This window comes from Medicago sativa, chromosome 6 (assembly GCF_051527215.1).
Source record: "Medicago sativa cultivar Bolivia chromosome 6, Bolivia_mono, whole genome shotgun sequence".
Taxonomy (NCBI): Eukaryota; Viridiplantae; Streptophyta; class Magnoliopsida; order Fabales; family Fabaceae; genus Medicago; species Medicago sativa.
In genome coordinates, this window is record NC_140754.1 from 62,522,078 (window position 1) to 62,594,166 (window position 72,089).

At 35.0% G+C, this 72,089-nt stretch overlaps 1 protein-coding gene and 3 long non-coding RNA genes across 8 annotated transcripts; all 4 read right to left on the minus strand.

Moving 5' to 3' along the window:
- Positions 1-7,909: 7,909 nt before the first annotated feature.
- Positions 7,910-9,606, minus strand: LOC146916168 (F-box/FBD/LRR-repeat protein At1g78750-like). Its single transcript, XM_085716892.1, has 2 exons — positions 8,402-9,606; positions 7,910-8,264 (listed from the first exon to the last, which is right to left on the minus strand). The coding sequence occupies exons 1-2, from the start codon at positions 9,299-9,301 to the stop codon at positions 8,073-8,075; spliced, it is 1,092 nt and encodes a 363-aa protein (XP_085573018.1). The 5' UTR covers positions 9,302-9,606; the 3' UTR covers positions 7,910-8,072.
- A 16,273-nt stretch (positions 9,607-25,879) lies between these two features.
- Positions 25,880-30,951, minus strand: LOC146916169 (uncharacterized). Of its 5 annotated transcripts, XR_015014916.1 has the most exons (4): positions 30,268-30,951; positions 29,745-29,781; positions 27,881-27,980; positions 25,880-27,114 (listed from the first exon to the last, which is right to left on the minus strand). It is a non-coding gene; the product is annotated as an uncharacterized LOC146916169 (long non-coding RNA). The 5 variants fall into 5 exon arrangements; XR_015014913.1 differs by having other exon boundaries at positions 29,745-30,945; XR_015014914.1 differs by lacking the exons at positions 29,745-29,781; positions 30,268-30,951 and adding an exon at positions 28,656-29,289.
- Positions 30,952-33,551: 2,600 nt separating this feature from the next.
- On the minus strand, positions 33,552-35,471 carry LOC146916170 (uncharacterized). Its single transcript, XR_015013759.1, has 3 exons — positions 34,916-35,471; positions 34,600-34,681; positions 33,552-33,798 (listed from the first exon to the last, which is right to left on the minus strand). It is a non-coding gene; the product is annotated as an uncharacterized LOC146916170 (long non-coding RNA).
- A 34,111-nt stretch (positions 35,472-69,582) lies between these two features.
- LOC146916171 (uncharacterized) lies at positions 69,583-71,085 on the minus strand. The gene is made up of 2 exons (XR_015014918.1): positions 70,318-71,085; positions 69,583-69,768 (listed from the first exon to the last, which is right to left on the minus strand). It is a non-coding gene; the product is annotated as an uncharacterized LOC146916171 (long non-coding RNA).
- Positions 71,086-72,089: the final 1,004 nt, after the last annotated feature.

Below are 72,089 nucleotides of genomic sequence, written 5' to 3' on the forward strand. Positions count from 1 at the left end.
CCAAAAGATAAATTACAATAAGAAACAATTATGAATTTCATACATAAATTTCGCACCAAAAGGTACTCGGGATTGTACCACTTATGTTGTTGAAGCTGAGATCTCGGAAAGATATATCATATTGAGAATGAGTTAAGAATCTACTAAGAAAAATATTCCTGAAACAAAATCACTAACTATAAATTACAAAAATACCAAAGTTTATAGAATGATAAACTTAACAAAAGATACTTTAAGGGTTAGCCGTAGTCAAACAAAATAGAAACAAAATGGAACATGTAAGCAATTACAAGTGTTTTAATTTTATCAACTAGTTCAACTCACATATTTTTTAACAATAGCATATTATCAACTAGTGGCAAAGGCGCATATTCTAATCCATGCAAATCACTAATTCGCCTGGAAGAAATAAAAATAGAAAGCTTCCAAAAGTAATATTTTATATTTAGCTGTAATTGCAACAAGGATATATCTATGTGGTTCAAGGAAAATGATGATCAATGCATTTGAATGTATTGCACTACTCTACACCAAGAAATCCAATAAACAAAACAGGGCTACTCTGCAAAATGGAGCTTCTAAAAGTGCTACGGTTTAAATAAAAGATAGTACAAACCTGGTACAGTGTCAATCGGGAAGAAAGAGTTGTAGCTTCAGTCTGTAGGATCTGAACATAGCGCTCTACTTCGTGTATATAACGGGCCTTTCTCTCTTTTTAATAAGCAGCAGATTGTCGATTTGCAAGTATTGTATTCATAACAACACAGTGAGAATAATGAATAAAGCAAATCCACAACAATAGTAAAAAGGAAAATTAGATGAAATGAAACTATAGAGCAGTATCAAAATAAGCTTATTAAGTAGCTTCTATTTGTGAATGAATGCTTCTCTATGGTTGTTTTCAATTACTCTATAATAAGCTTATTAAGCAGCTTATTATATCAGGATGAAAAAATTACTAATTAGCTTATTATAGCAACGTGATGCAGCAAAAATGGAAACAACTACTAAGTATCTTATTATAAGCTTATTACCATAATTCAACAAAAATCTTCTTTCTATTTCAAGTAATTTCTCGATTTTTTCTCTACCAATAACAAAGATTCAAATGAATAAATTTTACCTTTATAAAGTGAAGTAGGAGAGCTGAGATACGAACAACACGAAACGCGATGACGAAACCAAATTGCCCAAAATTGAGAACGTAAATCTGAAATTAAGAAATTACACAGATTCAATTACGTACAAAAGCTGAAAAATACCGCAAAGTAATGAATGAACTACAAAACTGAGAATCAAAACAGAGAATGAAAAACTGAGAATCACACAAAACTAAGAGCGCAACACTGAGAATCACACGAACCTTGAGAAGAATCGCAGAAACTACATGCAGAACCAGGTTGGGTTGTTTCTTCCAAACGCATTGTCGAGGCACAACGGTGTGGCTGACGGAGAAAAGTGTTTCGTGAGAGATTAAAATTGGTTTCGAAGCAAGGTTGTCTCAGAAATCGAAGCACTACGTGAGATTTAACCAAACAGGAGCGAGATTCATGTTGAGGGTGAGATTGAAATTGGGGGTTTTAGGGTTTGATTCATGTTAAGAGTTGTGATTAAGGGTGGGATTGAAATTTTCAGAGATGGAATTAGGAGGTTAGATTTCAGATCATGAGTGAGATTGAGATTAGATGTTTTAGGGTTTTGAAATTGGAACCGGGATAATGAAATCGAGAAAGCGGGAGTGAGGAAAATATTTTGGGTGAGAAGTGTGTTTGAGTAATTGGTACAGCCCATGTGGAAAATCACTTCAAAACCTGCGGCAGTTAGGCAAAACAGTCGCAGCAAATGTTGCAAAATGACTTTTGAGGCAGTTTTGGAGCAAGGGTCGCAAGTTAAGGGTCGCAAAATGCTAAATTTCTTGTAGTGATTGTACTTTGTACGAACTGTACAACCACCTTCTCCATTACTCTGTTTTGTGTCCACGCTACAAGACAAGAAAACATCTCCAGAATAACAGCTATGCCTGCAAAGATGTTCCCTCACAATGGGAATGGATTTCAAATTGGTTCTTCATAGGACAACAACCAAATCAGGCAATAGATCATTGGTGAAAGATCAAGCTTCAACAACGACTCTTTTGATGTGCTGGCAATTTCGCAACGTCTCTTTCACACCTCTATATAAAGGAGTGAAGACTTAGAGATTTGGTAATGCGGAACGAAAGACTCTCAACATTTTTTCAAGTGTCAAACATCTGATGAAATTGTTCTGCATTCACTTAGAATTTTTGTTTCTCAAAGTCTTATTTTAGAAATTCTTAAGTCTTAGAGTCTGTATCTGATTTGTATTGTGAGCACCTCTGATTGTATACCAAGTGTTCAACTTCAAACATTTTTCTTTGTAACCTTGTTTGTTTAGAAGTCTCTTGCAGTTGTGCTTGAGCATAAAAGTCTCTTGATTGTATTCTTGAGCATAGGAAGACTCTCGCAAAGTGTGCTTGAGCAAAGGAAGTCTCTTGCTGTGTGCTTGAGCAATTGTAATCAGATATTACATTTTAGTGAACTCTCCTTGGAAGTGCAAGGGGCACAGGACTACTTCCAGTTTGTGGAAGGAACCTGTATAATTGGTATCAGAGCCTTGGTCTGTTATCTCAACACTTAACAGTGTAACAGAAAAAGATCTGAGAAAAACATGTCTGGTGATTCTTCCGTTTCTGGATCAAGCAACAACAACAGCAACATGAATGATGTTCCATATGAGTATGAGAACAAGAAATCCAGTATAGGAAAGATTCCTAAGTTCAATGGAGATCCTAAAGAATTTTCTTGGTGGAAAACCAACTTCTACAGCTATGTCATGAGTTTAGATGAAGAACTATGAGACATACTTGAAGAAGGTTTTGGTGACTTGGTTCTTGATGAAGAAGGAGCTGCTGTTGATAGAAAGAAACATACTCCGGCGTTAAAGAAACTCTACAAGAAGCATCATATTATCAGAGGAGCACTTGTCACTGGTATACCCAAAACAGAGTACATGAAGATGAGTGACAAGTCCACTGCTAAAGCTATGTTTGCTTCTCTCTGTTCAAACTATAAAGGTAGCAAGAAGGTCAAAGAAGCAGAAGCTCTTATGTTGGTTCATCAGTATGAGTTGTTCAAGATGAAGGATGATGAAACTATTGAGGAGATGTACTCAAGGTTTCAAACTCTAGTCTCTGGACTACAAATAGTGAAGAAGAGTTATGTTGCTTTTGATCATGTGAGCAAGATACTCGAAAGTTTGCCTGCTAGATGGAGACCAAAGGTGACTGCCATTGAGGAAGCTAAAGATTTAAACACTTTAAGTGTCGAAGATCTTGTTAGTTCTCTCAAAGTTCATGAGTTAAGTCTTAATGAACACGAGTCTACTAAGAAATGTAAATCAATAGCTCTTCCATCCAAAGGCAAGTCATCAAAAGCTCTCAAAGTAGTTGAATCTGAAGAAGAAGAACCATCTGGTTCAGACTCTGAAGAAGATGCTGCTGAGATTGCTATGCTCGCCAACAGACTGCAGTATCTGGCCAAGAAGAACAGAAGGTTTCTGACTAAAAGGAGTAACTCAAGAAGCTCAAAGAAAGAAGATCAGAAGGGTTGCTTCAACTATAAGAAGCCTGGACATTTCATTGCTGATTGCCCTGATCTTCAGAAAGATAAGTCAAAGGACAAGTCAAAGAAGTCATCTTTCAAACCAAGCAAATTCAAGAAGCATATTAAGCAGAGTTTAATGGCAACCTGGGATGATTTGGAAAGTGAATCTGGATCTGATAAAGAGGAAGCTGATGAAGGTGCAAAGATAGTTGTTGGGTTAGTAGCTGCAACAACTTCAGAAGCTAGATCAGAATCAGACTCTGAAGATGAAAACGAGGTATATTCTAAGATTCCCAGAGATGAACTTGTTGAGTCACTTAAAGAACTTCCTACACATTTTGAAGTAAGAACCAATGAGTTGAAGGATTTAAAAGAAAAATATGTTGATTTAGTAAAACAACAAAAATCAACTCTATTGGATCTGAAAGCTTCTGAAGAAGGACTTAGGGGCTTTGATTTAATTTGTAAAACTTATGAAGATAAGCTCAGGTTCTTGTGTCAGAAGCTACAAGAAAAGTGTAATGAAAAACCTTTAAGTAACCATGAATTTGCTCTTGAAGATTTTATCATGTCTGGTATTGATAGAAGCAGAGTTGCTTCAATGATTTACAACATTTACAGAAACAATGGCAAAGGGATTGGTTTTTCAGGAGGGAAACCTAATGAAATCAGTCTCAAAGCATGTTGTGAATGCATCAAGGAAGGATTGAAAACCTTCTTTGTACCTGATGGTGCTGAGTTGGAAACTGTTGTTCAATCAGAACCTGAAGCTTCTGGCTCTAGGGATAAGATTACTTCAAAGCCAAAGAACTCTAAGCCAAAGGCTATGATTAACCCTGATTCCAAGAATTCAAAGATCAGGATCCTAAAAAGATCAGAACCTGTTCCTTAGAGTCTGGTGTAACTAAAATCTGAGGTTCTGAAGTCTAAGTTTCAGAAGAGAACAGTTACTGCTCCTGAAGTACCAAAACCAAAGGTTATTAAACCTAAGGTGATGGTTAATCAGAAGCAATCAAACTCACAGCACAAGGTACACGAAGTGAAGAGTAAAACTTCTAGTACTAACCTGAGAGGACCCATAAGACAATGGGTACCTAAATCTGAAAATGTCAATATTGCAGGTATGTCTAAGAGCAAAGGAGAAACAAAAATCATGGTACCTAGACAGCGGTTGCTCAAAACACATGACAGGAGAGAAGTCAATGTTCCTCATCCTAACAATGAAAGAGGGAGGAAATGTGAAGTTTGGAGGCAACCAGTCAGGCAAGATCATCGGTACAGGAACTATTGGTAATTCCTCTACCTCAATTAATAATGTATGGTTGGTAGATGGTCTTGAACATAACCTTTTGAGTATCAGTCAATTTTGTGATAATGGTTATGATGTGTTATTTGAGAAAGCCAACTGCACTGTAATCAACAATGAAGACAAATCCATAATATTCAAGGGAAAGAGAGTGGAGAATGTCTATAAAATAAATTACTCTGAACTGGTTGATCAGAAGGTAATCTGCCTTCTATCAGTGAATGATAAGAAATGGATGTGGCATAGAAGGTTGGGACATGCTAACTGGAGGTTAATCTCTAAGCTTAGTAAGTTACAACTTGTCAAAGGCCTACCTGACATTGACTATCATTCAGATGCACTCTGTGGTGCATGCCAGAAAGGAAAAATTGTGAAATCATCTTTCAAAACAAAAGACACTGTCTCCACCTCTAGACCCTTGGAATTACTTCATATTGATTTATTTAGACCAGTTAGCACTGCATCCTTATATGGAAGTAAATATGGATTGGTTGTTGTTGATGATTACAGCAGAATGACTTGGGTAAAATTCCTGAAGAGTAAAGATGTTGCTTGTGATGTATTCAGTAGTTTCTGCACTCAAATTCAATCTGAAAAAGAAACAAAGATTTTGAAAATCAGAAGTGATCATGGTGGAGAGTTTGAAAATGAGCTATTTGAAGCTTTTTGTGAAAAACATGGAATTGTCCATGAATTCTCTTCTCCTAGAACTCCACAACAAAATGGGGTTGTAGAAAGAAAGAATATAACTTTACAAGAAATGGCCAGAACCATGATCCATGAAAACAATTTAGCAAAACCTTTTTGGGCAGAAGCAGTGAATACAGCATGTTATGTCCAAAACAGGATCTATATCAGACCTATCTTGGAGAAAACAGCATATGAACTCTTTAAAGGAAGAAAAACCAATATCTTTTACTTTCATCAATTTGGATGTACATGTTACAATCTGAATAACAAGCTCTACCTAAAGAAACTTGATAGCAAGGCCCAAAGAGGACAAAGGCATACATAGTGTATAATTCAGAAACACTTTGTGTTGAAGAATCTATGCACGTTAAATTTGATGACAAAGAGCTTGAAGATAAAACTTCAAAGCAAGATGAAAGTTTTGCAGAGATACAGGTTCCTGAAGATACTCCAGAACCTGATCAGATAGCTGAATCTGAAGACAGTCCAGAAGCTGAACCCACATCAGAAGCTCAAGATGAAGCTGCTTCTGATGAAGCACAAGATGGCTCACATCAAGCAGATCCTCCCAGAAACACTTTCAAGCACAAGTCTTCACATCCCGAGGATCTAATCATCGGAAACAAAGATAGTCCTGGAAGTGTGATAGAAATTCATATTTAGTGATGAAAATAGTGATGTTTAACTATGGTATTGTTCTTGTTGCTGTTATGGTCTTGCACATAATTAGGGTGAGTCGTGCATTAATGAATGATGTGTTGATGATGTGCTGATGTGTGTTTACTTGACGAGTTGGTCCTCATGCATGCATAATAGAATTGAGTATAGGAAAATGGTGTTAAATTGGTGTTGAAAAGTCCAGTAACATAAATCTGGCAATATGGTGTTCAAAAGTCCAGTAACATGCCTCTGACAACTTGGTGATGATAGGTGTGGTACCACATTCATATAGGTCTTAGGAAGCGTTCTTATGCATTTAAATGATGATGTTTGCACTTGATGTTTTTGAATGCGAAAATGATGTGATGATGTGATATATGATTTAATGAGAACGAATGATGATTGTTAATGATTTGGTGATGATGAAACAATGTTTTGTGATATTTTAATGTTGTGCTTATGTTTTCCTTATTAGTATGTTATGACTTGATTTCCCACCCCTTCATTTGATTTGTTGTTTTCCCTTGTAGTGACTGTACTTTCAGTACAAACACTTATGTTGATGAAGAGTAGTTGTGGGATGTCTTTTTTTTTTCTTTCTAAGAAGCTAGATTAGCCCACCTAAATTGACATCAGATAGAATTGAACCTGAGACTTTGAGGTGGAGCACTCTCCTAGGTCCCCAGCCAATACCGATAGGCCAACCCATGTGGGACGTCTAAGAAGTTGGAGATGGGAGATTCCTTCCACTTAGTTCTTTATTATTAGTTGAAAATAAAATGTAGTCGCTACGAGCTCTGATTTCTTGTAACTATAGGGTTGGCGACGAAGACCGAGTCTTATTTGCATTTTGAATTGAATAATTTTGGGAATCTGGTTATGTACTATTTATGATCATTGAATAATTTATCCCACTACGGTGAATTAAATAAATGATAGTGTTCATGATACTGAAATGATGTAATGTTGAGTTGTGTAACATCCTTGTTAGTAATCATATTATTATTAGTTAAATTTATTGACGGGAAGTAGGGTGATAGTACACTTTCAATTTCCCTTTATTATGTGTAAATGAGACTTATAACATCAAAGTGATATGTGTACTCTTCAAAAAATGAAGGCAAATGCTTATAATAGAGATAGAGATAGAAATTATATATAAATAAGAAACAACACACCACATGCCATTTAAAGCTTTGGAAGCTTTAAAACGGTTTACACACAAAAATTCAAACTTCGAGTTTATGGGCAGATATTTATCCCTTACTCTTTTATTACATCGCAATTAAAATAAAAACTTTGAAATTAGGCAGCAAGCCCATTTAGCACGCCTATTTCCCATGCTTTGGTGGTAAGCAAGGTCTTTGGCAACTTCCTTTCCTTCATTTCCGTTCCTCTTATGTTATGATCATCAATGTAGCCTACAATCAATAGTAAATAGAAGATTTTAGTTATCTATATTCTCCGAATTTGAACAATTATTGTTAATTTGTTATTACTTTTAATCAGACACTTCTCATTTTAAGATCAACTTATTCCCACCCAAAAAATCTCCACGTCTAAGATAATATAGAAAATTGGGTTTTTGCTACTCTTGGCGTAAGGCAAACATTAAGGATATTTAAGACGTTAAAAAGGTAAACTGATTTATTTGTTTTGCACTTCGTTTCACTGTTAAAATACATTTGCTCTATTTTGAAAACTATCATTGACAAATGTGAAACTAATTTAAAATATATAAATTATGAGTTATAAACAGTTACCCCGAAGAGTATATACCTGAAGAGTCATGCCTATATTTCATAATTTGTAAACACTCCCTGTTCGGCAAGTGAAGATTTTTTAAGAAAGCAGTTCACTAGCCTTCTAAATTTCTCCTTTTCATATGATGTATTTGACATATTCACATTCAATTTCAATGAATTCAATCTAGCAAAGGAAGGAAGATGACTTATGATAGAATCAGAAGTTTGCAGAAGTAGAACCTGCACAAACATTATATTAGACATATTTTAAAAAGTTACTTGAACAAATAGATTTAGCATTGGCAAAAAATTAGAAACAATTTTGCGCAATATGAAAAGAAAAGAAAAAAAAAGAGAGGAAATGCAAAAGAGCTTACCTTTAGGGTAGTTGAAGAGAGAGCCAATATCTTAACATAATCAGCAAGCCCATGTAACCAATTAATTAAGTTTGAATAGAGATGTCCAATATCTTGAACATCAATGTTTACTTGATCAAGTAAAGAAAGATTGCACGTAGAGACTTGGTCGATGAGTCCACGAAAGAGAGTAAGAGAACTAAGGTTCGGAGTAGAAAGCACAACTTTGGGAGCTCCTAGAATTGTGCCTATGGTCAAACTAGAAAGCTTAGAATTAGATATGCAGAGGAATTTTGTATTGTGGGTTAGTGTACACCAGCCAAGGACCAAAGTGGTCAACATGTGACAATTCGAAAATGGATCAGCAACACCGTCTTCATTTGCAACAAAAGTGACATGTTCAAGATGCAAGCTTTTCAATGCCATAAAATGTAGGGAACTTGGAAGTTCTATCATCCGAGGGACAGACAAAATGCAAATTTTAAGATATGTTAATGATGGGCATGAAAATATGCAAGGGTTCAAAGTGTGATCGTCGCAAAAGTTGAAATGAATTAAATCAATATCAACTGCTAACGTCTTAACATTGTGTGACACAGCATATGCCATAACCCTGTCTAAGAGTTCAGGTTGAATGCCACCAGCGTGCCTTAAATCAATATCAGGCAAATCAATTGAGTTGTCACGATGAGATAGAACTGAAGACACAAACTGGCTAAATTGAGGAAGGTTCTGGGAAAAGTCAGAGAAATTTGTTGCAAGACTAGGGAGACATCGCCAAAGGTCCTTCCATCTAGTAGACAATATACAAGTTTGAACAGCATCTTTTGTGTCCATAAACTTCATTATCTCCAGTAAAATAGAGTCAGGAAAATCACTGAGTGTCCTCCGTTCTTCTTTTCTATTTCTATTACGCTCCATCCTTCACTTCAACAAAAGATAACAAGAGCTATAAGTAATGTAATCTAATGAAAGAAGGACTTTTCACACAGATTTAAACAACGCTTGAATTGACGATAAATTTAACGAAATTACAATAGGGCACCATGCTTTTGGTAAAAATTACACATTGGTGATCTAAACTCAATGCGCCAGTAACCTATGGCTCAACCAAACACATGTTAGTATCCTGATTTTATTCAAAATAATAAAATACAAAATTTAAGGTTTGAATTTCACCTTCAAACGATCATGAATGACTACATATGCATGATTGGTTTATTCGTAGAAATTACGTACCTTATGAGGGTTGGGTTTCAATCGTTCATTCAAATGATCGAATTGCAGCAACCTTGTACAAGCTATGGAATCTTATAGTGAATTGTAAAAGAATTTATAATTTAATATTTCACTACTGAAATGATAGATGCAACGTATTTAAATTCTCGGTATATAGTAAGTCAATCGTACATAAAATAATTATGATAAAATATTTCACAAATTAAAATAAAAGATACACGGTATTTGGATGTTTTGTATAAAGTAATCTAATCGCAAAAAAAAATTATTATTCAATAATTAACAAATGAAAACGAAATATACATGATATTTAGATTCATTGTATAAAGTAAAGTGATTATAAAATAATTTATGATTCAATGTTTCGAAAATTAAAACAAAAGATACTAGGTATTTTTTTTTTTATTTTGATCAAAGTAAACTTAATGCATATCGTTATTTAAAATAGAGTCAATACAAGAAGGACAAATCTCAAAAATACGGTGACTAGCCCAAGAACAGGCCTCCCTAGCAAGGGTGTGAGCAACCATGTTCGCTTGTCGCCTAACAAACTTTACCTCAAAGTTGGAATGTAAAACTAAAATAGAATTAATAAGAGAAACTAATGCATGAAACTCGGATCTGCCACGTGTTGGGGAAGAGATACAATCCACAAGCGTATTTGAATCCGATTCAAAAATTACTCTATGCCAACCTTTGTCAATGGGTACCTGAATAGCATGCTGCAGAGCCCAAGCTTCCCCTTCGAGAACCGTTAAATTCGCATCCTTCCATGCAAACTGAGCATGAAAAAACCGCCCCTCAAAATTTCGGAAACAACACCCTCTGGAATAAGTACCTCCAGCATGGTGTACTGCCGTGTCGACGTTACATTTCAGCCATCCGTAACCAGGCGGTTCCCAACTATTGTTAGATTACAGAGGCATAGTTGTACGATTGCTCGACTCCCGCACAGTCTGCACTTGATTCCATTGCTTCCATTCATTCAACGCCAGTCTACCAATTGCAAGTGAAGTTTCACGAGTATTATTCCACATAACATCATTTCTGGCTGACCAAATATGCCATAACAGTACCGCAACCCGGCCTGCTGCTTCTGCACTCTCACGACTGCAAATTTCAAACATTAAATCCTGCAAAGTATTAAAATGATGCTGCCTAGACAGCAGCAACTCTGAAATTCCAGCAGAAGACCAACTTTCCTTTGGTATTAGTACACCCAATTAAAGCATGCCAGTCCGTTTCATCTTCCATGCCACACCAGGGACAGAAATTTGTACACGGTACCTGACGTTGGACCAACTTCACATGCGTAGGGACACAACCACGACAAATCCGCCATAACAAATTGTGTACCTTGGAAGGGGAACGCACTTTCCACAAATTGTTCCAATCACCTTGAACTTGGTATGGAGATGTTGGAACAATATCTCGAGCAGCAATACGATACCCCGTTCTAACGGAGTAAACTCCATTCCGCTCCTCCTGCCATATCACTTGATCATCTTGGACTAAGGGAAACAACGGTGTCTTCAAAATAGAATTTGCACCTTCAGCAGACATCAAATCAAAGACCTTCTCAACATCCCACTCCTTACTCCCTTCAATCATCAAATCAGCCAAATATAAATGATACACACCTTGGTTTTGCGGAGAAGCTAGCCAACCTCCTTGTTCACTTCGAAGCCAAGGGTCCTGCACAACGCAGATTTGAGACCCATCACCTATTCTCCACCTACAACCACGTAAAAGAACCTGACGCGACATCCAAATACTCCGCCAAGCAAAACTAGGATTAAAGCCAAGTTTAGCATCAAGAAAAGATGTTCTGGGAAAGTACCGCACTTTGAATATTTGAGAAACCAATGATGTCGAATTTGTCAGAAAGTTCCAACCTTGCTTCGCAACCATAGCCAAATTGAATGCCCCAAAATTACGGAAACCCATGCCCCCTGCTGTCTTCGGGCAAGCAAGCATATCCTACGCCAACCACTTAATACCACCAGTTCCACCACCTCCTCCCCACCAAAAGGAATTCAACATCTTCTCAATATCATTAACCACCGTCTTGGGAAGCACATAGATACTCATAATGTAGGAGGGAATAGATTGTAAAACGGACTTGATCATAATTTCCTTACCAGCCTTTGATAGCGCACGCCCTTTCCATGAGTTAATCTTCTTCCAAATACGGTCTTTGATGAAAGAGAAAGTAGCCGTTTTACTCTTACCAATCATTGAAGGGAGACCCAAATACTTACCGGTTCCCGAAACTAACTGGACACCAAGGATGCGTGATAAATCCTCTTGAGTAGCCCGACTCATATTGCAGCTAAAGAACACCTCAGCCTTAGCTAAATTAATTTCTTGACTGGAGGCATTAGCATAAGTCCGTAGAATTTGCATTAGCTTATTAACCTCAGTAACAGTTGCCCTACAGAAAAGGAAGCTGTCAACTGCAAAAAGAAGGTGTGAAACCACAGGTGCACCGCGACAGACATTAATACCATGCATATCCCCTCTGCCAACCGCCTGATGAAAAAGAGCCGATAAACCCTCCGCCACCAAAATAAATAAGTAGGGTGACAAAGGATCACCTTGTCGAAGACCCCGTCCAAGAATAATAGGACCTACTCTATCAAAATTCATCAAAACAGAGTAAGGTACTGAACTGACACACATCATCATCCAAGTCATCCACTTCTCATTAAAACCCATTCTTGATAGAACACCACGAAGGAAACTCCAATCCACCCTATCATAAGCCTTACTGATATCAATTTTAAGGGAAAGCTCACCCCTCCACCCCCTTTGTCTTTCTCATCATCGAATGAATAATCTTGGTTGCAATGAGGGAATTATCTAGGATTGACCTACCTTGAATAAAAGTTGATTGCTCCATAGAAACACATTTATCCAAACAACTTTGCAATCTGTTAGTAAGGAACTTTGACACCATATTATATAAAACATAACATAAAGAAATAGGTCGTTAATCTTTCATGGACTCCTGATTATCGCACTTAGGGATAAGACAAATATTTGTCTCATTCAATAATGTGGGAAAGAACCCCCTCTCCAACCATTACTTAGCTGCCTCAAAAATATCATCCCCGCATAAGTGCCAAAAGTTCTAAAAAAATGTCGGGTTGAAGCCATCAGGGCCAGGTGATTTATCTGGATTCATTTGAAACAAAGCCTTCCTGAGTTCCTCCTTAGTAATAGGTGTGGTGAGGTAATTATTATCCTCCATTGCAATACATGCCGGAACTAGTTTAAGAACTGGTTCATGAAGTCCCACCTTAGGCGCAAATAAAACATCAAAGTACCCTTTTGCCAACTCACATAGATCTGTCTGTGTAGTAACTGTAACCCCTTGATCATTATGAAGCTTAGTCACCTTCTTAACCTTACTCCGAGCTACCGCCGATATGTTGAAAAATTTGGTATTCATATCTCCTTCTCGTAACCAGTGCATTTTAGCTCTTTGTTTCCAAAATGCCTCCTCTTGAATGAGCAGTTGGGCATGACGATCACTTTCATCCCGAAAGCGAGACGAATTAATACCGTCAGGAGTATTTCGAATTGCCTCAAGAATCCTTGTACATTAATTGTTGAATTTCCTCTTGGAAGTTTATACGCTTCTTTTTACCCCACCGTCGTAATTTATTGGAATAGTTCGTAACCTGGTCCAGCACTCCTACCATCGCTCCCTCATTCCACCCCTAGGTCACATCCTACTCCATGTCAGGTTCCTTTAGCCAGCTGTTTTCAAATTTGAAGGAGAAGCACTAATTTTCTCTAACAGTTTGAGCACAATCTAGTAACAAAGGATTATGATTAGAGGGAGAGGATACCAAGTTGGACAATGTAACCCGAGGATAAAGATGAAGCCACGCTGAATTCCCCATAGCTCTATCAAGTCGTTCTTCAATAACTCTACTGGTACCTTGTCTCTTGATCCAAGTAAAAGGGTGACCATCAAGCTGACAAGTCACAATCGTTAACAGCTTCCCTAAACCCACTACAACGCCAATTAGGATGTGGATGGATCCCTTGTTTGTCAGCTTGGGAGAGAAGGTCATTGAAATCACCTACAATACACCGAGGTAGAGACGACATATCCCATAATTCTCTAAGCAACTCCCACGCCTCCCTCCGACGAGCACGTTCTGGATACCCATAATAACAAGTAAGTCTCCATTCTCCTACAGCCTCATCCTCCACGATTAAATTAATGAAATTCCTAGAGTAATTTAAAACTCTACACTTACTATCATTCTTCCATAACACAGCCAGACCTCCACTTCGACAAACAAGAGTCGTACCCAAGCATAACTCTAACATGTTCCATGGTATGACTAGACGACAATGTCTCAGAGAGAAATAAAATATCCGGTTTGTTCCCCCGGGCCAGGGATTGAAGATTAGGAACTGCTCTTGAGCCGCCCAATCCACGGCAGTTCCAACTTAATATAATCATTCGTCCTGGCAGTTGTAATATCCTGCTCGTCAGCTAATGGAAATTTTATCTGTTAAATGTATCGGAGGACTGATATTTATGGAAAGCGGTTATGATGAAGAATGTTAAGTACAAGGGGTTCTCATGATGGGAACAGTTCAAGCCATAAGGGACCCGCATGTCACTGAGTAATCAAGATGTCGGTGTTCGTGACTCTTGTTATCCACGTTAGGGGGATACGAGAGGTTCTCCAAGGGGAACGATTCAAGCCGTAAGGGACCCACACGACACTGAGGGAGTCCGATGTACCTTAGCTAGGTTTTCATCGGTCATGTATGGGATTGTACTCGGGGTTACTCCACCCGGGGCTCTCCGTAAAATGAATCAAGATAATGAATGTTTGTTCAACGCTAACATAATGGATGAATGAACTTATATACGATTATGTGTGATATGACTATGTATGATATGATATGATGTTAGCCATGAACAAGTCGAGCATTAGAGCAAGATATGAATGTATACCGATGACGATCTTAGGTTTCTCTAATCATCCGGTTTAGGACCGTGTGATGAATATGTTATGTGTAGGCCTCAAATGTACTTAGCGATTCTTGACATAGCGGTATTAGGTTCCCTTTAACCGCCATGACACATATGATGTTAGTAAAGACCTATGACAAGTAAGATGAGCCTATGACGGATCTAGCATATGCACGACCATCTAGGAAAACATGACCACACACGTATAATCAACCGTCAGGTTGTATTGTAGACACGTGGTGATCGTAGGTTTCCCCGAGGTTACCTATAGCCTAGGATTCAGGGGAACTCACTGAGACATTATGTCTCATCCCAATCCTTATTTGTTTCAGATAAGCAGGTTGATATGCAAGCTTGAAGCCGGATGGATGTTTCAACAAGTGCGTGTTCGTATCGCTGCAGGATGCCATGGATATCAAGGAATGATTTTATATCTATGGACGAGATGTTTATGTTGTTCTATGTACGAACACAATTTGTTGTATACTTATTCATTCGTATGCATTTTATGTTGTTAATTTTATGTATCCAGTACTAAAGATAACGCGCATGCTAAACTTCCTAGGTACGTTTAGTATGGGTGTTACATTTGGTATCAGAGCAGGACAATTCAGATTGTGTCATGGGTCATTAAATTACAACTAAGGTAGTGGGACCATTGGGTTCCGGGTAAATGTTCTGATTGTTGATGTTAGATGAGCCTGATCAACTCAATTTAACATTCGACGGTTAGAACAGATGCCTGAGAGCTGAATAGGACCCAGGAGGAATGAAGTATGTGATGGAGTTGAATCAGAGTAAGTGAAGGTAAAAGTTAATCGTGCTAGAAGGTGGCCGGTGAACTGGACAGTCAAGGTTTGTTTACTCCGAGAGCACAAGTATATTATGAGTATGATGTAGTGCTCCGACATAGTTTAATATTAATGAAATTAGTAAGCTCTCAGGGATAGAGATATGTGAATGAAGCCAAAGATCTGAATGTTCAGAGTGGACAAGGTTCTAACGTTTGGAATGTTGAGTGAGCCGGTATAGAAACAAGTTAAACCACTTGTAGCGGATGAAGTTAAGGTTCGATGTGAAAGTTTTATGTGAAGTGTTATGACGGATGACACATTAGTTTCTAATATGCCATGCAAAGTATCGATTGATGTTAATGCTTGCCATGCAAATGTTATAAATTTTTTTTTTTTAGATGATTGGAATGAATGATTATGTCTACGAATGATACTATATGTTTATGTTATGATGTTTTGGATGAATGGTGTGCATTAGATCATTTAAAGGACAATATTTTTAGGTAAAATGTATATCCAGGAAAAGCTGAGCTGAAGAAACTCGCCAATAGCGAAATATTTCGCCATTAGCAAAATTACTCCAGAGGATTTCGCTGATAGCAAACCTGGAGCAAAATTTTCAGTTTTTCCGAAAACTGTCACAATCTTTCATGCAACAAACACTCTCTATAACATCAAGTATCGAATGCACATTACATCCTATGATTTCTAAAGAAGAAAATGCATGGGCAATTATTAACGGAATCAATCCGGTTCAAGGTAACATTAGAAGTTAACGTGGCAAGAGCTAAAGAAGAATTTGGGTCAAGAGTTTTAAGGTTCCGACTTATGAGATGGAAAGTAAAATGGTAAAGAGTTATGTGAAGTCACAAGATTTTCAGATTTCATGAAGTTATGAGTAACCCTCGAATCTATGTTTTGCTTAATTGACTTGCTAAGGCTTGTTGTAATGATGAATTTTCGAGTTTGCCAATTTTTGAAAATAAATACAAGCATATGTGTGATTGGAGATGGCGTTCTTGAATTTAAAAGAAATTTTCACAGGTACCGGTCTGTTATGACTCATGTATAGTGGGCTAAACTCACTGGAACTAAGATTTGATGGCACAATTGTGTTGTCAACTCATTCCGTGATTTTAGAGTAACGGCTAGGGCCCTGATTTACTATGTTTTTATATAAAGTGGGATCGTTAACGCCAATAACCGGTATGCTAATTTGTAAAGTTTTCTTAAAGAAAGAAATTAACGAGCAAGCAATAGTCTGATTACGCAAAACATATTATGCGAGGATACAAAGATGCAATGATGGATGTTCAAGAAATGAATGTATGAATATACGATGAAGCTGTTATGGAAATTCGAGATTGCTCGGAAAAAAGTTTAAGTATGATAAGTATATGTGTTATGAGGTAAACCCAACCAGTTAGAATGCAAGGTCTATCCCCAAGTAATAAGGTAATATGTTAAGTGTATCGTAAGATTCAATCTTACAAGGAAATGAAAGGTGCAAGCTTACGGCATTAGTTGCCACATGAAAGGCCTTCAGAAGAGTTCAAGAAAATGATGATCATATAGGAAAAGAATGTAAAGTTTTCAGTCGTCTCAATGGATTAGAGTATTGGTTAAAACCAACTGGTGGGACTCAGAGTGTTGCAATGGATGTTAATTGGTAAGGCTGCTAACAGAACCATGGAATATGGAATGTGACAGTAAGAATCCTTGTAAGAAGCATCATGGGACAAGCAAGGAGTTCTCGAAATGTTAGGTAAGTAAGGAGACTTGTGAAGTCAATGATGGATATGGTAAAAGGTATAATGGATGTGTTTTCACTTATGTGAGATAGGAAAGGCTGGAATCACAACAAATGAAGAGTATGTACTATGGTAAGAGAAATACATGTAAGAGTCGAAAGATTTCTTCTAGTGACTTAAAGTAATGATAGAATCATCAAGTGTGATAACCGGTATTCGAAGAAGAAGTGCCATATGGGAGAAGGTAACAACACTTGAATGTACCCGAATATGATGTTCTGAAGATTAAAAGTCCACTGTCTTTGGGACAAAGGAATGAGATATCGTCATTAGGGTCAAAGATCATATACGATTTATGTTATGTAGTAGTATGAGTCCCCAAGATATGTATGTAAGTTAAGAAAGAATAGGAAAGAAGTTACTTTTGAAGTCCCAAAATTTTGTCATGAAAGGGGATACAGATCATGAGTTATGCACGATGAAGTACATACCCTCTTATGCCATACTTGTTAAGTTATGATGATACTTGTGGCGAAATGCCAAGCTACGATTTTTGTAACTTTTAAAGTTGAAATGGGTAGTAAGGAATATTGGAACGATGTTTATTTTAAAAAACATGATTTCGTAATGTTCTTTTAAAAGTTAAGCAATTATTCGTTCCAAGGACCCGAATACCAATGTTTAGAAAATTTATTAAACCAATATGTTAGAACAAGTATCATTATTATTTAACAAGAAGCGACATTTGAAAATAGGCAAATGCTATGGAAAGTAAGATATGTTGAAGCGAACAACAAAGTTTTTTTTCAAAAGGTCGTATGAGACGCACATGTTTATGCTAAGAGTATTCTAATGCAAGTGACTTAAGTTGGAAATTTTAAGGGCATGTGAACTACAAGACTGGTTGATAGATTTCATATGTATCAGCGTATTGAATTTCACTTCTCCACGACAAGATATATGAGTTGCTCATGAATTTGGGTGCAATGATAATGGTAATGAGATCGAAAGATGTCTTAAGACTCTGAAAAGAGATACGAGAATTGTAGAATCGTTAAGATAAGTAATGTAAGTAAGAGGCATGTGTCTCAATGTACAGTAAGGAAGGTATGTATGAAAAGATGACTTGTATGTAAATGAGCGTTGCAGGGCAAACATGGATTCCAGTAGGACCCCAGTTAAAAGGAAAATCCTGAGTGTACCAATTAATGATGGGTTACTTATATGAATGGTTTATGCTAAGCAGTTAAGATATGAATCTGAGATCGTCAGTCCACATGTGACAAGGATAAGTTATGACCATGATGTTTTAAGTTAAGCCAAGACTATGGGGGAATAAATTTCGATAATATGAGGATTACATCAAGATGTTATGTTTTGAACTTGGTAAATGTTAAGTGATTTCTAAATTTCGAGGACGAAATTTTTTAAGGGGGGTAGAATATAATATTCCACTCGTCAGCTAATGGAAATTTTATCTGTTAAATGTATCGAAGGACTGATATTTATGGAAAGCGATTATGATGAAGAATGTTAAGTACAAGGGGTTCTCATGATGGGAACGGTTCAAGCCATAAGGGACCCGCATGTCACTGAGTAATCAAGATGTAGGTGTTCGTGTCTTTTGTTATCCACGTCAGGGGCATACGAGAGGTTCTCCAAGGGGAACGATTCAAGCCGTAAGGGACCCGCACGACACTGAGGGAGTCCGATGTACCTTAGCTAGGTTTTCATCTGTCATGTATGGGATTGTACTCAGGGTTACTCCACCTGGGGCTCTCCGTAAAATGAATCAAGATAATGAATGTTTGTTCAACGCTAACATAATTAATGAATGAACTTACATATGATTATGTGTGATATGACTATGTATGATATGATATGATGTTAGCCATGAGCAAGATATGAATGTATACCGGTGACGATCTTAGGTTTCCCTAATTGTCCGGTTTAGGACCGTGTCATGAATATGTTATGTGTAGGCCTCGAATGCACTTAGCGATTCTTGGCATAGCGGTATTAGGTTCCCTTTAACCGCCATGACACGTATGATGTTAGTAAAGACCTATGACAAGTAAGATGAGCCTATGACGGATCTAGCATGCACAACCGTCTTGGAAAACATGACCACACACGTATAATCAACCGTCAGGTTGTATTGTAGACACGTTGTGACCGTAGGTTTCCCCAAGGTTACCTATAGCCTAGGATTTAGGGGAACTCACTGAGACATTATGTCTCATCCCAATCCTTATTTATTTCAGATAAGCAGCTTGATATGCAAGCTTGAAGCCGGATGGATGTTTCAACAAGTGCGTGTTCGTATCGCTGCAGGATGTCGTGGATATCAAGGATGTGATTTTATATCTATGGATGTTGTCTTGAGTTGTGAGCTTGTGACTTACATGTGGTTTCTGACATTAGTATCAGCATCAGGATTCAATAGTATCACAATAAGCCGGTCCAGATTTTCACGTATCATTTTTGTTGTTTCAGCTGCTATATGGAAAGCATTATCACCATCATCATCCTGCACAAAAATTACATTAGAATCATAACCTATTTATCAAATGCCACCTCTAGAGTCAGATGTGGCCAGTGTATTTAAATCAAATTTGCAATTTTTTAAATTATACCAACAGTGGTTACTCGCTAATCGACAACTAACATTTAACTGACACTAAATTCTAGAAATTATGAGGTTTTCACCCGATGTTTTTTGCAAATTTTTTTAGGAAATAATAATAGTATGATTAAATGCTATATAAATATTTTTGAAGGAGCTAAAATATGACACCCTTCGAATGTGAGAAACAACCTAAATTTAAAGCACTGTCAATCAATTAATGGATTGAGCTTATACGTGAGAGTTGAGCACATAGTATTATTTAATGAATTGACTCATTCAAGAATTGAGCTTATACATGAGATTCTACCTATTATAACAAAAATTAAGATTATACATGAAACAAATCAATAGTAGCACAAATAGAACTATGAAACAAAATCCAAAATGTGCAGAAACAGAACTATAAAACAAAACAAGGCAAAATGCAATTATGCAGTAGAAAAAATGTAATATGCTAGAAAATAAATCACAAAATAGTGAGGTAAAGAAAAAAGTAAGATAAATAACATGGTGCATGAGAACTATAACAAGTTACATCACATGACATACATGTAAAGTCAGCATACCTGTAAACACAGATCAAATTAAAAGAACGAACATAAGGGACTTTAAGCCGACGAGTCATTTAGAAATTGCAAGTGACATACATGATTGTAAAGACTTCCATCACAGGATGTAGACTTTGCTTTAAAGCAGGAGAATGAAAAAGGCTTAAAGTTAAAGAAGCTTACTTAACAGCCCCGTAACCAATTGCCTCTGATGTTTTCTCAATCTCCTCCGCAGACTAATCATTAGTCGTATCTAGAAGAATATAGAATATGGAATGTTACTCTTTTCCAATTTGTACATTACCACGTTCAAGAAGGGCAGTTTTACAGTGCCTTTTAGCTTCATCAAGCAAATCAACTAAACGAACAATATCACTGCTCTGACTCCTAAATCGTTTTCCGTCTTTCCCAAGAACAAGACCAAAACCTATATGGGTACATTTCGGATACACGTTCTCATTCCATGGAAGCCAACCTGCATGCCTGAAGGAAAATCAAAGGGGAACTCAGCCATCTTAACTCATTAAAATATTAGCAGTAGCACTAGTCTGTGATTATTCTCTTTCATAAAAAGCAAAGAAAATGAAACGACTGATACCATAAAAGCACTTTAAGAGATAAATTATCAAGGACAATTCACAACAGGGTAAAGCAAGTAAAAAGGATAGCCAATAAAAATTTGTTTTATTTTTAGGTACAGTAAAGAATAATTTGTGGTAACTGTTAATATGATTAAATAGAGACGCGTGTTACCTTTCACTGGTTTCTGTTGTTGAGTGGTTCCTATGGCTGCTTATGGTTCATCTCCAAAAAATAATTGCTCCAACCTTGTCAATGAGATTCTGAATTTGTTAAAACTTAAAAATAACACGATCTGTCAAGTTAGCTAATTGGTTAAATGAATGATTAAGAAAATAATTCACTCATAAGTTATACACTTACATCTACACCTAAGCCATCACTTGGTTATTTTATGCCATGTTATTTAAACTGTTGAAATCATTTCACTCTATCATAGAAATATTAATTTCCTGGAAGAGTAATTGCTGGCAAGTGTCATGAAAGAAGGTGCAACACCCTTAATCATCATCATATATCCTAGCTATAAGCTGCAGCAGTTAAGGACTTCTACAAAATTAGCAATCAACTTCTCATTTAGAACCAAGCGGAACTAAATCAGTGCAAGTATTTCCAAGAAATGCATACAAATATTATGGAGTACTAATTGAATGTCAATACAAACCAAAAAGAGCCACTTTCTCAAAGAAGGGACCACAATGATTTTAGAAAGAATAGAGCAAACAAACAACTAAACCATCCTCAACCATTTCTCATAAGCTTTTTTCATCTTATTTTAATAAGTTCTCTTAGATAACTTATGAAAATATCTTATAGCATATACAAAAACTATTCAACTTTATTTATCATTTGCAGTAGAACTAGCTTATGTAACCTTATAGAAAAGTGCTTATCACAAAAAGTGCTTATCACGAAAAAGTACTTGTGCTATAAGCTCCAAATAAGCTGTTTATCTAAACAGACCCTAACAAGTTTGATGCAGCATAACAACAACTCACACATCCTACAACAGAATTTCAACATTGAATAACACCAAGACAAGTTTCTATGTTGCAGAGGAATGAATTGAACTAAAAACAAAAGTGGTAATTTACAGATTTCATTGAATATTTCACTTACACAAACACACTTTCATTGCAATTCAAAGAAATTGATCATAATTCAAATCAATTTGACAACAAGCTAGTTTATAGGTGAATTAAATTAAGGTGAAAGTACAAAAATTAGGGTTCTTACCAAATAAACACAGATCCGAAAATTGATTGTATTGGAAGAAATCAAATTGCGTGAATCAGAAATGAAAGGAAAACACAGATCGATAAACTCTTCGGCAATGACATTGTAGATCAACAGAACTCCCAGAGGTAGATTAGAGAGGTGGTGGAGATCGACGCTATGGTGGTGCTGCGGTGGATATCAGAGCTACAGTGGTCCTACGGTGGAGATCGGCGCTCCAGTGGTGCTTTGGTGGAGATCGACGGTGGTGAGAGAATTTTCTTTGGATCACAAAATGTGTTATGTGAGAATGTGTTTATTTATTTTGTTTTTTAACAAAAAAGATTTTGACATAAAATTATTTAAATAATTTCAGTCAAATGTAGCTGATTATTTTGATATTTGCTACCATTACATTCCATAGCATAGATATCCTAGCATATCTTATATTTTCTTGTAGTGACTTTAATTTAATTATACAAATGATCAGAGATAGGAGAAAGTGATTCGATGGACGAAGCCTCTGAACAGACTCAAGATGGATTTGTCAGGTGTTTTCTCTTTTTCTACGATGAACTTAATGATGTGTAAGAAAAAGTACAAAATACTATCCTCATGTTTAAGCAATCTTTTAATTGTATGATTTTTGCCGATTGTTAGGGTTGTTGAACTGTTCGCCTTGGAATTGGCCAAACTTAAGAACAAACTGAATTTGATTACTAGTCAGAAATCCTCAGAAATTTTGAAGTCTGTTGCTGAAGACATACATTTCCAGCTGCAGGATGTTCATTCCCAGATTGAAAAAGACTTGTATGTAAATTAGATTAATGAAACAGATCTTCAAAATAATGTCTTTTAGATATATCTTCAAAATAGAAGTTAAGACGAAACTTAAATGACCTGCAGGAGTTTGTGTTTGTTAGCTCTGTAGTTTACTGTGGCTCAAGTGGTTTATGGATGTAAGCACACTTTAGGTGGATACCGACGGTCCTTCGGTAGCCGTTGTTTAAAGTCATTGTTGTCTCATCTGGTGGTGCTACAAGTTGTGGGACAGAATCAGTTAGTCATTAGACTGTTATGAAACATTGTTCTTTGCATGAACTAAGAATCAATTGGGTTTTTCAGGGGCTAAATCACTCTCTGCTCCCCGAGTTCCCGTTAAGCTGTTTTATGTTATATATGTTTATGACTATCAGAGATGGTAATATTACTTTATGTAAGATATAAAGTGAGACTGTGAGGGCCAGCCGGAGTGGGCTGGAGGGAGCAAGAGTGGGAGCAGTGCGATTCTTTTTTCTTTTTTCCCTTCCTCTTTTTATGTGTAAATAAAGTTTTATACTGTAAAATATCTAAAGTCCATGACACAGTTTACATTCATTTATGTCATCTTCTGTATCACTTCTATTCATTATCAGTTTTCTTTGTAATATTTTGATCAGCAACCACTTCAGCTTTAACTCAACAAGGGATTAGTATTTGGTAGAATTTCTTGCATATAATCTCTGGTTAAGGGCAGCAAAATTACCATTTGCATTATTGGCAAGTATTATCTAGGTTGTGATCTAGTTTTGAATATGTCCTATGTATCGTAGGAGTAGCACATAAAAAGCTTATATCACAAGTTGAAGAATCAGTGGAGGTCCAACTCAATGATGCTCAAAAGAAAATTTCATCCACACAGCAGGCAAGTATTTGTTAGATGTAGAACCTATATACATCGGCACTGGGTTTTCAATGTCTTTTTTTTTATCTGAATGAGCTTATGGTTAGTCATCAACCAAGGGCTCAATTCTTGGATTACTAGTGTGCTGATATATTGCGTTAAATTATACTTGATTTATTGACTGCAAGATTCTCTATTGGAAATCAAGAAGCTAATAAGGGAATGCTGTGTTTTAAAGAGATTTGTTCTTACTGTCATAAACTGGTTTTTAATTGAGTTGTTCTGTTTTGCTAGTTTTTATCAATTGAGTTTGGGATGGGATTTGATAATGATATGTTTTGTGGGAGCCATTAGTTGGTTTTCAATCTTCCTTGTACCATTTGGTTTGTTTTTATAAGTGCTATGTAGTGCATCTTTTGAGACATATTTAAGTGATGTTCTGAGGCAAAAACATACATTTAATGAGTAAATGAAAACAATTCACTTTGTGGAATCAAACTCAAATATTGCAAGAATAGACAAGGAATTTTATCACTATAATATGGTATAAGACCATTGAACAGACGAAAACAATGTCTATGGGACGACATTGATGATACCTGCAAAGCTACCAGCCACAAAGCCAATGTGCTCATCCACCAGTGATGAATTGCAAATCATAAATTGATTTCACCATGACTAATTTCAGTTCTTCTTTAATTGCAGAAGTGCAGATCATAAATAAAGGGTCAGGCTGGAGTTTGGTTTGGGGTCACCTAAAGTACGTGTATGCAAAAACAAATTTGGTGTGTGAAGCTTGTGTAGCAGAGGAAGGAAATGTGACTTAGTAAACTCTGATAAGATGGACGTAATTAACTAAAGTTATATTGACATCATATATGCGTGTGTGTGTGTTATAATAATTAGGTGTAACATGTTCTATTTCAAGGAGTAAACTCTTTTAAGGAGTTGCTGTAACATGTTCTATTTCAATTTCAATTATTGCTTAGGCTGATTTGGATATTCTGCATGAATTTTCAGGGAAGTTCCCTAGTCTTGTTTTCAACGAAAAATATCTTGAGACTAAGGTCAATGGGACTGATGCTATGGTCAAATTTTGGCTGAAGAAAGTGCTCTGCATGGGAGAAGCTAATGGCAATGTCTTCTCGAAGTTACTATGTATTAGAGCATTGATAATAGTTTTACTGAAACCTCTATCTCTCTCACTTTACTAAAACATGTTTGCTGAAATTAATTTGAAGTAGCTGTAAAAGGTGATCCATAGTTTCAAGTTTATGTATTTGTTTTGCTATAGATTTGCTGCGAAATTGCAATGAAATGTCCTCAGTTTTATTGTTGTAGATTTGTTGCGAAATTGCTTTGAGAAGTCATAGTTATGTTGCTACAGAAAAATCATTTTGAATGCTTTTTTGCTGCGGACCAACTAAATATTAGCTAGGATTTTAGTTTTACTAGCTACGGATTTAGTAGGAATTAATTCCCTAGAAAATTTGTCTTTCAATCCATGCTACAGCTGATTCAATAGTTTTTCCTTAGCATAACTCTAGCTAAATTGGTTTACCAGAAATTAGCTACGGAGTAGCTACAAAGATGGTTGTAGCAAATCACATATTTTCTTGTAGCCTTTTGTCAACGAATTGTGCAGTATACTCTTGAAACATTCAAACCAGCACCAGAAGGAGATCAATACTTGAATAACAAAGAATCACTACTACAAAATACCCCCTTTAATAGCGTTCATATTAGCGTTTAATAGCGCTTTACAAGCGCTAAGAAAGCCCCCGCTATTAAAGGTCATAGCCCTATAATAGCGCTTTTAAAACGCTATTAATTAACAATGTTTCAATAGCGCTTTCAGAAAAGCGCTAATAAAGCCTTATTTTTGTGCTATATTTATACAGATGTTTCTTAGCGTTTTTCGAAAAAGCGCTATCTTAACTATCCCCCCTTAATAGCGCTTTCAGAAAAGCGCTAATAAAAGTCCTATTTTTATTTTAAAAAAATTACATCCACAACTAAAAGCAATATATTAAGATATACTTTTCCATTAATAGAAATAATGGAAATACATATATATACTTTTAAGAAACACTAGTCATTCATTAATAAAAATAAACAATAATGTGTTGATAAGAAACTTAATTACAAAATATATCTAATGTACACTTACATAAAAATGCAAAGTCCGTGCACTATATATGACCGATGACAAACCTAAAGTAACTACCAAAACCTTAGCTTTTTTCTCCAATTTTCCATGAATTTAAAATTGCAAAGTCCTTGACCGTCAAACTTGTCCACTCAAATCTACTTGTAGCTATCCATCACAAGGTATATGAATGAAACACTATTAAGAAAATAATAATCAATATCCTAGCTCAATAATTGATGATGTAGGAGTATGTGATGTACCTTACTCAAACACCAAGCTGAGGAAAAAACAGAACTACTTTTAGTAGGCCGAGGCATGTTACAAAGGGTAATAAAGACTAAAATGCCATACAAAGAACAAGTGGTTTGTAAGACATTGTTGATTAGTCATATTTATTACATTGAACTTCACTGTTTTGACTAAGGCAAAATTGGGGATCGTATGACAGAGAGCAAAAGGTGTTTAAGGAGCAGCCTTAGCATGAAAAAGCTTGTCAAATTGTAGAATCCATCATTTCTAAAGCTTGTCAAACATGAAAAAGCTTCTCAACATAACCTCAAGTTGTACTTATAGGATAAATGCATAATTGTTTATCATATAAATGCTTATGTATAAGTTATTTCTTTAATAAATGGTAAAATAAAGTCAAATTGTTTTTATAAAAATTATAAGTTGTTCTCGTAAACTATCAAGGAAAGTTTGTGGACATGTCATAATACATAGAGCAAGTAACAAACCCCGAATAAAACAAAATAAATTGGTATAAAAATTATAAGTTGTTCTCGTAAACTATCAAGGAAAGCTTGTGGACATGTCATCACGTGTTCAAATCAAACTCAGCTTCTGAAACAAAATAAGATCATTTCAATTTAATAATATTAAGATCATCTCATATGCTTTTGACCAAAGACATGATACATATAACTCACAAAATTCCCATATCAGCAAGATGTAAATAATTATGTCAAACTATAGTTACAAGAGGCTAATATATTATGGTAGCTCATGTCACTAGTGTAACTACTTCAAAGTATCATACATTAATATAAAAAATATTAACAAACCTGAAAAAGGAAGGATGGTAGGCTTAACCATTATTGTATTATAGAAGAATTGATAGTTGTTTCCACACTTCTCTAATCTCCACTTGTTAGCAATCCTGGGACACCAAAGAAACTAGCTATTCAAATATTGCATAAAAACCAAATACATTGTTCTGTCCAAAAAACCAAGAAACAATAACAAGCAACAAAAAGAGAGAAAGAAAATCCAATAGCAGAGGCCACAGAAAAAATCCAAGGGACACAATTTAAACTCCAATGCCTAGAGTGATAGAAACATAAAACAAAAGTACTAAGGTTGCCAACGGAACAACAATTTCAGGACGAGGCCAAAAGGTTAAAAACCCACCTCCAATAAAAGGTGTAATATAAAATGTATCACAGGAACATTACATTAATTTTATAGAAGTTAAGTGACAACAAACACAATAATTGATTGAGATTTGGGACTCTAATCATGCATTACGTAGATATATGCTACTTTTCATGTAGTATGTTATTAAAAGATATACATACTACGCAATCTAAGTATGGACACTTTTCTTAATTGCAAAATGCACGTTAAAGCAGACAGCAGATTCTTATATTTAGTATAAATCAATCTCTTTTCACTTGGAAAGAATCTCCCACACATCAGGGATATAATAATATTAGCTAGTAAAGCTCTTCTAAGTTCTAATGAATCAACTATGTCAAAGGCTTATAGTCATTCCCTTATATTAAATTAAATCTTATGTTTAATCACTTCTAGATGAGAAAGTTAAATGTACAAATTGGTAAAAAAATAAAAGGTATTCCTAAAAAAAAAAAACTTATACAATATTTCTATTTCTAAAGACTATATAAGTAGGGGTGGAAAATTACTTCAAGAGAATAAAGGGGTGGAAAATTACTTCAAGAACTCCTCCCGTAGAATACTTCAAAACTCGAAGAAAAGCCGTAGTCTTTTGGCCCTTTGTTAATGCTGTAGGAAATATCAAGTTGTCACCAACAATAACACAAATGTGAATTTAACAAATGATTACAAGAATAACACCGGATGAAATCAATCACAAGTCACAATCACTAAACCATCACTTTTAGAAGTTTTATAGAGAGCCTCTTAAAGTTTTATTAATGAAAAAAATCATTTTTTTGTTGAACAAAATAATCACTTTAGAAGTTTTAATCTGTTTGTTGCAAATTTTCGAAAAAATTAGAATCTAAAAAACATTTAAATACTACTTCAAATGAGAAGTTATTTTTAGTAGCTTCTCTAGAAAATCAGTTTTGATAACTGGTTTTTCTTTAAAAAATAAAAAAATGATCTTCATTCTTGTAAACAAACCCAAAACAACTTTTGTTTCTTTATAAAAATCTCTAAATTATCAAGCCTTAAAATCCCTTTTTTATAATTCATAACAGCAAAAGAATGTAATAACAACAATAATAACCATCATAAGAATTCAACCAAAATCAGTTCAAGATCCAACTAGCTATCTCACAAAAATCATCGTAAGAATGCAATAAGAACAATAAATAAATAAATAAACCACCAAATTAGAAGATGTTTTTGTGCTATCAACGACAAAAATAATGAATTTAGAAGCTTTCACATAACCTCCTATTATGAACCAATGAGGAAAGAACACAGTTATACCTCGACCGAGATCGATTTAGGATCAACCGAAGGTGGAGAGGCGGAGACACAACAGGTTCTGACCAGTGATGGGAGGGATTTCACGAGTTCTGCAGTGGGTGGGGATGGTATCGATAGAGAGTTGGAGTAAGAATCGGCACCGAAAGTGGTGAGAGAGCAAAGAAAAATCGATTGAGTGAGTGAGTGATTGATGAAGGAGATCGGTGAGGAGAAGGGTTTTGGGGTTTTGATGGCTCGGTGATGGTGATGGAGAAGGAGATGGAACGATGGAGATGTTTTGGGGTTTTGGAGGGGATGAAGTTTTCAGATCTGAAACGATGGAGAAGTTTTCAGATGTGCGTGTAAATGAAAACTCTCCGCCTTTTTTTTATTAAATTTTCATAAAGCCAAACATAGCGTTTGTATAAAACGCTATCTATACCCCCCTCCAACAATAGCGTTTCATGATGAGCGCTATCTCTGTGAATCAATATAATAGCGTTTTTAGAAAAGTGCTATCGTATCCAAATTATAACTAGTTTATCTTAGCGTTCGAGAAAAAGCGCTATAACTGGTCTATGGATTGCATTTTTAATAGCATTTATCCGAAAACGCTATTAAAATTGTGCTATTAAAAGCTAAAATTGTAGTAGTGAATATTATCATAGATGAGTGGGTATTGTATCAGTGAATGAAACTTTCTATCATGCTAAGACAATATAAACCATGCATCAATCTGGTAGACAATAACATCCAAAGAAGCTTGGACATATTTTTATAGGTATAGGAATTGCTTCGAAGTTTATCACATGTGGTATACTTTATAATGAACTAAGTGGTGGCGGTAGTCTAATTTTAGAAGTATTGGTTTTGAATGTCTCTAGATGTATGACCTTCAAAGAAATAAATTGGTGATAAAATCAGCAATTAGTAGTGACAATAGTAAAACTTTAACACTTAAAGGTACATTGATAGTGGAGAATGATAAGTGAACATGGCAATTGACACAATGTAGCTTCTTTTCTTCTCCATTCATTCCTGCTATTTACCATTACTTTATGCAATCAGAACACAAAATATATACATGCCAAATCATCAAAAATCACCAACCTTTGTGTAACTTTGATCAAACTGCAACCAAGCCAACCTGAAAAAGAAGCTATGAAGCAAGACAAATAGGAAAATGTGCATGAAAATAATGCAGACAATCAGACATCCTCCATTAAATTTGAAAAACACAGAGTAGACAATTCCATATGTTTTCTTGTAGTTTATTAATGTTCACCACTACACTTATGATTGAATAGTACCCAAACCAATTCATCGATTAACAATATCACAACATCTTTAAAAATTCGTCAAAGTTACATATGAAAAAAACAAGGACTGCGCTAATAGCCACTCCATATGAACATAACTGGCCAATCAATAATTAATCAAAGCAGAGGGTGACGTTGTAAAACTTGTATGTGGCAGCAAATTGAATTACCCATGAAAAAAAATACTACATGCCCTACCTCTATAACCATTCAATTGTCATTCTTGTATCGGGAAAAAATATAAGTGATTGATGATGCAATTAGAGAAGAAATGATACCACAAATTACAAAGCAAAAGACACAAACAAGTGTACCAGGCACATGACATCACATTGTTGCTCCATAGTTCATAAGAGATTTCATAACATATTCAGGCTTTATCCCAGTAGTATTCTACAAGTGAAATAGCTTACAATTAATCACAGCTGTTCTGTTGACTCTGCGGAAAAAAGAACAGAGTAATAGCTCTATCTAGGCACATAAAAAAAAGCACATATAACCCATGAATCTAAACAACAGAAAACATTAACCTATGCCAATATTGGGGGATTTTTCGGATTTAAAGGCAAATAAAATGTTGGGACTTTAAAAAAACAGACATTTTATACAATATCAAGTCACCAATAGATCTGAAAAAAGAGCAACTTTCGGATCTGAAAAAGTATGAAGTTAGGGTTTTTTAAAAATTGAATTTTTAAGTTTGATGCATAAACTGAGAAAAATATAGAATGGAGGATGACATTGCAGCTGAATAGTTCCAGTGATCTGGTCTCTATGCCACACGGCTCAAGAAATACAATAGAAAAATTAAATTTGTGGTGCTCAATTAGCTTATTGTCTAATTGTCAAATTCAAGTTCTCCCTTTCATTCAAATGTTCAGTTTAGTTATTCTTTCGGAAAGATAAAGCTTTAGCATAAACAATACGATAGTTATTTATTTGAACCAAAATATCATTCATTCAAAAGATGTAGTACATCATGATTGTTCATTACATATTGCATGGTTCCATAAAATAAAAACTTAGTTACCTATTACTTAAAAAGACATCAATCACAGAAATTTATAACAATAAACAAGAAAGAACGATAACATCAACAATTCTTTCTAGTTTATACAGCCAATCTAATTAAATTCATTTCTCCCTCTTTTGTCATTTTCAAAAAGAAAAGGGTAGACAAGATTTGGAAGCAGATCAAGAGATTAAGGTTTTGATGAACCATAATTTGATGAGATGAAAACGCACCAAAAAATGTACTAGAAGGGGTGAGACCAAGCCTTGGACAAACTTCTGAAATAATTCATTCTCAGTTTACGTGTTATTTTATATGTTTGTCGTCATACTAAAAAAAAAAACATCCAATCCAACATGAAAATGTGTAGAAAAAGAAAACCAACATAATGACAAATAATAATTAAATTAAAACTAAAACACAACAATCATATTTTAAGAACACATATTCTATAGAAAAAGAAAGAAAGCTTATGACTAACCACCATTATCGCTCTCGCTCTGACAGCACATGTAGTATGTTTGGTTAAGTTCAGTATTCCTTTGAACTTCAAATCTGGTCTATCGAACAAATGCATCACCAGATCTCCTTGCTCCGTAACCGAAGATCCAATATTCCAGGTATGATTTACTGAATCGATGTCGGGAATCCTAAATTTTGCATAAAATCAAAAACATCATCAATCTTCTCTGCTCTTGCGTCACATAGTAATTTCCTTTCGATGATAAGATTGTAAGATTGAAGCATGAAAGTGTTCACTGTTATATTGTTGTTACTTCTGAACACCATTATAACCTCAGCTCCAATCATCCCGGAGCCCTTAGGATTGATTCACCACGCAACCCAACTTTTTGGGGTTGGTAAGGATGCAACAAACAGAATAGAGATATAGGGGTTCTCTCTGTTGTAGGTGTAGTGAGTTGTTGCATTGAGCTTGAGCTCTTTGCAGCCGGGGTAGCCTTTAACCTTAGCTAAACATCCCACACCAGATGAATTAGGTGGAGAAGAAGTAGGGTTTAAGAACAGCAGCAGCAATGCGATCATAAGATAGAGTTTTTTGGAAGCCATTGACGATGTGTTGGCTTCCTCGATCAAACCAACACATCATCAATGACTTCCAAAAAACTTCATATTTTGATCGCAATACTGTTGTTAAGCTTAAACCCTACTTCATCTCCATTGATTCATCTGGTGTGGGATACTCACCTAAGATTAAAGGCTACCCCGGCTGCAAAGAGCTCGAGCTCAATGCAACACTTCACTTCACCTACAATAGAGATAATTCCACTATCTCTACTGCATTTGTTGCATCCCCACCAACCCCAAAAGGTTGGATTGCATGGGGCATCAATCCTAAGGGCACCAGGATGATTTGAGCCGAGGTTATAGTGGTGTTCAGATGTAATAATCTTGCCACTGTCGGGAAATTATCCATTGAAGTATGGGATGCAAGATCAGAGAAAATTGGTGATGTATTTCAATTATGCAAAAGTTAGGATTCATAGCGACAATGATTCAGTAAATAATACCGAGAACATTGGATCTTCAGTTACGAAGAAAGGGGATCTTGTAATGCATTTGTTAGATAGACCAAATTTGAAGTCCAAAGGAGTGTTAAACTTAAGTTAAGCTTCTACATGTTGTCAAAGCCAAAGCAATAATGGTTATTCATTAGCTTTCTTTCTTTTTTCCTATAAACCTTCCACTCATAAATTTAGAGTCTTGAGTTTAAGTTTTAATTTAATTTAATTATTATCAAACTATTGTTATTATGCTTGTTTTCTTTTTCTACAAATTTTTATTTTTGATTGGATTTTTGTTGAAAATGATAAAAGACGTATAAAATAACATATAAACTAGGTTGGACTTTTCTGTTAAGAAATTGAAACTTAATCTTTGATATTTTATTAAGAAATTGAAGCAATATGACAATGAGCTAAGATAAAAAAAAAAAACCAATGTCCCGTCATGAGTGTAATGGGATGGCTCTGACTTGGTTAAAAGAAAACCAATGTCAAAAAATATGGAATAAGACAAAGTTCAGGTTAACCCTCATGTTATTTGTCTTGTCTCAATTTAATTTGAGGTCAGAAGCTTTTTTCAATATTATTTTACATACTCTCTCAAACTCGGTCTCCGACACACACGACTTTTTCACTTCCATAATACTCACTTTCTATTTTAAACCTTAACCGGGTTCACTTCACACGCCGTCGGTCCTCATCTACTATGACTCAGGACATTGCTTCTCCAACTCAGCATCACACCGTCGTAAACCGTTGTTTTTTAGTTAAGATTATACTATTTAATTTATGCACCATTTATTGTTGTTTCCTATGATTAAAAAAAAAATCTACTACTTTTGATTATATTGTTGTTTCCTATGATTTAAAAATAACATGATTAAAAAAAAAAATCTACTACTTTTGATTATATTGTTGTTTCCTATGATTTAAAAATAACTGTTGATTAATTTTTTAGGACAAACCCGACTGTGTCTTCGTGTTGTGCCGTCCTTGTTACTAATTTTGATTCATACATATTAACAAATATGTGAACTGCTAGAGTAAATTGTATCACATGATCTTGATGCTATGCAATGCATATAAATATTAGCAAATATTGTACAACAAATAATTTCTTCTCTCTCAATTTCCAATGTACCATTGGCACTTGTTGTTGTAAAATAATTTCAGCTTCATGTAAATATTATTTGAGAAAAAAATAAATTAGGAAATAAGTGAAACTTATCAAATTTTCTTTGAGACAACTCTATCAACATTCGGATTAAACTTGTTGATAATTCTCCGCATTCAAAATCGATTATGAAGACCTGCAAAACAAAAACATGTGTAAAAAATAATTAGACCAAGTTAATTAGTGTTATTATAAATAAAAAAATGTCATGGTAACTTGTGCCCTATGGGCACCTGCTTAGGTTTCCAAATAAGGCAATGATAAATAGTCTATATAATTAATTAAGTGTGGGAGACAACAATCTTAATTATAATTAGGTGGCATGAAAATTTTTCGTCAAACACACACATAAATCAGCTTACTAATATATCTTGAAATCAAACATAAACTATGCTATAGAAAGCTACTAAAATTGTCCATAACCATCATCTAATAAATCGTTTTCTTCTTACAGAAACACTATGAACCTAATGTCAGCAACCACATTTCGAACGTTGATTTATTCTTTTTAATGCATAGGGTTTAAGTCATATTGCTGACTATAACATCTTTTTTTTTGACAAATGCTGACTATAACATCTGTTTGCATCGTGATGGAAAATTAAGATTTAACTTATTGGACTATGCAAATAATTTTTATTTCGTTGACAACTTTGGTGCAATTAGTGTATATTCTTTATTGTTAGTTTCAATCTAAAGATAGGCTCGAAAATAAATATAAAAAACCAATAGTGAAGCTAAAAAAAAATCAGATTTTGCATTCACTCCAAACATTCACGCCAAAATATGTATTTTCAAAATAGGGTTAATAAGATAAGAAATCAACCAAAACTTGTAATAAACAATTAAAAATAACTAAATAGGAATACAAAATTAAAATCAACACTAAAAACAAGTTAAAAACATTAAACTAATCGAAGAAATTTGAGAATCATACCTGATATTGAAGATTGATACCGAAGATTATGTGTAAATGGTACCAAACAAAGAGCAGTGAGTAGGAAGTCTCTTTTGAAGCCCTTGTGTAAATGAATAAACAAAAAACCAAACAATGATTAAAGTGAATAACAATGAATGATTCAGTATTAGAAATTAGAAATACAAAAGCTGAAAATAAAGAGTGGTGAGTGAGTTTGGATGATATTTGAAGCCCGTAAATGAATAAACAAAAACCAAACAATGATTAAAGTGAATAACAATGAATGATTCAGTATTAGAAATTAGGAATACAAAAGCTGAAAATAACAATTAACCTTGCAAAATAAAAAAGCTTCTAATAGGACGACCTCGACGCGGTGAAGGGAAAATTCAGACATGGTGGTCAACGGCGGTGGTGCAACTCCGGCGTGGTGGGAAACAAGTAGGTTTTGTAGAGGATGAAGAGTTGAAGATGATGATGCTTTTACTTTAGTGGGAGAAGGCCGAAGAAAAGAGTTTGTGTTGTTAAGTGAGAGAGAGAGAGAGAGAGAGAGAGAGAGAGAGAGAGAGAGAGAGAGAGAGAGAGAGAGAGAAAGAGAGAGAGAGAGAGAGAGAGTGAGGAAAAGAGGGAGTTGTGGTAAGTTTGTGTATGAGAGAGATAGTGAGGATTTTGAAAAAATAGAGTTTGAATCATTGTTATCTGTGTACAAAAGGGATGCTGATTGGGGAGTTTTCAAAACCCTATTTAGTGAGTAGTTTAGGAGTTGAGGGTGCATTTAATGCTGGCTAAGGAGGGAAAATTGGAGGTGATTAAGGCTATGTCAGCGTGGAAGCTTAAGCATTTATGATAAGGGATTAAAGCTCTGATCTATGCAAGTCAAGGTGCATTAGTTTATATACCCAAAAATGAACGTAAGTAGATTATAGTGCCTATCATTACTCCTATTCTACCAAATTCATGATCACATAAGTAGATTATAGTGCCTATCATTCCTTTTATTCTACCAAGCAAAACAGTGGATCCTAGAATTTGGGATTAAGCAGCAGTTGTTTTACCAAGGAAATTCCAACAAAAGAGACGAGAAGCTGATGGCATTGACCCGGCAAGTGTGCTACAAAAGAAACGTGTCGTGTACAAGAAATATTCAAAGGAGAGACTAATTGAGTTATAATTAATATAATTTAAACTTTAATTTATTATTTTTAACAACAAAATTTATTAAAATAGGAGTGAAGCACAAAGAGTATTTAACTACAAGCGATACTTGCCTCAAAAAAACAAAACAAACAACACCTAACATCAAAGAGATAAGAATAATTAGAGGGTTCCAAAAAAGAAAAAAATAAACACCACCTTTTTTTTTTTAAGGAAAAATAAACACCACCTAACATCAAAGAGATAATACAAACAAAGACCCCTAATTTTAAAATAAATTAGTGAAAAGCATATAATCAATATAGCATTAATGCTTGTAAATAATGAACAATGTTTTCATTATTAAACGGTTATTATAATGCACTACAATCTAACCCATATGATGCACGAGTTTGGTAGAGATTCTAATATAAGTATTAAATTGGCTATATCATTATTGTTAGAGTTACATTCAGTGATAATATGCTATCAAACTACTACAAAACTTAACAAAAAAAAGGTTCAAAAGCTATACCAATTTAAGCTATTAACTTTATTTTCTTACCAAACAATAACATCACGTTTTGTACTTCAATTACCTTCATATTTTATTACATTCTTGTTAAAAGAGCAACTAAAATAAACAAATTGAAAATAATAAACATTCTTCAAAAGTCAAAGTAAGAAAGAAAAATAATGTAATAATCTAGTCCAATGATTTTTGCAAATAAAAGGTCAGAATAAATAACTTTAAGTAATGTAATATAGGTGAAACAAAGAGGCAGACAAAATTATACAAAAAAGTCAAGTTCTTAGTGAAAAATTATCATCTGAATCAGTCAAATTATCAACAATATTAAGGATTCAAATTTAATAACTTGGCACATAGTAAGTTTTATTCAAATTCACACATACATGTCCCCTCTAGTCCTACTGTTGCAAGAATGCCAGAAAATAATTAGATTATAAGAAAAATGCTAGCAACACACATTTTAACACACAATTTTTAACACACTCTCTCCGAATGGTTAAAATTCACATGTATCTCACCAAATTTATATGGATCCCACATGATTTGGTGGGACCCATGCGTTAAGCATAATTGTATGATAAACAATAACGTCAAATTATTTTCTAATTAAAGAGTTTTATGAGGTAGGCTGCAATCAAAAAACTTTGTGTGATAAATAGACCTGAAAAGTTATGAAGCTACATTGAAATATATATTTCAATATAAGTTATTTAACTCATGGAACCAAAGTTCTAACAATAATAAATACACTAAAATAACTATTTAATTACAATTCATAAAAATAATTCTTTGAACCAAAATTTAAGAACAAAAAATGATACGTGTAACTAGTAACTAAAGGGATAGAAAATGACAGTTTTTTGGAAGTGAAAAAGGTGGGATAAGAAGTGTGGGACAGTTTTAGTGTGGCCATCGATTTCTGTCCAATTTCTCAAAATTGTTTGACTCGATGTCGTGACCGGAGTTCAAACCCCAATTATTATGTGATATTGGAACATCTGAGACTAATTTTCCATGCTGCATGATATAAAAAAATATTATGTTGTTGGTCATGTGTTGTTAAGGTTATTTTCCAGACAAAAAGTGTATTTCTAGTTTTTACTATTGGCTAAGACACAAGGCACCAGTCTACGTTGTTTAAAGCATGCAAAGGCTTCATATAGCAGGGGCAAGGCCCCTAAATGTAGGTCCACCAGTAGTGCAAAATTCTTCAAGGTCAATCCCTTAAACATAGTTTTTATCAAATTAGTTTTTAAAATCTTTTCAAAACTAATTTGATAAAGATAGTTTTTCAAAATGGAAAAAAACTTTTAAAATGATTTGTGACTTTTTTTCAATCTTAAACATAGGTCAATCCCTCCTCCTTTGTGTTTTTTTCCGCAGCTCTCATTCATTCTATCGTTATGTAGGGCTCTAGGTCGTATACAAATGGTTTGAGCTAGCTCTTGCTAGGGATTTTGGAGTATTGAGACAAACTTAGATTCCATGATTTTGAAGAATTGTTATTCTAGGCTTTAGTTACTCGCATTGATGCGCTGCTCGCAATTGGAAAAAAAAATCGATTTGTAGTTTAATTTAACATGATACAATAGAATAGCCCATCAAAAGAATTGATGATCTATCGACGAGTACCATTGTTTTGTGAGAAAATATATCAAAGAGTATTCGTCTGTTTTTATTACTATTGTATGATCATTTTCTTACATAAGAATATATCAATTGTCAATCAAAGAATCACAAGAGGATATAAAATCGACGAACATGGATATAAAATCCATCAAAAGACAACGAAAAAATTATTATTTTTCCTTTATCAACCAACAAAGTACTTCTTAAAACGTCCATTAATATTGCCCAACCATCCAATCCATGGAATTGCCTTCATTGAAGAAATATTATATAAACAAATTCCGTAGTAGGAAACTCTGAACAAATGCAGGTATGCAGACCAACAACTTATTGACTCGAACAAGCATATTAATGGAGCCTTCACCATCAACACAGCACAAAAGCAAATAAAGAGTGCAGTATAACAGAACCATATAAGCAAAGTTAAAGAAAAAATGACGAAGACGAGAAGTATAGTCACATTTTGAATAAAATCAAGAAAAACACATTCGCAAACACATCCCAATGCCTCATAAATTAATGTATGTCATGCTTATCATACCTGCAACAGTATGAGCTGAATTGGAGGACTAAGCTGCTGCATCCCCGCAAGAGCTATTTAATGGCTTGTTTTAAAAATGCATTTGCATTTCTTGAGACCAAATTTGATGCCTCCTTCAGTAAAACTTCATTGCTAGATTGTGCTTAAAAACATGCTTGACTTTCATTATTCTGCTAAATGAATGACAGTTCTTGGTTTCTTAATCAGATCACTCAAGGTACTCATCTATCATTGCAACACAAATGGATCTATTTCGGTAGGTAGTAATAACCCAGTAAAGATTCTTCAGATCATTCGGCTCAAATGCACCCAATCATCATCGTCAAAAGGAGCAAGTGTTTATATATTATTCTACATTTTTGTATCTACAAGTTAGAAGCTCTCAATATAATAAATATTTAAAACAAAAAAATAATAATCTTTATTATGCTGATACATACAAAGCAACCATCAATTTTCTATGACATGTTATACATTGTATTACAAATAAGGATCATATATATTTTTGGCATAAAAGTAGTATATCCACAAAGTCATTATCCTTATGATCCTTAACTAGGAATAACGTGTACACAATTATTTTCACCTTGCAGACTAATACTTTAATGTTTCCTCAAACAATTACGGTTTTTCACAATTTTGCGTTTTCGTTCTGCTTACTTATCCTTGTGTTTTGACCATAACGAAAATGATTGCATGTTGTGCTAGTGTCAAATTGTGAGAAATTACTTTGGAACTATCACACGTAGGCCTACAATGGTATGGATGTTCTCTGAGGAAGAGGTGAAACCCGTGTTGCCAAAGTTGTTTGAAGTGTATGATAAAAATTGGGAACTTATTAAACATGACAATTATCGGACACATATAGATGGTCACAATTAGATGTATACTTTTAGTCAAAGGAAGATAAGGTTCTTAAACATTCTTTTCTTATACATAGATACATACAACCATTGATTTGGTCAGTTGTACTTTTAATAAAAAGTGTTTTATATGTATTGACCGGTTAACTTTTTTGTCCTTATAATTAATTTATATTTGTGATTAAAAGTTACCAGGTCAACACATATAAAACGCTTGTAATTAAAAGCATGACTGATCAGTTGAGAAACCTTGTATTCATTTGACTCAAAGATTACATCTATAAGTTTCTGATAGTCGTCATTTGTACTGTATTGGGAGGGGATGGTGTATTAATTCATAAAAGGGCAATTCAGTATGAATTAATACACCAACAAACTTGGGTTGGATTAAACAACATAATGGTAGATGTAGATCCATAGATAAATACAAATGCTACTAAAGTAATTAAAAAGGAATAGAAAAACGTAAAGGAAGAATTATTTAACCAAACTAGGCTGCTGGGAGGAGATGGTAGAAGACAGGGAAGAGGAAGTTGAAACTCGAGATGAACGCAACAACCCAAACCATCTACTCAATTGGATACTGAGGCCTATTATAAGACCAGAGATAACAGAATGGCACATGAAACAGATAAATGAAGATAATGTGTAAACTACAATTTTCTGCCTTGTTTTGCAAGCTAAGATAACATATAAATTGGTTAAAGGGAACCACTGTCATAAGAAAGGCCATGTTGCAGCAAGATAAAACAAAAAGGTAAACAACCTACACTCAAGTAAAAGGTAATAAAACCAGATCTATAAACAACTAAAACCAAGAAACATCTATGGCTACATTGATTTTCTCAAATTATTATCTTGGTCAGCGTGTCAATGTCGTGTTCACGCTTCTTAGAGATTTATAGCACCTTTTATTTATTTGCACAATAAAAATTAAAAGGAAAACACAAACCTTGCTAGCCCTGCAATAGACGGAGCTGTTAGCGTCACCGTAGGTGGAACAGAAGAGGATGGAAGTGCAAGCACAAAGGAAGAAGATTGTTAGGAAGGAGGCAATGTGATGATGAAAGTAGTTACAAGGGAGATTGTTGTAAAGTACTCTGTATACACTTCCAGAATATGCAACAAGTTATAACTGATTTGAAAAGTTGGCATATAAGTAAACTAGCCTGGATCAAATTGTGCTTATCATAATTTTCAATATGTCTGAAATGTAGGAAGAGATGGTTATGATATATGTCATCATAAGAGATAGGTTACTACACCGGATATAAATAGGCCGACTTTAAGCAATGTTTGTGTACATGAATATGTCATGGACTCCAGGACGTTTTTTGAGTGATGCTCAACGTTTTACAAATTCAACCTTTTAGGATATGAATGATTCAAACTCCGTGGCTCCAAACTTTACACATAAAAAACTGAATTTTCACTTGATTTTTGACAATCTAAAAAACTGAGTTTTGTAGAGTGGAATTAAATAATGTAAAATAGTGCGGTTAATAATAGCAAAATGATTTCCTTTTGAAAAAAAAAATGAAAATAAGTTATGCCCTAAAAAAAAGGAAAATGCACATTATAAAGGTATTATTTAAAATAAATTCAATTTCAACCAAGCAATTGAGATAAGATGATTAATGAACTTCAGCAAGGATGAATCATTTGAGAGAACCCGAACTCGATCTCCAATCGGAACAACTCTAAGAAAGGTTATTCTTACCTCACACATGAACTCTAGATTAGTAGAGATCCTTTCCAATGTAAACCGCATGATTAATGCAAACAATATATATTACTTTTCTTTGTAAATCTGCAACAGACCAAACAGGAGGCTAAAAACAGTATAATCCTCTTAGGACAACAATGGGAAGAAAAAACACCAACAAAAAACAGCATGTAGCACCCTGCAGACCCTAAAACGCCTCGAAAACAAAGAAAAACTAGAACATGGACAACAAAAACAATAATAAACCGCATGCTTTCAAACAATCAGCAACAGGTCCCATAAAAACTCCACACAACTAACACAATTGTCTATTAAAACAATCCTTTGGAAACCAACACCAGTTATACAACAACGACGAGAGAGTTACCTTCAACCTTTGCAAGGACACACACTGCGATAAAACTTTGATTTCATCAACCAACACGATTACTTCAAAAGCTGTCTCAAAAGAGCTTCTCATTCTTTGCCTTCAAATGACCCAAAATGTAGAATGCCATATAAGCAAAAATCCGGTAAGAATTTTCTTGTCTTGTGCCGATGTTGTAACGCAATCCAACAAGATGAACAAGTCCTGAGGAATATTGAAGTCAATGTCGATCTAGCGAAAAATCTGAAGACAAACTTGAAACGCCGGTTCACAATTTAAGAACAAATGAGTAGTAGTTTCTATCTCCCAACCACACATCACACAGTTAATGAAACACACTCATTAACATATATAATAATAATAATAATAATAATAACAACAACAATAACAACAACAATAATAATAATAGTAGCAGTAGTAATAGTAGTAGTAGTAGTAGTAATAATAATAATAATAATAATAATAATAATAATAATAATAATAATATATAAGTAAATATAACAACACACACATAACAACAAGACAAATGATATTAGTATAATTATTTTGTAACAATTTTTGGACAACTCTCTCTCATACATACATTATTTACTTACTCACTTCATTTGTCTCTCTTTATTGTTTTTGACCAATAAGATGAGAGAAAAAGAAGGCTGTCATAAAAGTCCTTGCTAAATAGTTGGTCAAATGTCATTACTCTAACAACAATAGCCATTTCCCCTTTTCTTTCTCTTTCTTTGTCCCGTAACTCTCTGTTCCACCTTTCTTCTACTTCATTTTTTTTTCTTTCCCAAATCAACCAATTTCAATCACAAATCAAACACCCTTAAGAAAAACTATACATCCAAGCAAAGCTCTTTCAAAATACAAGTTAGATTACGTAGGATTTTGGGGTTAAGGTTTGTGCTTTGGGGAAGAAGAATATTACAAGATCCCCTTGCTTAAGTTAAGTTAAATTATGGAGCAATAGTATCTTGTAATGCATTTGTTGGATAGACCAAATTTGAAGTCCAAAGTAGTGTTGAACTAAACCGAAGCTTCTACATGTGATGTCAGAGCTAAAGCAATGATGGTTAGTCATTAGCTCTATTTCTTTTTCTATTAACATTCTGTTCTAAACTTAAGAGTGTTGAGTTTTAGTTTTAAATTAATTACTATCGTACTATTGTTATTATTCTCGTTTTCTTTTCTACAAATTTTGATGTTGGATTAAATATTTTGTTGAATATGATGACAACCTCTTATAACACACAAATTGGGTTGGACTTTTCTGTTAAGAAATTGAAGCTTAATCTTTGATGTTTTATTAAGAAATTGAAGCAGTATGACAATGAGGTAAGCTAATAGTTTCCCCATGATAAAATTGAGTTAATATAGTTAAATTACAAATACCCAAATTACACAAATTTGGCTCGGTGACACTGGGAACTATTAAAAGGATAGGTATGCATAAACCAATTTTTTTTTATTTACTAAAGGTATGCATAAAACAAATGCTGTTCAAGAGGATTTGCGTAGTGTTCCTACAAAACATCTCTATAAGATAAGATAAAAAAAATATAAAATACATTAAATCTAGACCTATGTAACATAACATACCTCAATAAACTAAAGTTGGAGAATCGTGAAAAGATGGCAATTAGTGACTGCATCTTCAAGCCCTGGATATCCAAAACCATAAAAAGATGTAGTCTGTAAGACCTGGATTTCCAAAATTTAAAAATGAAAGGTTCATTATTTTATCGTCTCTGAAGCCATTACAAAAAAACCATGACATTTAACTAATTATGGAATAGGAAGTCTTGAAAGACATGCACTAACAATGTTACAAGATAGACCAGCTAGAGGTTTACAAGCATACATACACATTGGTAATATTCCAATTAAGCAACACATGCTGTCTTGTATACATTAGGTTGTTGCATTGATGGTTATGACCTGGTCGAAAGAAAGCTATGGTCAACAACTATGGAATAGGACATAGACATAACTGAAAAAGGGACCGAGATTCAGGTTAACCCTCATGTAATTTGTCTCCTCTCGATTTAATTTGAGGTCAAAAGGTTTTTTTCAATATTATTTTACGTACTCACTCAAACTCGGTCTCTCACAGACGAATTTTCAATTCCACAATACTCACTTTCTATTTTAAACCGTAAACCGATTTACTTCACACGCTGTCGCTTCTTATCTTTTATGACTCAGGTCATTGATTGTTCAACCCAGCTTCACACTGTCGTAAACCGTTGATATTTAGTGAATGTTGTACTATTTAATTTATACACCATTTTTTTTGTCATATTGAATACAAATTATTGCTAATTAATCACAATGTTTCAACTATTTTTGATTATATTGTTGTTTCCTATGATTCAAAAAAAAATTGTTGATTTTTTTTTAGATAGGTGTATTGGCGACTTTTCTTGGGACAAACCCGACCGTGTCTTCGTGTTGTGCCATCCTTTGTGGAATCTAACCTCGTCAGGTTTGATTGAGTGACGGCTTTGGGTATAAAAATTTGTCCAGTTTAATGTGAGGACTAGATTCGGGCACATGTAATCTGACTTAACCCGTATTTTGTACACCCTTACCTCAATACTGCTATTGAATCAAACTAGGGGAGACAATAGAACTGTAGAGTATAGAACCAAAAGTTTCATTAAGCCAACAAATAAAGAAAAATGTGGTTTTAGTTTTAAAGTGATCGATAACTATAATGTAAAATTGAATGAAACTTATTTTAAACATAATAACAAAATTGTACGAACTGGACAGGAAGAAATAAATAAGTGTGGGGGTAGAGAAAGACACCTATTAAGTCCAGTGAAGAATATTGTTGTAAAAGGTATAGTCTTGTACAGTTCTCTAGAAAAAGCACAATTGTGGACAAAATGTGAAACAACAGAGGAAACAATTTTCTGTAAACAGAAGAGTAATGGATAAAGAAAGAAAAAATATTTATAAATTTAAAACACAAATAAAAATATGGAGAAGCATAAACCCGAAGACAATTGAAGAAAGAATTGGAACTGAACTCCAAACCTGCAACCAAAATCAGAATTTTGTCTTCAAACCAGTAAAACGCTTTTGCATATTAACAAAATAAGTAAACTTGTGTCACATGATCTTGATGCTATGTAATGCATATAAATATTAGCAAATATTGTACAACAAATAATTTCTTCTCACTCAATTTCCAATGTCCCACTCATACTTCAAGTAAATATTGACATAAAATTATCTCTACATGATAATAACCAACAAATAATTTCAGCTTCAAGTAAATATTATTTGACAAAAAATAAATTAGGGAATAAGTGAAACTTATCGAATAGGATTTCGACACAACTCTATCAACATTCGGTTTAAACTTGTTGATAATTTTCCACTTGATAACCTTAATCAGTTATGAAACCTCCAAAATGAACAAATAGTGAAAGTGATCTAATATAAGTTAATCTCCGGTGTTTAATCAATGTGGAATTGATGATACAGTGATGGCAAGAAGAGATTTTAATTTAAAGACAAAAACCCATAACTTCAAGAGAGTGTTGAATGTGTCCCCATAATCAGTATTAGTTTATATCTCCAGAAATGGATGTTAGGGTTAATGAGAAAATTAAGCCTTTCACCAAGCCATATTCATGATCACCTAGTCAAAGTAATAAGAAAGTAGTTAGAGAAATATGGTAACAAAAAACTTGTGTAAAAAATAATTAGACCAAGTTAATTAGTGTTATTATAAATAATAAATAAATAAAAAATAATAGTTTCCTAATAAAAACATTTTCCAAATTTCCAACTTAAAATATAGGTCAATCAAAAAAGACATAAAATATAGGAAATAATATATTTTAAAATATAATTCAAAATAAATAAAATAGATAACATGAAAATTTATCAAACTTGATTGACAGGTTAGTTCTCTAGTGCAATCGATCTCACAACTATTCTTTTGACGTGAATTAGCAATAACTCAGAAGAATCACTTTAGATGGGCAAGGAACTTAATATGTATTTTTTTTTTGAAGGAAACTTAATATGTATTTATTACTCTCATAATTTGTTTTGGTAGCAGTGGTGCCTGTGTGCTAATCCACACTCATTATTAAGGTATTTCAGATGTTGATGCTAATCCACTGTTTGATGGCTTTTCTCTTTCTTCTCTTTAATCAAAACGAGTACTAATTGAGTTATTTTGACATTCGTACATATTATTATTTTTCCTTTAGCAACCAACAAAGTACATCTTAACACCTAAATTCTTGCCCACCTTAAAGTTAATGTTTGTTATGCTTATCCTTAGTAGGAAACTCTAAACATTTGCAGGTATGCGGGCCAAGAACTTATTGACTTGAACCGCGATAGTTGTAATGGAGGCTTCGCTATCAACACACCACAAAAGCAAATAAAGAGAGAGCACAACTTAGATTTTGAGTGTTTGAAGAGAGAAAACAGTACACACAAGAGGGAAATGTATGTTATGCTAATCATCCCCACAATAGTAATTGATTGGCTTGCTTTACAAAAGCATTTCCATTTCATGACACAAAATTTGATGCCTCCTTCTGTAAAAATTCAAAAACATATTTGTTTGACAAGAAACTCAATGAAAGACAGTTCTTGGTACTCATCTATCATTGCAACAACAGAAGGAACTATTTCGGTAGGAATAAGCCACTCAAGATTCTTAAGATCATTCGGCTCAAATGCAAAATTGAAATTCATAGCATTCCTGATATGGTCAAGGACACGGATTTAAACCTAATCATCTTTAATAGGAGCAAACACTTTATCTTTCAAAATCTCCCAAATCATCATCATCATCAAAAGGAGCAAGGGCTACATTATCAACAGGCGGCAATTGATACATCTGTTCATCAAAAACATTCTCCCATTATGCCACTAAAAAGAAATTTTAGATATGTGATGTGATATTGTAGATTGTTAACACTTATATATTATTCTACATGTTTATACCTACAAGTCAGAAATTCTCAAATTTAAAACAAAAATCTTGATTCTGCAGATACGTACAAATCAACCATCAATTTTGTGTGACATGTTATACATTGTATCACAAATAAGGATTATATATGTCTTTGGCATACAAGTATTATATCCACAAACTGATTATCCTAATGATCTTTAACTAAGATTAACATGTACACACTTAATACCCCCTAAAAGACTTAGACTTTAATGTTTCCTCAAACAATTACGGTTTCTCAAGTTTTTGTGTTTTCTTTCTTCTTATTTGTTCTTTTTAACCTTTTTAAGGTTTTGCATTGCATTGTTTGAGCAGAACGAATGATAGTTCTAAAAGTATATATACATTAACACAACATGCAAGCATTTTCGTTATGGTCAACAATAGATAGAAAAATTCAAATTAAAGTAAGTAAAAAAACTGAAAATCGATTTCAAAAACAATCTCAAACAATGCATTAATGCAAAACCATTCAAAACTTACAAAACTAGTAAGAAGAACGAAAACATAAAAATATGAGCAACGTACTGTAACTGTTTGAGGGAACATTAAGTTTTAAGACTTTATAACCCTTCAATTTGATATTGAACGGTTTGTCGATTTCTCCTTCAGAAACACTTAAAGATACGACAAAGGGATTTAGGTGAGACATCTTGCAGTACTAAACCACATTGTGTGACGAAACCAACAGCTAATTCAACGATGTCATCAATAGCCTTGTCGAGCAAAACTGTGAGTAACTCTAGGTGACCAAAAGTGATCTCGTAAGCATATTGCTGAGTCACCAGATGAGCTATAAACCTAACAGCAGCAGGTAATTGAGGCTACAATAAAACAATGATCAAACAAACAAACACGATTAGAAGCAATCAAGGAGCAAAGTAACTGAGGATATGAAGTGTGATAAGTGCAAATCAGTGATATCAAAAAACCAATTCATTTATTTTGTCCAAATTTAAAGTGATGCATATTAGTTACGATGTACTGATAGTGAAAATATTTTTATTGATAATACATGAAAAGTTAAACTTTAAATAATTTATCCTGTAGAGACAATTAATTAATTTAATTAAATGGTTACAACATTTGAGTATCTATCTTCCAAACTCACGTCCTTAGATTTTAACATGATTTAGACCCACCTAACCTTTTTTAGACAAACTTACTCTTTTTTTTTTTTTTGAGGGAAAGACAAACTTGCTATTTAGCTAAATGTTGACAGTAACATATTTAACATGGCCACAAAAATCAACAATAAAAGATGATGGAAAATTTCAACAGCTGATTTACCTAAAAGAGAGTGTTAAAATTACTGGATAGTTAACCACTAAGGAGTGGAATTCAAAATGTTGATATGCCAAACATCATATTTTATTATCTACATATCATAGTCTCGCGGATTTGTACCTCAAGTACAACAAGAGGCTAAATTGATTTACCTTCTCGAGTTGTTTTGCTTGTGTATCTGTCAGCATGCTCCTTACTAGCAGGTTGTAATTTGAAACTATGACTATCCTACATCATTTAGCTGCCTCATCAAGAAAAGGGCACCCAAAAAGCCAAATCCTGTGGACATCAATCTAAACGGTTCAAGTAAGTGGTTTGACACAGGATTTGGCAGCAAGCAGTGTTGATCATGTTAAACTAAGAGAAATTAGGGTCAAACCTATGATCCCTTTTGCTGGATTAATGTTTTCATTTAAATAGTGTTGATACAATCTGCAACTGTTATCTACAGCTAGGCCATTGACTAAATACATAATTACACAATTATAACTGTTCAATAATGTAGAATATGCTGGTTTGACTTGCAATAAAGTCTGTGCAAATCTGCTGGTTTAATGACCAACAAATCTGCACCAAATCAGCACTAATGAATAATTCTGCTGCTTTCAATTCTATTGACATCCCCCCTGAAATTGATGTTGGTAAGTCTACAAGCATCAATTTGCTAATTAAGAAATTATGTCAGCAAGTTGAACTGATGTAGACACGTGAGGCAGAGTGATAATTTTGCAGTCATAGGCTTCCCTGATTGAATGACTATCAACCTGTATGTGCTTCATTCGCTCATGGTATACAGGATTTGCAGCAATCTGTATGGCACTTGTCTTATCAGCATGCAGCACAGTTGGTTGTGTTTGTGGATAACCAAGTTCTGAAAGAAGACCTCGCAACCAGATAATCTCAGAGCATGCTGCAGACATGGAGTGATATTCTGCTTCTGTCGAAGATTTAGAGACCGATTCTTGTTTCTTGCATTTCCAAGAGACACGGGCATCTCCTAAAAAAATACACCATCCAGTTGTAGACTTCCTTGTGTTTGGACATCCAGCCCAATCAGCATCACTGTATGCTTGAAGTTGTATTGTTTCACCTGTCAGAAAGAAAAGACCCCACTTGAAAGTGGCTATAGCAAGTATCTAATGATTCGTTGCTCTGCAGAAAGATGCAAGTGTCTCGGATTTGAAACTATTATATTGGTTTTGGTTGTGCATCTGTCAGCATGCTCCTTACTAAGCCGTTGTAATTTGAAACTATTACTATCATCCATCATTTGGCTACCTCATCAATAAAAGGGCACCCCAAAACCCAAATCCTATGGACATTAATCTAAATGGTTCAACTAAGTGGTTTGACTCATCACAAAATTCTTGTGAAATTGTATGAATAATGCGATATTTAGCAGTAGAGTGCTAAAAAATGGACCTATCATTATGTAGTGCCCTAATTTTTTCCCGAGTAAATTTAAAAAATCCCAATTATCTTACTATATATAAAGAAGAGGAGGTTTATGGTCTGATGGAATATCTAAAGAGGAGGTTTGTTCTTCGTTCCACTTTTAAATATGTTCGATTATAGATATCATGATATGCCTTGAATATGATCTTACAACTATATATGTTCCACTTTTAAAGAGCTGCTGAAGAGGTCCTTGAATTGGTGGGACGGTTCTACAACATAGAAATGCCGGTATGCTATCAATAAGTTTCAATTATTCACATTCAAGTAACATGTTAGTTTGTGGTTTATGTTTTAACATGGTACTTTTTATTTCTTTATCATTCAACCTCAGAAATCAGACGACGATGAGATCAGTGAGCTTAATATTGAAGAGGATTTTAGCTTGCCTCAGAGTTTCTTTGCCAAGGATGAACCCTGAGCTACAATTTTTGTAATACTGGCTATTATTATATTCCGTCATTGTCTTCTCTCCTCATTTTGGGTTGAATTATGTTTTGACGGTGGTTCTTTATCCTTTATGTTAACTTATGGCAGTTCTTATCTCGTACATTTATCATGTTTGCATGGTGGTTCAGATAATTTTTTCCTCAGTATAATAATCTCAGTTTGGGATGCTTAATAATGTATTTGACTGCACTGATTTCGATATAATAAACCATTTATACTTCGGGGTATATATTAATCTCACTTTTGAATCTTGCATCTAACATTCAATTTTATTGTCAATATATGCTACCGCTGAGACCCAATTCCAATTTATTGGTATGATTTATTTATTTTTTTGTCGCTAAGGCTTGGAGGAAAATGCATTGAGGATGTTTGGAGGATTTTTAATAATTTGTTAAATACATTAGTTTTCTCAAAATAAAAACAAATTAGTCATAAGTATTTTTCATTTCACTCCCTTCAAAAACACTATTTAAAAAAATGAGGAATACCCTATCTTTCCATTTTTCACCATTCCTCGAAAGTCATCCCCTCTTTTTCCTCTCAACTCCCGGACAAAACCTTGAGTGACATTTGGTGCAGGGACATGTGATCATTGACATTTGACATAGACCTAAAAATTGAATGGTCATCTTTGATATGTCATCTAAATCGGTGTTTAAGATAATTGTCTGTGTTCTCAATTGGAAGATAAACCACAATGGCACTTCAAGTCTCTTTTCCTTATCAATACAAATCCACTACTTCAAGAGCAATAAGAATGAATGGATACTTCCTGTTTCAACAATGTTTTTTCTAATGACTATTCAACAGTATTATCCATATGAGGAAATGGATCAATGTCCTTGATTTGAAGCTTCTCAACGACTCTTAATGCGCTGGCACTCCTCTCCAACGTCTCTCAAATCCCTGCCTATATAAGGTGTCGAAGACCTGAAGAAGATCAACAAGACTCTGCTATTTTTACTATGCCATTACTATGCCAAATCAAATAGCGCTAAAATCCGGATTTTCGTTTCAACTTTGTATCTTAGAAATCCTAAAAGTCTTAAGAGTCTTTCAACATTGTTCAGTTTACACCAACAATTGTTTATCCGGTGTAAGAACAAATTTGTTTATATATGTTGTAAACAAATAAAAGTCTCTTTCTTGCGAAGCTTGAGCACCAAAAGTCACTTTCACTTGTGATTGAGCAATAGAAGTCTCTTGGGGCTGCCCGTGAGCATTGTAAGTCTCTTGCCTGTGTGCTTAAGAAATAAAAGTCTCTTGGAGTTGTCCTTGAGCAGTGGAAGTCTGTTGGTAGTGACCTTGAGCATTAGAATTCTCTTGCAAGTGTGCTTGAGCCTATGGAAGTCTCTTAGAAGAATCCTTGAGCAATTGTAATATGTGAGATTATAGTGAAATTCCTTGGAAGTGCAAAGCGACTAGACTATTCCTATGTTGTGGGAGGAACCAGTATAAATTGCTTGTGTCTGCTCTTTCTCTCTGTGTTTTATCTTTGTGTTAATTCATTTATTTTTCACTTTTATCTATTACTTTTATCTTTTATCTTTTTTTTAAGGCGGGCTACCCGTGGCCCATAAGGGCTAGCCCTAACGAGTACCACGCTTTTTAGGACTGGGCTCAATATTTAAGGCCCAAAGCCTATAATTAATCGAGCTGAACGGACCGGCCCAAATCGGCTAGCCCGTTTTGACAGGTATAAGGAAGACGCATAAATGCCAGTAAAATGCAGAGATTATGTAATGGAAAGTCGCATAAATCACATTAAAACGATACAAAATTTGTTAATGTTGATGTACATAAATGACATTAAAATGAATGAATTAAATTGATAATAATAAGACGCTTAAATGAAATTAAATTATGAACTTAAATTCTGTAGCAGAAAACCACATTAATAAATTACATTAAAATGCAGAAATCATGTGAGGGGAAAATGCCTAAATGACATTAAAATGTATGAACTTTTAAAAGAAATCAACATAAAAGAGCATAAATAACATTAAAGGGCACAAATTCTAAAATTGAAAGACGCATAAATGACATAAAAAGTCATAATTTTTATAATGGGAAAGTCAAATAATGACATTAAAATGCAGAAATTCTAAAATGAAAAGGTGCTTATATGACATTAAATGATAAAATCATGTAACGTGAAGCCGCATAAACAAAATTAAAACATAAGGAATAGTAACAAGAATAGGTATAAAAGATATTAAAACACGTATTCTGTAACAGGAACACACAGATTTTGGGGTTTTTGTTTCAATGTATCCTTTTCCTTGTTGGTTTTAGACATTGACTTGCTCAGATTTTGTGACACAGAGACTTCAGTTTTTGGGTTGTTCTAAGTTTAGGCTTCAAGTGTTGCTGAGGCAAGATGATTGCTAAGTTCTTCCTTGGTGAAGCTGAAAATGGATGGTTCTGCCGATCCATCAAATCACTGTTTCTTCTCGCTTTTGAATGCCTCTGAGCAGCCAATTTCCTCTTCACACCTCTTGCTCCTTTCAGTAGTCTTGGTTAGGAGTTCTTGAATGGCTTCTTCTTGTTTTGACGGAGATTTTTCAATATTATCGCTAACTGCTTTCTCCAGAACTTTGACCTTGTTTTCGAGTTGATCAAACTGATTCCCCATCGTCAAATTCTCTTCCATTACAAAACCATTTAAATTCTAAAGGGTGCTGTTTCTTACGCTAAGTTGTTTATATTGCCTTTCCATAGCAATTCTATTAGGTTCCAATAAATCATGTCTCTCCTTCAAGCTTATATACTCTTGAGATTTGTTAAAGCATTTTAAGCATAGTGTTTTCTTTGACAACAATCATATGTCTGGAACATCCATTATCAAAGTACCAGTCTTCCCTAGAGGAGGCTCTGAAAGATGTATGAGTTATATTTGCAGTACCAACATTTCTGACTATCCAGATTTTTCTTTTCATTTGATCACTTATGGGATATATAAGGTGTTTTGGAAATCCATACAATTTACAGCAGTAAGGCTTTACGTGATCATTTTTGTTACAATAGTGACATTTCCAAAGAGGAAACTTGTCATTGTTTTTAGTTTTCCTGTCTTCACCTGAGTGTCGAGACACGTTGTTGGACATGGTGGAATCATACTTTGTTTTAGCAGGTACACACTTAGTAACATGAGTTTTTCCTTGTTTGTTTAGAAGTTTGTAATTGAAACCTATTCCTTGGGCATTTCCAACATTTTTCCCAACAAGTAATATTTCATCAAGAGTATCAGATCCACTATTTAGCATTTTAATGGTCTTCGTCTGATTTTCAAGTTTTGAAAATAAAAGTGCTACCTTATTCTGTAGATCAGTGTTGGTTGACACCAGTTTGTCTTTTTCTTTTTGCAATTGAGTGATGATTCTCTTCTATTTCTCAGTGGTCTTAATCAACCCTTCGTTTCTCTTGTGGAGTTCCCTGTAGGAGTTAGCTAGTTCTTTATAAGAGACTCCTTCATTTTCACTATCTTCATCAGTTTCGTATCTACCTGTCAAAGTTGTCACATGATCTGGATTCTTATGTCCTCCTTCAGCAGGATCATCTTCAGGCCAGATGATTGACATACCCTTCTTTTCAGTTTTTAGATAGTTTGGACATTCAGTTCTAATATGACCATATCCATCACAGGTATGACACTAAACAAGAGTTGCAGTAGAAACACCTAAACAACAAGCATTCTTTCAGCCAATTAGAAACATAAAAAGCAAAAGCATTGAAGCATAATCTTAAGACTGAAAATATGTTTTACTATATCATATTATGTGGGGAGAATGTACATTTATATGGGTAGGAGTCTCCTAGTTAACCCCTAATTAATAAAGAAGATTAATCAATACAATCAATACAATAAATAGTGAAGTTAAAACTATACAGTCACAACTTTTCAATATCTCAACACTCCCCCTCAAGGTGGTGCGTATACATCATATGCATCCATCTTGTCACATATGTAAGTTATCCGAGGACTCCGTAGAGATTTAGTAAAGATATCAGCAAGTTGATCCTTGGAATTGACAAATGAGGTTCTGATGATTCCGGTGATAATCTTCTCTCTAAGAAAGTGACAGTCAACTTCAATATGCTTTGTCCTCTCGTGAAAAACTGGATTGGAGGAGAGGTGTAAAGTGTAACAGCCCGGGGCCCACCCGGTCTCACTATTACTCACAAGCTTAATCACTACCCCCCCCTCTAGTAGTGTTTTTGCCTCCCGTGGGAATCGAACCTAGTACCTGGGGATAAGTACTACTTCAATGCATTCCCACTACCAATTGAGCTACTAGCTCAATTGGTAGTGGGAATGCATTGAAGTAGTACTTATCCCCAGGTACTAGGTTCGATTCCCACGGGAGGCAAAAACACTACTAGAGGGGGGGGGGGTAGTGATTAAGCTTGTGAGTAATAGTGAGACCGGGTGGGCCCCGGGCTGTTACAAAAAAAGGCGCCTTTTTTTGTAACAGCCCGGGGCCCACCCGGTCTCACTATTACTCACAAGCTTAATCACTACCCCCCCCTCTAGTAGTGTTTTTGCCTCCCGTGGGAATCGAACCTAGTACCTGGGGATAAGTACTACTTCAATGCATTCCCACTACCAATTGAGCTTAGCTCAATTGGTAGTGGGAATGCATTGAAGTAGTACTTATCCCCAGGTACTAGGTTCGATTCCCACGGGAGGCAAAAACACTACTAGAGGGGGGGGTAGTGATTAAGCTTGTGAGTAATAGTGAGACCGGGTGGGCCCCGGGCTGTTACAAAAAAAGGCGCCTTTTTTTGTAACAGCCCGGGGCCCACCCGGTCTCACTATTACTCACAAGCTTAATCACTACCCCCCCCCCCCCCCTCTAGTAGTGTTTTTGCCTCCCGTGGGAATCGAACCTAGTACCTGGGGATAAGTACTACTTCAATGCATTCCCACTACCAATTGAGCTAGTAGCTCAATTGGTAGTGGGAATGCATTGAAGTAGTACTTATCCCCAGGTACTAGGTTCGATTCCCACGGGAGGCAAAAACACTACTAGAGGGGGGGGTAGTGATTAAGCTTGTGAGTAATAGTGAGACCGGGTGGGCCCCGGGCTGTTACATAAAGCTGATTGATTATCACATACAAGTTCCATTTGACCAACCTCACAAAAATGTAATTCTTGCAGTAAATGTTTCAACCACACAAGCTCACATGTAGTATGAGCCATAGCTCGATACTCGGCTTCTGTACTCGACCGGGCGACAACAGTCTGCTTTTTGCTCTTCCATGAAATCAGATTTCCGCCCACAAAAATGCAATAACCAGAAGTAGACCATCTATCACTTGCATCTCCTGCCCAATCGGCATCTGAATACCCAACAATATTTGTGTGGCCTCTATCAGTGAAAACAAGTCCTTTTCCGGGTGCTCTTTTGATATACTTAAGAATTCGAACAACTGCATTCCAATGATTGACACAAGGAGAGTTAAGAAACTGACTTACGATGCTAACTGGAAAAGATATGTCCGGTCTGGTCAAGGTGAGATAATTCAATTTTCCCACTAGTCTTCGGTATCTGCCTGGATCATAATAGGGCTCCCCCTGGTTAGGGTGAAGCTTTACATTAGGATCCATAGGAGTATCAACTGGTTTACAATCTATAAGACCTGTTTCCTCCAAAATATCAAGGGCATACTTCCTTTGAGAGATAGCAATACCAGAATTTGATTGAGCCACTTCAATCCCGATAAAGTAACGAAGAGGACCTAAGTCCTTAGTCTGAAAGTTTTGAAATAGATGTTGTTTTGATGCCTTGATACCTTCGTAATCATCACCGGTAATTACAATATCATCAACATAAACCACAAGGTAGATATATTTATTTGATGTTGAGCATTTAAGAAAAACAGAATGATCTGATTCGCAACGGGTCATCCCAAACTGTTGTAGAACTTTGCTGAATCGACCAAACCATGCTCGAGGCGATTGTTTCAATCCATACAAGGACTTTTTCAATTTGCATACCAAACCATGCCCCCCTTGAGCAACAAACCCAGGAGGTTGCTCCATATAAATCTCTTCTTCCAAGTCACCATGCAAGAAAGCATACTGAAACAGGGGCCAACGTCTCATGGCAGCCATAGCTATAAAGAGGCGAACAGATGTCATCTTCGCAACTGGTGAGAAGGTATCACTATAATCCTGACCATAAACTTGAGTATAACCTTTTGCCACTAACCGAGCCTTTAATCGATCAACCTGTCCATCAGGTCCCACTTTGACATTAAACACCCACCTGCAACCAACAATAGATTTTCCAAGAGGAGGTGGAACAAGCTCCCAAGTTTGGTTTGATTCTAACGCAATCATCTCATCAATCATGGCCTGTTTCCACCCTGGATGAGATAATGCTTCATGAAGTGTCTTAGGAATTGAGACAGTTGAAAGAACAGAAACAAAAGCCAAGTAGGAAGGAGACAATCGGTGGTAGCTCAAAAAATTATAAATAGGATGAGGATTAGCGGTAGACCTTTTATCTTTACGAAGAGCAATAGGTAAGTCAATAGGACGCTCAAGTGGAACCGCAGCAGGAGAAGAGACTGGAACAATATCTGAATCACTAGAATTAGTAGCAGGGGTCTTGGGACTTGAATTATTGGAATCAATAGGAGCTGTTTCTGGAGCTTCAACATGTCGACGCTCATAAGTAATACCATATCGACAGAACTCATCGTTACCTTGTGACTATGGAGGATTTTGAGTAGAGACAAATGGCTCAAATAAAGGAATGGGCATCACCTGGGAAGTAGTAACATCAGATGTAGAAGTTGTAGAACCAGATGTAGTGGGTGAAGCAAAGAATGGTTTATCCTCAAAGAAAGTAACATCTGCTGAAACATAAAAACGATGCGCAGATGGAGAATAACAACGATACCCCTTTTGGGTTTTAGAATATCCCAAAAACACACATTTGACAGCTCGAGCAGACAATTTATCACGGCCAGGAGAGAGATCATGTACAAAACACGTAGATCCAAACACACGAAGAGGGACAGCGTACAGAGGATCCTTAGGAAACAAAAGTGAGTATGGAATTTCATTACCCAATACCGATGATGGCATGCGGTTTATCAAATAACAGGCAGTGAGAATGGCATCACCCCAAAATCTGGAAGGTGCATGAGCGTTGATCAATAAAGTTCGAGCTGTGTCAACCAAATGACGATGTTTTCTTTCAGCGACACCATTTTGTTGCGGTGTGTGAGGACAGCTGGACTGATGTATAATACCATGAGAAGCCAAGAAGGAGTTGAATGATGTAGAAAAATATTCTTTTGCATTGTCACTCCGTAAAATTCGAATTGTTTTACCAAATTGGGTCTTTATCTCTGAACAAAACGTTTGAAAGGCACCAAATAATTCTGAACGATCCTTCAATAAGGTGATCCAGGTGCATCTAGAGAAATCATCAATGAAAGTGACATAATATTTGTATCCCAAAGTGGACGACACACGACTAGGACCCCAAACATCAGAATGGATGATATCAAAGGGAGACATTGATCTTTTATTGACACGACTTGGAAAAGATACTCTGACATGTTTGCCAAGCTGACATGATTCACAATCCAATGATTTTAAATGTGAAAGGTGAGGAACTAATACCTTTAACTTATCCAAACTTGGATGACCCAAACGACGATGAATGATATCTGGAGATGCAGAAACACCACAAATGGTGGATGGATGAGAATGGAGATAATAGAGACCCTGTGATTGAGATCCTGTTCCAATTGTCTTTCCCGTACTTCGGTCTTGTATAAGGAAAGAGTCGGAAGAAAATGTTATAGAACAATTGAGAGATTGAGTAAGTTTACTGATTGAGATCAAATTAAAAGGACTTCCAGGTACGAATAACACATAATTCAAGGATAGAGATGGCAGAGGAGAAGCTTGACCAATACCAGTAACTTGTGCGTTAGAACCATTAGCAACAGTAATGTTGTGAGGTATCTTAAGAGGTGACAAATTAGAGATAAGAGAGGGATCACCAACAACATGATCAGAAGCACCAGAATCTAAAACCCATGATCTAGTAGAGTGAGATAGGCACACCGTAGAATTGTTGAAATGAGCCAATGTGGCTGAAGAGGAAACTGGTTGGATCCCCATTAAACAACACGAAACAAAAACCAGGACGGTTCCCTTTGAACACCGAACGACTGAATTGAGAAAAGAAAATATAATAAAAATATAGGGCTAGCCTTGACAGCGACTGAACCCAAAAACAAAACTAGGATTTCAGAACCATGCTCTGGATACCATCTTAAGACTGAAAATATGTTTTACTATATCATATTATGTGGGGAGAATGTACATTTATATGGGTAGGAGTCTCCTAGTTAACCCCTAATTAATAAAGAAGATTAATCAATACAATCAATACAATAAATAGTGAAGTTAAAACTATACAGTCACAACTTTTCAATATCTCAACACATAAAAACAGCAGCAGCATTTTCCAGTGTTAGCATAGGAAAAGCAACAACATTTTTTTTTTTAAAAAAAAAAGACTTCTATACGTCCCACACTTCCCCTAAAGTATCTCCCCCTTTGTTTCAGCAAAAAGGAGAGGGAGCCCTCATCCTAAGGTGTCGGAGAAGAGTCATCAGAGGAGGAAGAAGCTTTAGGCGCATATATAAAAAATTGTGGTGAAGGGAAAGGATGTGGTACAGGTGGAGGGACATTATAGCGAACACTAAGAGTGTTGACAATCCAATCCCTTAGAGTCTGAAGTTCAATTTTGTTGTAAACAACATGACTCAAAATTGCAGTAAGAGCTGCGAAAATCCTAGGAATATCCTTCCTAATTTTGCTTATATCCTTCTCAAGTTTAGGCCTTTTAGGGGGTCTCGCATCAGGAGCATCCGTTTGATTAGGACCGGATGGAGCAGCAATAGAACGCATGGTATGGATTGAAGCATGGAAGTGTTCATCATTATACTGTTGTTACTTCTGAACACTGTTATAACCTCACCTCCAATCATCCCGGAGCCCTTAGGATTGATTCACCACGCAACCCAACTTTTTGGGGTTGGTAAGGATGCAACAAACAGAACAAAGATATAGGGGTTCTCTCTGTTGTAGGTTTAGTGAGTTGTTGCATTGAGCTCGAGATCTTTGCAGCTGGGGTAGCCTTTAACCTTAGCTAAACATCCCTTACCAGATGAATTAGGTGGAGAAGAAGTAGGGTTTAAGAACAGCAGCAGCAATGCGATCAAAGGATAAAGTTTTTTGGAAGCCATTGATGATGTGTTGGCTTCCTCGATCAAACCAACACATCATCAATGACTTTCAAAGAACTTCATCTTTTGATTGCAATACTATTGTTACGCTTAAACCCTACTTATTCTCCAATGATTCATCAGGTGTGGGGTGTTCACCTAAGATTAAAGGCTACCCCGGCTGCAAAGAGCTCGAGCTCAATGCAACACTTCACTACACCTACAACAGAGATAATACCACTATCTTTACTGCATCTGTTGCATCCCCACCAACCCCAAAAGGTTGGATTGCATGGGGCATCAATCTTAAAGGCTTTGGGATGATTTGAGTCGAGGTTATAGTGGTGTTCAGAAGTAATAATGGTATAATAGTGAACACTTTCAGACTTTAATCATGCAATCTTTCCACTGTCGGGAAATTATCCATTGAAGTATGGGACGCAAGATCAGAGAAAATTTGTGATGTATTTCAACTTTATGCAAAAGTTAGGATTCACAGCGACAACGATTCAGTAAATCATACCTAGAACATTGGATCTTCAGTTACGAAGAAAGGGGGTCTTGTAATGCATTTGTTAGATAGACCAAATTTGAAGTCCAGAGGAGTACTAAACTTAACTTAAGCTTCTACATGTTGTCAAAGCCAAGGCAATAATGGTTATTCATTAGCTTTCTTTCCTTTTTCCTACAAACCTTCCGCTCATAAATTTAGAGTGTTGAGTTTAAGTTTTAATTTAATTTAATTATTATCGAACTATTGTTATTATGCTTGTTTTCTTTTTCTACAAATTTTTATTTTTGATTGGATTTTTGTTGAATATGATAAAAGACGTATAAAATAACACAAACTAGGTTGTTAAGAAATTGAAACTTAATCTTTGATGTTTTGTTAAGAAATTGAAGCAATATGAGAATGAGGTAAGATAATAGTTTCCCCCAAGATAAAATTGAGTTGATACAGACAAATGACAAATACCCAAATTACACAAATTTGTCCAGGTGACATTGAGAACTGTTAAAAAGATTTGTATGCATAAACCAAATGTTTGTTTTTTACTAAAGTTATGTATGATGAGTCATAGATAGTCTATTTTATTGCTTTATTTAGTTTAGTTTTATTTAAGATTTGATTTGATTTTATTGCATTTTATTTCCTTTTAGAATATTTTACTTTAAATTGTCTTTTATTATATTTTAGGAACGAATATATGGTGGAAGGTGTCTTGGAGCAAAAGAAAGAGGACTGGAGCAAATACAGTACAAGAATACGAAGATACGAGACAAAAATATGTCTCTACCAAGTCAGAAGCTTGGCACGGCCCGTGCCAACATGTGGCACGGCCGTGCCACCCGCCAGGACCACTTTTGCTGCTTTTCTTCAAGCCCAAGTTACTCCGTTGCAGCTTTACTGTTTTGCCCTTATAGTAGCTTAGTTTCTAAGTCAATTGTAAAGCTATAAATAGAGTAGCACTCCATCATAAACATTCATCTTTTGTTCTTGGAATAAAAGTTCACTTTTATATTATTGTTCTTTTATATTACTGTTTTCTCTCTTCTTCCCCCATGTCTACAATGAACGTTAGTGAGTAGACACTTCTTTGTCTTGGGATTGTTGGTAAGTCTAATGACATAATCCTAAACAAACCAAGCTTAAACCCTAATTTCTATGTAACCCTAATTTCTAATCTAGATTCACCGTCTTAACGTGGATTAACAATTATCAAACTATGGAAGCGAAAGCGGAGGGTTTGATAATCGTTAATCCATCATCCCAAACATCAATTCATAAAGCGAGAGCGGAGCTTTGATGTTGGAACAAGTGAATCTAGACAATAATTGCAAAACAGTGAAATAGTCTTTGCAATTATTGAGACAAAGAGTAGTTTCAATCCTCTATGCATCTTCTAGTAATCATGTCAGTGAAATAGGCTTGGTTACTAGAAGTAAACTCTCATCGGACTTTCATCGGAAAGGTGAGGGGCTAAGGGAAACCGGTCTTTAGGAATTAAGGTGTAAACCATGAAATTAGATGTTTAAGTCTTGTCTAGTGAAGGGTTTGTTATTATGATAAACCAATAATCCCAAGGCTCTTTTATTATTATTGTTATTTATCTTCAGCAATTAACCCCCTATTTCATAATCTTTCTTCTTTTCTAATCATTCTCTAAAAGCTAATTGAATTCACAACTCCCTAGCGGAACGATACTCTTCTTACTACTATTACTTCGATAGGCCGTGCGCTTGCGGTTTGGCTCTATCAAGTTTTTGGCGCCGTTGCCGGGGAGTTGTTGAAATTTGGTTAACTTTTTAATAGTGATTAGATTTAAAAAAAAATAAAAAATCTTTTTCCTTATTTTATTTTATTTTATTTTATTTTATATAAAAAAAAAAAAGAAAAAAAAATCTTTTGCTTTATTTTATTTTATTTTATATATTTTTTTTTTATTCCTTTCCTAAAAAAAAAAATATATCTTTCTTCCACTCTTTTAATTTATTTATTTATTCCTCTTCTATCTTTTAACTGTTTTGATTTCAGGCATGGCTCAAAACTATTATCAATGGACTTCTACCCCTGTTTTGCCTCCTTCAAGAGTTTATGGAATATTTGGTCGTACCGGTGTTGAATGTCAACTAGGTAGTGTTGTTAGAAATCCTGAGCAAGTTGCTCAATTTAACCAAGGGTTTAGGAATAGTCAAATTTTTTTTCAAAACCCTCAAAATTTTTTCGGACAACAAACAACACCACCTGTTTTTATCAACCAAGGAGTCCCTCAAAAATCCGACTTGGAACTTTTGATAGAAAATTTTGAATTAGATAACATCAGGCATAACCAAGAGTTTAAAGTCAAAGCTGGAATTTTAAATGACTCTCTCAATAGAGTGGACTCTCTTTTTACTCACAACAAAAGGCTTGAGGCTCAAATACCTCAAGTAGCCCAACAAGTAACCTCTTCCCCACAACCCTCCGGAGTCTTCCCGAGTCAAACTGAAACCAACCACAAAGGTCCGATAAATTCTATTACACTTAGGGATGATAAGAAATTAGAGGACCCTGTTGTAGAAACCAAGACAATTGAGGTTGGGGTAGAGAGCGAAAAACCAAACAGTGAGAAAGTTGTAGTAAAGAGTGAAAAGCTTAACATTCCACCACCATATAATCCAAACACTCCTTTACCACAAGGGTTTGATGAGTCTAAGTTAGATGAGCAGTTTAGGAAACTAATTGAAATAATTCAAAATAAGTTGCCATCTAAACTTAAAGATCCAGAGCGTTATGCCATACCATGTGTCATAGGATCAGAGAAAACAGAAAGAGCCATGTGTGACTTAGGAGATAGTGTCAGTTTGCTGCCATTGTCCCTTCGTGAAAGATTGGGTATAGGATAGAGAAACCTATTGACCGTCAAGCTAATGACAATAAAAGAGCGCTTCGTGGGAGGCAACCCACGCATTTAATTTCTTTGTTTTGTTTGTTTTTCTTTGTTTTAAGTTGTTTTGTAGGTAAATGTCCAAGTGTGATTCGAAAAAACTGAAAAAAAAGAAAATTTTGAAGCCCCCTGACCAGAAGGTTGGCACGGCCCGTGCTAATGTTGGCACGGCCGTGCCAGTGTTTTGAAGACAAAAACCATGCCAAGCCACAGAATGTTGGCACGGCCGTGCCCGATATCTACCCACCTACAACCTTAAAATTTTTTTTCTTCTTCTTCCTCATTCTCAAACCCCAAACCTCTTTCATCTTCTAACCCTCTCTCAAAACCTCCATAACCATCCATCTTCAAACCTTCATATCTCCATCAAAACTCAACCAAACCAATTCAATTCTTCCACAAATCGATCACAAACTTCACCCAAACCACAAACAGCCAATCAAAAAAAAAAAAAATTTCAGCCACCCAAACCAATAATTCACCAAAACCCTATTCATTCAAAACCTAACCCAAAAACCACAAATCCTTCACCAATCTCATAAGCGAACTCATAAACCTTATTCAAACAAAAACCCCAACCCTAAACCAATTCTTTCCACCAAAAATTTTCCCAAACCCTAAACATTCAAGTCAACCCAAGGTCAAGGTCTAATGGCTTCAAGAAGAAGTGGTAAGGAACTAGCAAGGTCTCAAGGAGGACCTCCCTCAAAGAAGCAAGCACAAGTCAAGAATCATGGGATCAAGTTTAAGGACAACTCACAAAGGGATAGGTATAAAATTCTAATCTTTAAACTCTTGCATCCTTCTCGATATCATACTTTGAATATGCTAGAGCTTAGAAATGATGCCTATAGGTTGATAGGAAGGCTAGGTTGGACTGATATGTTAGAACCTATGAGGGATTATGAGAATTTCACCTATGAATTTTTGAGTTCCATTGTTTTTACTAAAGATAGGTTGAATTATGATAACCATAACCATAGAGTTTCTTTTAGGCTAATGAATATTGATTATGATATGTCTCTTCAGCACTTTTGTGATGCCTTAGGTTTTGCAAACGAGGGGTATATCCATGATTCTTGAGATCCTAGCCTTAAGACGGTTGACTATCAACCCGTTTTCTTTTAGGAATGTATCACCGACCTTAGCTCCTTTGTCACTAGAGCCAATAAAGCTAGCAACATTCACAACCCCGTACTTAGGTACCTTCAAAGGGTAATGACTTGCACTATTTGGGGTAGAACCGAGCTAGGAAACACTAGAGCCGATGAGCTGTTCATGTTGTGGGCAATGCTCTACAAACCACCCCGTCAATACTTGTTTCTATTTGATTGATTACCTAGACTTTGTAGGTACTAGATCAGCCGGTAAGGGAGACATAGTGGTGGGTGGCATCATTACATACATAGGTAGGCATTTTTGCATTGGTGAGGATGAGGGGATCAAACAAATTGAGGGAAACAATAGACTTAACATGGACACGCTTATTGCTATAAATTTCATCACACCTCACTCCATCACCAACTCAAGTTTAATGTGTCTATCATGTTTTTACTTCCTAACCCATCTCGGACTACCACCGAGGTGGAAGCAAATTTGTTGTATGTTGATGATGTGCAGGTTCTTAGTGAGCAAGATGATGACGAGGGAGACGATGCTAACTTGCACTATGATGTGGGAGAAGGTGCTAACTTGCACCAAGAGGAAGAATATCATGTCCATGAAGCCGGTGAGTTTAATGAAAACCAAAGATGGGCATGAATGCATAATAGAGTAGAAAAGAGGTAGGAATGATGAGGATTAATGAGTTGTTTATGTTGTGGACTATGCTTTATAACCATCTTATTAACATTTGCTATTATTTGCTTGATTATCTTGTTTCAATTGTTAAAAAGAAACCGAATGATAAGGGTGATATAATGGTAGGTGGAATCATCACTTTTCTTGCTAGGAAGTTTGGGGTGAGTGTGAATCAAGGGATCAAGAGGATAGAGGGGAACTATTATCTAGACTTATATACTATTTTGTCTTTCCTTAGAACCCATGACCCTACTCACAATTACCAATATGAATGGAGAATTTGTTTGATTATTCTATCTAATTCGGACATAACTAATCCGGAGGTGGTGGAAAATTTGCTTTATGTTGGTACTAACCCACAGGTACATAATGATCGTGATGATGATGGTAATAAAGAGGAGGTAGGTGCAAACTTGCACCATGAACAAGAAGCAGGTGGAAGCTATAATGATGAACGGCGGGCATGGATGCAAACCAAAGTTCAAAGAATAAGCACCGAGCAACAAAGATAAGGTGTTGAAAGGAACAATGTCCAAAGGAGCAATCGAATAAATGAAGAAAACAATCAAATGCTCCATAACATGATACAACACCTTCACCTCCAAAGGTCTACTTTATGAACTTCAATAAAATTGTGAGCTTTCCTCTTCCTTTACTCTTTCTTCTTCCTCCTCTTCTTCTACTTCTACTCCTTCTTCTTCTTCTTCTTCTTCCCATCCATCTCCTTCTTCTTCTTTTTAATTTCTTTTTCTTTGAATCATTGAGGACAATGCTTCCCCTAAGTGTGGGGGGGCCTAATAAAGTGTCTAGAGTCGTAGTGTTCCCAAACTCCCTTGAACTTTATTCTTTTGTTTTGTTTTTATAGCAAGAGGCATGACTAGTAGCTTGTTTTTAATGTAAATATGGCATGAAATTTTTTGTTTTGTCTCTTCTTTAGGTCGCCTCTTGTACATGAAAGTAGTTTCTTGTGTTTCTTATGTTCTTGCTATACCCATGTCATGTTTTATTGTGAAAATCTCCAATGAGAAAAGCACCCGGTTGCAATCCTTGAGTAAATGTATGAATAGGTATTTTAAGGAACACGTTCTATTTTTAGTGTTAACTTAGACCCTTTAAAGTCTTAAGAGTAAAAGTGGTATAAGTTTGTGTGGGAAAATTAATCAAATTGTTCTTAATTGTTATATTCTTATTAATTTGTTAATGCTAAATGGGGCGGGAGAATGGCACCAACATACGGGGGAAAGGACAATTACATCCTAACTTCCTAATTGTGGTGGTGATTCCTTAATTTGAACTTAAAGTGAAACAAATTCATCAATGCTAGGGGGAAAGGACAATTACATCCAAAAAGACTTCCTACGCGGAGATGAAACAAATAAATAATTTTGCAGCACTGCTTAGGGTGATTTTGAAACTAGGGGGAAAGGACAATACATCCGAGAAGACTTCCTACGAGGATAGATAGCCCCTAAGCATCTGCAGCCCCTTGTGCTTAATTGTTAAATTAATCTTAACTTAAATTCCCATCACTCTTATATGAAATGAAGAAAGGACTTTTCTCGGTTACTTTAGCATTAAGGATAGAACCTATTCCTCATAATATCTGTCTTATACAGGAGCAAGAAAAGGGTTGGACTGCACACACACACTCACTTGAGACTTGATGTTGGGTAGAATAGGTTCATGAGAAGTGTTTGAAGTTGTAATTAGTGTACTTGAAGCAAAGCCTTTCTTTTGAGACATTTGTTCTTAATATTGCCATAATCAAATCTTTTGTTGCTGCTATGTCTGTTGCCTTTTGCTTGAGGACAAGCAAAGATTCAAGTGTGGGGGAGTTTGATGAGTCATAGATAGTCTATTTTATTGCTTTATTTAGTTTAGTTTTATTTAAGATTTGATTTGATTTTATTGCATTTTATTTCCTTTTAGAATATTTTACTTTAAATTGTCTTTTATTATATTTTAGGAACGAATATATGGTGGAAGGTGTCTTGGAGCAAAAGAAAGAGGACTGGAGCAAATACAGTACAAGAATACCAAGATACGAGACAAAAATATGTCTCTACCAAGTCAGAAGCTTGGCACGGCCCGTGCCAACATGTGGCACGGCCGTGCCACCCTCCAGGACCACTTTTGCTGCTTTTCTTCAAGCCCAAGTTACTCCATTGCAGCTTTACTGTTTTGCCCTTATAGTAGCTTAGTTTCTAAGTCAATTGTAAAGCTATAAATAGAGTAGCACTCCATCATAAACATTCATCTTTTGTTCTTGGAATAAAAGTTCACTTTTATATTATTGTTCTTTTATATTACTGTTTTCTCTCTTCTTCCCCCATGTCTACAATGAACGTTAGTGAGTAGACACTTCTTTGTCTTGGGATTGTTGGTAAGTCTAATGACATAATCCTAAACAAACCAAGCTTAAACCCTAATTTCTATGTAACCCTAATTTCTAATCTAGATTCACCGTCTTAACGTGGATTAACAATTATCAAACTATGGAAGCGAAAGCGGAGGGTTTGATAATCGTTAATCCATCATCCCAAACATCAATTCATAAAGCGAGAGCGGAGCTTTGATGTTGGAACAAGTGAATCTAGACAATAATTGCAAAACAGTGAAATAGTCTTTGCAATTATTGAGACAAAGAGTAGTTTCAATCCTCTATGCATCTTCTAGTAATCATGTCAGTGAAATAGGCTTGGTTACTAGAAGTAAACTCTCATCGGACTTTCATCGGAAAGGTGAGGGGCTAAGGGAAACCGGTCTTTAGGAATTAAGGTGTAAACCATGAAATTAGATGTTTAAGTCTTGTCTAGTGAAGGGTTTGTTATTATGATAAACCAATAATCCCAAGGCTCTTTTATTATTATTGTTATTTATCTTCAGCAATTAACCCCCTATTTCATAATCTTTCTTCTTTTCTAATCATTCTCTAAAAGCTAATTGAATTCACAACTCCCTAGCGGAACGATACTCTTCTTACTACTATTACTTCGATAGGCCGTGCGCTTGCGGTTTGGCTCTATCAATGTATAAACCAAATGTTGTTCATCAAGAAGATTTGTACAGTTTTCCTACAAAACATGTCTAAACCTTTGTAACATAACATACCTCAAATGAAAATATGGAAATTAGTGACCACATCTTCAAGCCCTATATATTCAAAGCCATAAAAATATGTAGTCAATGACCTGGATTTCGAAAATTTAAAAATTAAAGGTTCATTATCTTATCATCTCTGTAGACGTTACAAAAAAACCATGACATTAAACCAATTATAATTTTATGCAAAAACACATGTCCTAATGCAACATGAGATAGTTTTTCAAGAGCTGCTAATTTGTTCTTGAAATTTCCTTAAACTAATAAGCTTTAATACAAATGAGCAATCACAAAATATCCTTTTTAATATAAATTTCCCCAAATTCCAGCTCAATTTAAAAATAGAAAAAAGTAAAACTAACTTGATATTATTAACTGTTAAATCGTAAAATTTTAATAGATTTGAATAGATATGTCGCATACCTGATATACAACCACCATACTAGATATGATTTATTGTTAGAAATCTTGAAAGGCCTGCACTAACAATGTACAACATAGACCATATGTAGGGTTACAAGCATAAGCATTTATATTATCCCAACCATCCTCGATATGATTTATTGTTAGAAGTCTTGAAAGACCTCCACTAACAACGTTATAACTTAGACCAGCTATAGGGTTACAAGCAAAAACATTGATATTATTCTAATTCAACAACACGTGTTGTATTGTTTACATTAGGTTGCTGCTTGGATGTTTCCCCAATGAATCATAATTCCTCATGTTCTATCTCAATAATTTCCATAGAATCATCACTGCTAAAAAAAGTTAGTGGCTCAAAAGATTTTGAAAACATAAGTTCAGCAAAGTGGACTGACTTAAAATGCAATCATAATTATACCATATTTCCTAAATATGCACAACATGAAATACACAGTAAAAGTAGTGGTTTTCATCAAAGTTTCATCTTTATTTGACCAGCCAATAACACAACAACACCTTATTTTTGTTTTTTACTCTTATAAAAATGGGTCTCTAAATATCGAAACCCATTCTCACCACAATAGTAGAACAACAAAAAGGAGTTTAAAAAAGGTGAAATGTTACCTTCTCCCAATCTCCATCTTTCTTTCTCTCTCTCTCCCCCTCTCTCTCTCTCTCTCTCTCTCTCTCTCTCTCTCTCTCTCTTGCTCTCCAACACATCTCTCCTCTTTTTCACTTTAACCAAACACCATTAGATCCGGAAACTGTGTAAAAAAAAAAGTAACTAACTATGGCAGAATCCTTACCATAACGAGCTCCGGATTTGTTTTCCATTACCGTTACAAATCCTTCATCGCCGTAAAGATTTGTTTTTTCTTTTTTGATTTGTCATTGGCGTCACAATGGGTACTCCATTGAAAACAGAAGGAAAGAACAAGAATGGCCATTGCAACGCTAATGACAAATAGGAAAATGAAAAAACAAAAATTTCCGGCGATGAAACCTCAGTCTCTGAAGAGAGGCGATTGCAAGCCATAAAGAGAGACATTGAGCAATTAATGAAACCGATGAATGTAACAAAAAAGGGCAAGTAGAAAAGAGACGATTGCGATCCATTAAGAGAAATATTGTGAAGTGTTGCAAAGGGCTTGAAAATAAGAAGATCACCTCAATTTTTTTGATTCGTAGTCCTGCACTCGGCCACAAAAATCACCCTTTGATTGATTCACAGTCCTTTAGATGACCATCTAGTATACTTTTTGACTCAATATTTTTTTTTATGAACCACAATCACCATAAAAAGGGTGTACACAATCCGCCTTTATCTTACAACCTGTCCCGTCATGAGTGTAATGGGATGGCTCTGACTTGGTTAAAAGAAAACCAATGTCAAAAAATATGGAATAGGACATAGACATAACTGAAGGAGGGACAGAGTTCAAGTTAACCCTCATGTTATTTGTTTCGTCTCAATTTAATTTGAGGTCAAAAGGTAATATTACATACTCTCTCAAACTCAGTCTCTGACATACACGACTTTTTCATTTCCATAATACTCACTTTCTATTTTAAACCTTAACCGGGTTCACTGCACACTCCGTTGGTCCTCATCTCCTATGACTCAGGTCATTGCTTTTCCAACTCATCATCACACCGTCGTAAACCGTTGTTTCTTAGTTAAGATTATACTATTTAATTTATGCACCGTTTATTGTTGTTTCCTATGATTAAAAAAAAATACTACTACTTTTGATTATATTGTTGTTTCCTATGATTTAAAAATAATTGTTGATTAATTCTTTTTTGAAAAAAAATGGATGTATTGATGAATTTTTTTAGGACAAACCCGACCGTGTCTTCGTGTTATGCCGTCCTTGTTGAAACATTATAACAAAATTGCATCTATTCAGTCTAGTTAAGAATATTATAGTTAAAAGAACCTTTACAGATGTAAAGGATATTGTCTTGTAAAGTTCTCTAGACAAAGCACAATTGCGGACAAAATGTAAAACATCAAAGAGGTAATTTTCTGTAAACATAACAGTAGTGGATAATGAAACAAAAAATATTTATAAATTTAAAACACAAATAAAATACATTGAAGAAAGTAGTGGAGTGACCTCAAAATCCAAGAGAACTCCAAAAGGGATGCTAACGCTTTTCTTCTTGGTTTTAGAGCTCTCGTGTGAGGGCTGCTAACAATATATCAAAAGGTGTCATAAACTCTTGTAAAACTAATTTTGATTCATACATATTAACAAATATGTGAACTGCTAGAGTAAACTTGTATCACATGATCTTGATGCTATGCAATGCATATAAATATTAGCAAATATTGATCTAAATTTTACATCTATGCGAAGTTCGGGTCAAATAGAAGACCCTTCTCCCATCCGCATGATTGTAATGCACTAGTTTCTAACCCGGATGATGCATTAGTTTGATAGAGTTTCATAGATAAGTATTAAATTGGTTATATCAGTACTTTAAGAGTTACATTCAATACAAATATGCTATCAAACCACGGCAAAAACAACAAAAAAAAAATGTGCAAAAAAATCAGGTTTTGCATTCACTCCAAAATATGTATTTTCAAAATTGGGTTAATAAAATAAGAAATCAACCAAAACTTGTAATAAACAATTAAAAATCACTAAATAGGAATACAAAATTAAAATCAAAATCAACACTAAAAACAAGTTAAAAACATTAAACTAATTGAAGAAATTTGAGAATCATACCTGATATTGAAGATTGATATCGAAGATTATGTGTAAATGGTACCAAACAAAGAGCGGTGGGTAGGAGTTTGGATGAAATTTGATGCCCTTGTGTAAATGAATAAACAAAAAACCAAACAAAGATTAAAATGAATAACAATGAATGATTAAGTATTAGAAATTAGGAATACAAAAGCTGAAAATAACAATTAACCTTGCAAAATAAAAAGCTTCTAATAGGACCTCGACGCGGTGAAGGGAAAAATCTGACATGGTGGTCAACGGCGGTGGTGCAACTCCGGCGTGATGGAAAACAAGTAGGTTTTGTAGAGGATGAAGATTTGAAGACGATGATGCTTTTACTTTAGTGGGAGAAGGCCGAAAAATTATCGAAATGAAGGTAGAAGAGAAGAGTTTGTGTTATTAAGTGTGAGAGAGAGAGAGAGAGTAAAAGAGGGAGTTGTGGTAAGTTTGTGTATGAGAGAGATTGTGAGGATTTCGAAAAAATAGAGTTTGAATCATTGTTATCTGTGTACAAAAGGGATGCTAATTGGGGAGTTTTCAAAACCCTATTTAGTGAGTAGTTTAGGAGTTGTGGGTGCATTTAATGCTGGCTAAGGAGGGAAAATTGGAGGTGCATTTATGTTAAGGGATTAAAGCTCTGATCTATGCAAGTCAAGGTGCATTAGTTTATCTACCCAAAAATGAACGTAAGTAGATTATAGTGCCTAATTCCTCTTATTCTACCAAATTCATGATGACGTAAGTAGATTATAGTGCCTATCATTCCTCTTATTCTACCAAGCAAAACAGTGGATCCTAGAATTTGGGATTAAGCAGCGGTTGTTTTACCATGGAAATTCCAACAAAAGAGACGAGAAGCTGATGGCATTGACCCGGCAAGTGTGCTACAAAAGAAACATGTCGTGTACAAGAAATATTCAAAGGAGAGACTAATTGAGTTATAATTAATATAATTTAAACTCTAATTTATTTTTAACAACAAAATTTATTAAAATAGGAGTGGAGCACAGAGTATTTAACGACAAGCGATACTCGCCTCAAAAAAACAAAACAAAACCACCTAACATCAAAGAGATATGAATAATTAGAGGGTTCCGAAAAAGAAAAAAACAAACACCACCTAACATCAAAGAGATAATACAAACAAAGACCCCCTAATTTTCTAGCAATAAATCATCTTCAAGAGGTGACTTTGATGACATTGGTATAACTTTGGTGACTTTGATAATTTTAAAATAAATTAGTGAAAAGCATATAATCAATATAGCGTTAATGCTTGTAAATAATGAACAATGTTTTCATTATTAAACGGTTATTATAATCACTACACTTTAACCCATATGATGAACGAGTTTAGTAGAGGTTCTAATATAAGTATTAAATTCGCTATATCATTATTGTTAGAGTTACATTTAGTGCTAATATGCTATCAAACTACTGCAAAACCTAACAAATAAAACGGTTTAAAAACGATACCAATTTAAGCTATTAACTTTATTTTCTTATCAAACAATAACATCACGTTTTGTACTTCAATTACCTTCATATTTTATTACATTCTTGTTAAAAGAGCAACTAAAATAAACAAATTGAAAATAATAAACATTCTTCAAAAGTCAAAGTAAGAAAGCAAAATAATGTAATAATCTAGTCCAACACTACTAGAAAAAGCAAAATTAGAGAGGGAAATTAGTGACGGAAAAAGTAAAATTCTTCACAAATTCTTTGGTCGCAAAATTTAGTGACGGAATTAGAGAGTGATTTCATGT

What these genes read in the sequence shown, in the direction of transcription:
- LOC146916168 (XM_085716892.1), bottom strand. Translation starts at nt 9,301, where the DNA reads ATGGAGCGTAATAGAAATAGAAAAGAAGAACGGAGGACACTCAGTGAT. An exon ending in TCTCTTCAACTACCCTAAAG is followed by an intron (nt 8,265 to 8,401) that starts GTAAGCTCTTTT and finishes ATGTTTGTGCAG; the next exon opens with GTTCTACTTCTGCAAACTTC.